The sequence below is a fragment of the Narcine bancroftii genome, chromosome 6 (genome assembly GCF_036971445.1).
Source record: "Narcine bancroftii isolate sNarBan1 chromosome 6, sNarBan1.hap1, whole genome shotgun sequence".
In the NCBI taxonomy this organism is placed as follows: domain Eukaryota; kingdom Metazoa; phylum Chordata; class Chondrichthyes; order Torpediniformes; family Narcinidae; genus Narcine; species Narcine bancroftii.
Genome location: NC_091474.1, coordinates 22,272,383 through 22,333,330, shown reverse-complemented (window position 1 = coordinate 22,333,330; position 60,948 = coordinate 22,272,383). Strand labels below are relative to the sequence as shown.

Genomic DNA, 60,948 nt, shown 5'->3' with positions numbered 1-60,948 from the left:
TTCAAATACAGGTTTATCATTAATAGCATTTTTATGAGTGAGATTACCAAAATGACTGCTAAAGATTGTGGACTAGCATCTCTTTACTTTGGAAAACAACCACAAAAACAATATGATTGAGTCTGCTTTTGAAATCCTTTTTCAAATGGTTCTTTTGAAGTTTCCAATAAAGGTAGGAATGATTTGTGGTGAATGGAAAGGGGAAAGATAAAACTAATGCAAAATTAATCATTAATAAAATTAAACTCATTAAAATAAGTATAATTACATACATTTATTGAGCAAGAAATATTGAGACTTTGAAAATAAAAATGAAAAGAGAATAATAACTTGTTTTAATTAAATGAAAAATTTTCACTATCCCACCATTGACCTCTTCCTTCCTCTCTGTCTGACAACATCAAGTTTTTTTATTACAGGGGCTGATTTTTTAGAAGTGTTTGAGTAGCTGTTCAGGAAGACTTTGAACACACTTTCTGTGTTGGGGTGGCTGCTCAGAAAAGCTTTCTCCAGAACATACAGGTCGACTCCTTTGTCCTCTGGGAGAGCAGAGATAAAACTCAAGCCAAAATCAATTAAAACCAATCTCAACTCTTTCTCAGGCTGACGTATCATCATATTTGATGTGGTTAGGTCCCCATGAATAACATCCTCATCGTGCATTTTTGCAAGGATCTGTCCAATTCTTTCAGCCAAGGGAAAAAGTGTTCCTGTATCCTGCTTGGACTTCTGAACTGAAGCTATATAGTCGCGGACAGTTAAAGCTCCAACTAAATCTTCAAGGTAGATACAACTTGCATTGTAGTCCACGAAATATACCACGGGTGTTGCAATGCCTAAAAAAAAAGAGCAAATATATTTTCGGCATATTTTAACTCAATTTGTTTTATTCTATCATCTCTTGGAAAATATGATTAGGTGAAAGTTTGAGAGCTCTATTGGCCAATGGCATTGCTCGATTTGTTACAAGTGTTTGCAGGAGGCAGAGGGTGGTACTGAAGAGTTGCTTTTCAGATTGGATGTTCATGGCCTATAGTGTGTACAGGGATTGATGCTGGTCTCCCGTTATTTGTCATATTAACAATTTGGATGCAATTTGGTGAAATGAGTTGCAGGTTTGTGGGTGAAATCAAAATTGGTGTGGTCAACTGTCGAGAAGGTTGTCTAAGGTTACAATAGGATCTAGCTCAACTGGCAAAGTAGGCAAAAGAATGGCAAATGAAAGTTAGCTTAGACAAGTGTGAAGTAATGCATTTTGGGAAGATGAACCAGGGCAGTACCCTGCAGAGTGTTGTAGAACAGAGCGATCTAGGAGGTACAAGTCCCTGAAGTTGGAGAGAAACACAAGACTGCAGACACTGTGATTGTTTGAAAACACACAGAAATGCTGAAGGAACTCAGCCGGTCTTGCAGGGTCCATAGCAGGTAAAGCAATATTACTAATGTTTTGAGCCTGAGCCTATCTCACCACCGTTCAGGGCTCAAGCAGTCCTTCTAAGTGAAGCAACATTTCACTTGTGAATCTTCAGGTATCATCTACCACATCTCCCGTTGTGGTCGCCTCTGCATCAGAGAGACTGGGCCCAGACTAGGAGATCGCTTTGTTGAGCACCTCGGCTCTGTCCGTCACAATAGCATGGGCATCCTCCAACCGGATGACATTAACATCGACTTCTCTGGTTTTCATTAAATCCTCCTGCCCATCTTCTTTCCCTTGTCTCCTTTCCTCTAGTTCCCTCTCTTCTCTTTTCCTGTCTCCCTCAGAGAGCCAAATTTAATTCTTATCTTTCCTCTTCTAGCCAATTAACACTTTTTGGTCTGGACTCCTCCCCTTTCTCTCTCCAGTCTTCATTCAAACACTTTCCTGATTTTTGCTTATACCTTGAAGGAGGACCCCGGCCCAAAACGTCGTTAATATATCTTTACCCTCTATAGATGCTGCGACTGAGTAGCTGAAAGTAGAGACCCAGGAAGTGAAGGCACATGACATGTTCAACTCTACAGGACAGGGGGACTAAGTACAAAAGTTGGGATATCATGTCACAGCTTTATGGATATTAGTGAGATCACTCCTGCAATATTGTGTGCAGTTCAGGTAGCCATACAAAAAGGATGTGATTGAGCAGAAAGGGTGAAGAAGAGTCTGGATTGGAGGACTCGAGAGACAAGAATAGACTGGATAGGCCAGAACTATTTTCTCAGAAGCACAGGTGGCTGAGGAATTCATAGGTTTATAAAGTCATGATGGACATAGGTAAGGTGGATGGTTACAGTCTTTTACCTCATGTAGGCCAGCTTAAAGGTTGAAGTAGACAGATTTAAGTTGAGAGGAGAAAGAGTTAAAGAAATACTGGAGGACAGGTTTTTCCCCTCAGAGGGTGTGGGCACGTGAAACAAGGTGCCAGAGAAAATGGTAGAGGCAGGTACAATTACAACATTTAAAAGATATTTGGACAAGTTCATAGATGGGAAAGGTTTAGATGGGCCAAATGCAGGCAAATGGGACAAGTTCGGGATGGCACCTTGTCAAACTGTAAATAAGCTATTTATTCCTACTATGTCCTATCTACCTATTAACCACTCCTCAATCCATTCTAGTAAATTAGCCTAAATCCCACAGTTAACTTTGTAAATAACCTTGTTTGGAATCTTATTGAAGTGTAAATATACCATACTCTCTGGTTTGCTTCATTACAATGGTAAATGAAACATCTAAGTTTTCAAACATAATTTTCTTTTCAATATTAATACTTTTGACCCAAATACTTTCTATAATTTTCTAAGTACCATGCTACAAATTGCATATTATGACATTTTAGGTGAATAGGCTGGCACAGGTCAATCCTAAATTGGGTGTTGGTCCTCTTGTGAACTTTTGCCAAGTAAAATTAAAACTGCAAGGTCACTGAATTCATCCAATCAATCAATTAATTCTCTAAATCAAAAACATAAAAATCTGATAGGATTTGTCTTAATATTCACTTGGAAAGAATAAACTTTGATGCAAAGAAAAGATCAAAGGTAAAACAATAAATTAATAAACTATTATTTATGTGATAGACAGGGTGATAAACTTCCACAGGTGTTTCGAGGAGAGCATTCTGGCTGCTGGAGGCACCAACTCTCAGGACAAGAATAAATGCCAGAGGGTTGTTAACTTAGCCTGCGGTATCACAGGCATCAGACCACACCATTTAGGACATCTACATGAGAGGTGTCTTAAAGAAATAGCCTCTATCCTCAAAGACCCCCCCACCATTCCAGGCTATGCCTTCACTCTGCTACCATTAGGAAAAAGTTACAGGAGGCTAAAGACGAGCATTCAACAGCAGAAGGACAGCTTCTTCCTTGTTGCCATCAGATTCTTGAATAATCAACGAACGAAAGATACTGCCTTACTTTTCGTGCATTATTTTTTTATATAATGTTGTAAGATGTTTATAATATAAATGTTTACATTCTGACACTGCTGCAAACACCAAATTTCATGACTTGTTCATGACAATAAATTTTTATACGGAGACCAATTGCAATCTAAAATTGTTGTTTGAAGGGGGCGGGCAATATCATTGAGGACCCCTTCCACCCCACACACAGTATCTTTCAGCTACTTCTGTCAGGGAAGAAATACAGGAGTATCAGACTGAGGAACAGCTTCTTCCCATGGGCAGTGAGAATGCTGAATGAGCAAAGGAACTGCTCCCATTAACCATCTGAGACTCTCATATTCACGAAAGAAATATTTATTTATTTGTATGGATGAAATACTTGTCCTGCATATGTATTGAATGTGTGTTATGTCTGGTTGTATGTTTGCGTGTTTTTGCACCAAGAACCGGAGAACGCGGTTTTGTCAGGTTGGACTTGTTCAATTAGATGACAATAAACTGGATTTGAATTTAGAAATAATCTTTCAGAGTTTTCATTGGAATTGTTAATCATTTGTTTTTCAGATATTGTTGGGCTTCCTACATTACACACAAGTACAAGAAAAACTTTACAATATTCACTGACCAGCTTTCCTGCACCTGAGGATAGATCGTACTTCTTGTGCAGTCCTGCGATGTGAGAGTTTCTTGTCCAGAGCAGAATGACGATATGCTTTGGGGAACCGCTCCTTCACAATAGTTGGCTTTCCAAGAAAATTTCCCTTATATATTTTGGATTCAGCACCTTGTTTGACCATCTGGAAATGCTGAAGAAAATCTTTGACACGTAGCTTTGCAAGTGAGGCCAGATCATCCTGTTGCAGAGTTTCTGTTGTCATGACTTTAGATGTCTGTGAAAAATCTGCAGTGAAAATCAGAGCACTTGAAAACTAGGAATTGTGACCAGTGCCTCACATACTCACTGCCATCAACAACTGATGAGTGTCCAGGGGTACAATTTGAACCAAGGTCTGACACTTGACTTCAGCAAGAGAACATTTTCAATTTCCTCATCCTAGAAAGCACTTCCAATCCTACAGTTGCATTTTTTGTTTTTCAATTTAATTTAGACATACAAAATGGTAACAGGTCCTTTTGGCCCTTTTAATTTTTAATTTGGACATACAGCATGTTAGCAGGCCATTTCAGCTCACAAATCCATGCCACCCAATTAACCTACACCCTCGGTATGTACTCATTCTGCACACTTGCAACCCTCTTGGAAGCATTTATTGGATCGTGAGGTGCTGGTGCACCATAGGAGTGTTAGCCATTTAAGACTCTGAAGAAGAGGAATTAATTTTCCCAATTGGCTGTGAATCTTTGAAATTTTCCATCACATATCTATGATGAGGTGAAATCCTTTCTACACAATTGTGTTGGATGTCTTAAGAAAGCAGCCGCTATCCTCAAGGACCCCCCAACCACCCAGGCCATGCCTTCTTCGCTCTGCTACCATCAGCAAGGAGGTACAGGAGCCTGAAGATGAACACCCAACGGAACAAGGACAGCTTCTTTCCCTCTACCATCAGATTACTGAATGAACAATGAACCACAGACACTATCTCACTTTGTCGTTTTCATTTTCTTGAACTATTTGTGTTAGTTTATATAAATGGTTGCACTGAGATGCTGCTGCAACCAACAACTTTCATGACATGTTCATGACAGTAAATTCTGATTCTAATTGGGCAGAAAGTGAAGACTAAAAATTAGATACAACATGATTTGGTGAATAGCCCTTTCCTACACAATTCTTTCTTGCACAATTAAATTGAATCTGTGGTCTGTTCCTTTGCCAACAACCCAGTGAAACTTTACTCCATGAGCCTTCTTGTGCTTTTTTGCATTCTCTTATGTTTACAATGTGCATCTACACAAACCACTTGTGATGTAATATTTGTAGATGTATTTGGGAGTTAAATTGGTAAAATTAGAGTAGGTTACAAACAAACATATTTTAAAACAGATCTTATTTGAAATACTGAAGAATTCATATTCAATGACTTTACAGAAACAATGGAGAATGCTATGCACATTTCACAAGTAGGTGCTAATTGAAATGATGTCATGAAATGAATGGACTGGAGATTGGTAGTCTGTGTTGAACATTTTTACAAGACTTCTGACCTTTCTGCAAAGTGCTCACTCAAAGGTCACTCCTGGGTTCTTGTTTATCTAAAAACAATAGATGGGAGCAGAAGACTAACTGGAGAAGGAGGGATTTTTTTTTGCAAGTGAGAGAGAGAGAGAGAGAGAGAGAGAGAGACTGAACAGTCACAGCTGAAACAACCAAGAGAAGCTGGTCAGAACTGAAACAAATGGCTAGAAGTGCTATCTGACTGATGTTTCTCTTGGAATAAAGGGAACAGAAAGGAACTCTGTGGTAGCCTGAAAGAAAGAGGTTATCATCTGGAGAACCCTGATGGGGCAGGTTTCATCAGCAAGACATTGAGGTGACTACTGGTGGTACCCCAGTTGTGGAAATCCTGAAACAACAAATCACTCTCTGCAAACCTTTCTGAGCGGTACACATTTACCCTTCGAGCACCAAAGACTGGTGAACTTTATACATGTTAAATTCTATGCACAGTATAAGAATTGCCTGCAACCAGTGAACTTGGAAGAATGAGAAATGAGATTGAACTGTGAACCAAAGAACTTTTCTTAAATTTACACACACATTACATACACGTGCGCTTAGAATTAGAAGGGGGTTGTTAGGTTAGTTAAGTTAATAGAGACAAGATAAAGTTTGATTCTTTAAAGATAATCAAAAGCAACTTTTACTCCTTGTCTTGGTGAATGTCTATTGCTGCTGGGTGTTGGGGTCCTTTGGGCTCGCAACACACTCCACACAAGAACGTGTTCCTACCCCACCCAACATGCTACTCACTCCCTCACCAACCCCCCTCCACCACTCACTCCCTCCCTCACCACCACCCACACCCTCCCCACCTCCGCTCCCTCGCCATCCACCCACTCCACCCTATCACCCCCACCTCCACCAAATTGCGGATCCTCAGCTCGGACCTTCTCCCATTCCCCTTCAACCGCGCTCGATTTTCTTTCTTGCCTTTCCTTCCTGTGCCTCCCAAATCTGCGCCTGTTCCCCCAAAGGGAAACTTCGCAAAACGCCGGAGGATTAAATTTCAAGTGCAGCCCCCCCCCCAAATCCGCGCATGCTCCCTCATTCGTTAAGCGGCATCATCCGGCGACGGTCCTCCTCTATCCCATAACCGCCCGCGTGAGCGGCGGCCGACCTCCAGTCTCCTGAGACCATCTGCAGCAGTGCCAAGCCACTGAGCAGTCGCCATGGTTACCCCGTCCAGTGTGTGCGCGCTTCCTGCCTGTCTGCTTTGCATTCATTTAAAACATTTGTGCTGTGCCCCTGACCAACATTTTCAATGAAGAGTAAAAAAAAAGACGCTGGAATCTGGAATGGTAAAATAGGTTATTCCTCATAACTTCAGATTTCAGGTTTATTGTCAGAGTACATGAATGATATCCCATGCAATCCTGGGAGTCTCTTTTTGCAGCGGACGAGGCAGAATGATCACGTATGGGCAGTGCAAAATAAACTGTGCAAAACATGTAAACAAATAAAAACAGACTGAGCAATGCAGAGAGAATTAAAAGGCTGTAAAGTACAACAGTCAGAGTCCTTAAATGAGACTCTTGATTGAGTCTGATGGTGAAGGGGTAGCAGCTGTTCCTGAACCTGGTGGTGCGGGTCTTGTGGCCCCTGTACCTCTTTCCTGATGGCAGCAGCGTGTGCTGGGTGGTGTAGATCCCTGATGATCGCTGCTGCTTTCTGACAGCAGCGTTCCCTGCAGATGTTCTCGATGGCGGGGAGTCCATTGCCTGTGATGTCCTGGACTGTGTCCTCTACCTTTTGCAGGGCTTTTTGCTGGGGGGGGGGGGGCATTGGTGTCCCCATACCAGACCGTGATGCAGCCGGTCAGCACACTTTCCACCACTTATCCATAAAATTTGCCAGGGTTTCCAATGTCTTACCAAACCTCCACAATCTCCTAAGGAAATAGAGGCACTGACGTGCTTTCGTGATATTTGAACTTGTAGTTCTCCTGTTTTAATCTGGGAATGTAATAATTTTCCCCAAAACATCTATTTTAAATTAAAAATATATCTAAAGTCTAAATTGCATTTAAGATGTCCTGGGCCTCACGTATAGCCTCCAGTCAAGTCTTGCAGCCATGGATCTCTCGGTTAAGCAGTCGTGAAAACAGTGTGGTCAGCAAATGGTACACAGACCTCAGCTGGTGAAATCTGCGGCCTGGGACCTGAAGTCTCCAAATGTCTCTCAGACAGTTTGTGCACCTTTCGCAACTCTTTCTGAATGTCTCTGCTTATACGATTCAATAGTGTCAACTCACAAACAATGAGCCCATTCGTATTGAGCCCTTGTGCTTTGCGTGTGTGTGCAGGGGGAAGAACCTACAAAAACCTCTCCCACCTTGCGATTGAACAAGACGCTTGACAACAAGCACTCATTCCTAATCCTAATTTATTTAATTTGTGCACAAGGAGAACTGTAACCCTGCACCAAAGTGTTTTGCAGGAAGTTGCCTTCATACAAAGTAAAAACACAATGCTGCAGAAACTCATCAGGTCAGACAGTGTATATAGCAAAGATAAAGATCATACATAATCAATGTTTCAGGCTTGTATCACAATGTTGGTTATAAATCTTTATCTTTGCTACATAAAGTATACTGATCTGCTGCGTTTCTCCAGCATTGTGTTTTTACTTCAGTCACAGTGCCTACAGACTTTAGTGTTTTACTCCTGCCTTTATACAAGCTTTTCTTCATTAGGAACTTTATATGTAACCAAATACCTTCCCCATCTACCCTGCACCTAACATCTTTCAGCTGCTCCCACCAGGGAAGAGATACAGGAGTGTCAGAGCCAGCACCACCAGGCTGAGGAACAGCTTTTTTCTGTAGGCAGTGAGAAGGCTGAACGACCAAAGGAACAACCATCTTAGACTCTCATATTCATGAAACTATTTATTTATTTGTATATATAAATCCTTGTCCAAATATGTATTGCTTGACTGTATGTATGTTATGTTTGTTTGTGTGTCTGCATATTTTGCACTGAGGACCAAGAACACTGTTTTGTCAGGTTGTACTTGTGCAACCATTTCATCAGATGCAAGGATCGACAATGAGATAGACAACAGACTCGCCAAGGCAAATAGCGCCTTTGGAAGACTACACAAAAGAGTCTGGAAAAACAACCAACTGAAAAACCTCACAAAGATAAGCGTATACAGAGCCGTTGTCATACCCACACTCCTGTTCGGCTCCGAATCATGGGTCCTCTACCGGCACCACCTACGGCTCCTAGAACGCTTCCACCAGCGTTGTCTCCGCTCCATCCTCAACATCCATTGGAGCGCTCACACCCCTAACGTCGAGGTACTCGAGATGGCAGAGGTCGACAGCATCGAGTCCACGCTGCTGAAGATCCAGCTGCGCTGGATGGGTCACGTCTCCAGAATGGAGGACCATCGCCTTCCCAAGATCGTATTATATGGCGAGCTCTCCACTGGCCACCGTGACAGAGGTGCACCAAAGAAAAGGTACAAGGACTGCCTAAAGAAATCTCTTGGTGCCTGCCACATTGACCACCGCCAGTGGGCTGATAACGCCTCAAACCGTGCATCTTGGCGCCTCACAGTTTGGCGGGCAGCAGCCTCCTTTGAAGAAGACCGCAGAGCCCACCTCACTGACAAAAGGCAAAGGAGGAAAAACCCAACACCCAACCCCAACCAACCAATTTTCCCTTGCAACCGCTGCAATCGTGTCTGCCTGTCCCGCATCGGACTGGTCAGCCACAAACGAGCCTGCAGCTGACGTGGACTTTTTACCCCCTCCATAAATCTTCGTCCGCGAAGCCAAGCCAAAGACTTGTGCAACCTGATGACAATAAAAGTCATCAATCATGATATTACTTGAAGATGTGTATAACAATAATAAATAAAGTTTTGAAAAAAAAAAGATGTGTATAACAATAATAATTGCAAGCTAACTGAGCAGTTTGGATGGGGAATACATCCAAATTTATTACAAAAATGTACTATGCTCTCCAGAGCAAAAGTGCAAAACCAGGGTTGTAGAGGTCAAAGTAAAGATGGGAGTCGGACTTGGGTGTGGTGATTTCAGAAAGAAGCTGGTCAGATTGGTGTAATGACAGCATGACCTCAATTATAAATGCAAGATATGGACTGGTTCAGTATAATTTTTTACACCACTTTTATCTTACCCCACAAAAGTTACATTGATCAAAAGCCAAAATTTCAGAGATGTATTTCAGATGTGGGACTGAGACAGGAACTTTTCTACATGCCACGTGGTCGTGCATGAAAGTGAGGACATTTTGGCAAGAAATTGCAGAAAAATTAACCAGGATAACAGGAGTGGCCTTCATGGGCGACTCGGAGCTATATCTATTTGAAAATTTTATGGAAATGTGACAAATTGACCAAATAACAAATTTCATTTATAAAAATAACACCTGGCAGTAACGTAAAAAATGTATCACGACCCCTCTACTTATAGCACGATGGTCTGCAGAAATGAACTGCTGTATACCTATGGAAAAAAATGACATATAACTTAAAGAATGAATATGACACTTTTGTCAAGGTCTGGCAGCCATACCTGGACCACACACAGGCCCAGATAGTAATTACCCCAATTGTACACTATATACTTAAAAGGATCTGTATGTATCGGGGTGGGGGGGGGGGAGGTGGGAGGGTGGAGGGAGGGAGGGACTGTTTTGTTTTTGTTGTGTTTGTGAGAAAAAGTTTAATATATTGTATATTTAAAATGTTACTATGTATATTTTTTTGGAAAAAAAATTGCAAATTAACTAATCTATTTGCATGTTATCTGATTAAGGTGACAATCACACCTTAGTAGTGGTATTGTTGGGTGCTTTTCTGGCCTTCATCCATACTGTAAAGTAATTGCAAGACATTACAACAATTTTTTTTCATGTTCTATTTTCTAAGCAGCATGTTATTGTGGGTAGCCATGTTTCTGCCTCATCATTTTCATAAGTAAGCACAGCTACAGTCCATTTAATGTGCACTTTCTAACATAGTTTCTTTAGGTATTTTAATCCTTCGTGTGCTGCAACTTCCCCAAACTGACAAACTTTATTTCCTGGCCAGTGGTCAAACCTTTCATTAAAGCAGTTTCAAAAAATTTAATACTGTATAGCACAAAAATAGTTATGAACATGTAACTACACTCAATTAACAGGAAAAATGTAAATTGCCCAATTTTTACCCTTGTCCTTGGATCATTCTTCTCCATTCAACATAATGGAGCAGGTATTCCTGAGAAGTCTAATTCTCAAGGAGATCTCTAGATGCTAGTGCCAGGAGATTGCTGCAACTTTGCTTTGATATGCTGGATGCCTCAAAACATTTAGTACCATGCCCCAGACAGGAAAAGAAACAAAGTTGTGTAACAAGTTTTGGGCTTCTTTGTCATTGGTGGTATTAATATGATGAAATGCCAATTCTTGCAAGCAAAGTCTGGCATTGCCCTACAAAGGCCAACCCATTGAATTTTTATGCATACTCAGATGGCCTGCTGACAGAAAATAGTAGACATATTAAAATAGGAAATGGATTGAAATAGAAGTTTATAAAGATTGAGCAACAACTAACAAATATTTTAGGAATGCTTGTGATACTACACTATTGAACTGAACTCTCACATTTAAATTGACAGATCATTTCTAATTGAAAAATTTCCTCCATCAGTAAACTGTTTTGGATTTTACATTATTTAAACAAATTACATTTTATGGTTTCTGCTGAATTTACTGTGAACATCCAATGTAGATAAAATGTCTGCACACTTGGATATGTTAATCTGATTCTTGAAAGGATATGAACAACTGATCAATTACTTTGCATTAAATAATGCAGGTTGTGAATTCCATTGCTAATCCTTGAATATTTTCTTTTAGATGCTTTTGGAAATCACTGGAAGTATACCAAATGTTTATTTAGAGACTTTCAAGATAAATTAACCTGAATATTTCATGTGATTAGCCTGAAGGAGGGGGACATAGAGTTCTTTTCAATGCTCTCTTTCATTCCTGGGATTCATTCTGATTCTCACAGTAATCTGTTGATGAGCAGCTGGCATGAACATTCTGCCATGGTCAGTGCAGTTCCAAATAGCCATGAATGAATTATCTGGAGCCAAGATCCAGATACACTAAGTGAGTGTGTGATCAGGTTTTGTGACATCACCAGGTGTAATTTGTAAATGTACCTCTAGGAGGTATCAGAACAACAATGTGTAAATAGAAATAATTATTGCAGACTGGAAATCTGAAATAAAAGTTGGAAACATTGGCGATACTCAGCAAACCATTCAGTATTTGGTTTGTCCTGTGATGTGTTTGGCACAGTCGTTCACAGCATGTCCATAGTCAGAATGACTTTAAATACTAAACTTACTGTCAGGTGCATCAACTGATGATCCAAGGGCTTGTAAAAGTAACTTACCATAGTAAGTAAAGGAATATTTAAAGGTTCTGTCATGAAGAATTAACCCCCAATACAGAATATAAATTAAGAGGGATAAAAATAAAAGAGAAGGAATATAAAATCAGTCTATTTGCAGATGATAGTATACTTAACAGAAACAGAAATATCAATAAAAGAATTACATAAGAAATTGAAGGAATATGGAGAAGTATCGGGGTACAAGATTAATGCAAATAAAAGTGAAGCGATGCCAATGAGTAATGCGGATTTCACAAAGTTTAAGAAAGAATCACCATTTAAATGGCAAACACAAGCAATCCGATACCTAGGTATTCAACTAGATAATAATCTAGGCCATCTATACAAATTAAATGATCAGCCATTAATGAAGAAATTACAAGACGACTTAGAACATTGGAAAGATTTACCACTAACACTGATAGGAAGGGTAAATTGCATTAAAATGAATATCTTCTCAAGGATACAATACCTATTCCGATCGTTACCAATTCTCCTAACAGAGAAATTCTTCAAGGAGCTAAAGAAAATAATAAGGAAATTCTTATGGAAAGGGGGGAAACCGAGGATAGTACTAGATAAATTAACAGAATGGTACAAACAAGGGGGGTTACAGCTACCAAACTTTAAGAATTATTATAGAGCAGCACAATTAAGATACCTATCAGGTTTTTATCAAACAAGGGAAAGACCAGATTGGACCAGATTAGAGCTAGATAAACTAGGGGAGAAGGTACCTGAACATATACTATATAAGTAGGATGAAAAGCTGGTGCAACATGGGAATTCACCAGTACTGCACCATCTGCTCAATATTTGGAAGAAGATTCACGTAGAAAGGAATAAAACAAATGATCAACTACCAAAATTAATATTGATGCAAAATCAACTAATCCCCTTCACAATGGATAACCTTTCCTTTAGAGAATGGGAGAGAAAAGGGATCAAAAGAATAGAAAATTGTTTTTCAGGAAATAAATTATCTTTTGAACAAATGAAGTGCAAATATGGTATAACTCATGGTACAATGTTTGCATACCACCAACTGAAAACTTACTTGAAGGACAAATTGGGAAGGAGGCTGAGGTTACCAGAAGGAAGCAATTTTGAATATGTTATTACAGACACAATGATAATTAAAAGATTTATAACAAACATGTACATCAAACTGCAAGAGAAAGAGAACGAGGAAACAAGCTGTAAACCCAAACAAAAATGGGAACAAGATCTAAACATAAAGATAAAGAATGAAACATGGGGAAAAAAAAAAAAAAAAAAAAAAAAAAAAAAAAAAAAAAAAAAGAATGAAACATGGGAAAAGCTATACTCCGGAACTATGAGAAATACAATAAAAATGAGGTTACGCATGATACAATATAATTGGTTACACAGGCTATACACCACGCCCCAAAAGTTAAATAAATGGGACCCAACAGTATCAGATAGATATTTTCCCTGTAAGAAGGAAACGGGAACAACAGTACATGCAATTTGGGCATGTGAGAAAGTGGAAAAGTTTTGGGAAGATCTAAATCAGATATTAAATAAAATGACAAAAAGCAACATACCAAAAAATCCAGAGATCTTTCTTCTAAGTAATATAATAAGTAAAGAACTTGGCCTCGATTTGGATAGAGCACAAAAAAGATTTATTATGATAGCCTTAGCTGTAGCAAAAAAATGTATTATGTCAACCTGGAAATCAGAAGAGAGCCTGAGAATACAGCAATGGTACATAGAAATTAATAAATGTATTCCATTGGAAAAAAAAACATATAATTTAAGAAATAACATCACAGTATTCGAATAAATTTGGGAACCGTACATGGAACACAACAGAGAAGTCCTACCGCGGACCTCCACCACCTAAAATGACAGGAGAAGACGAAATGAACTGACCCAGTATGTAAAAGTAGATGACACAAATTTCTTGTTTATTTTCACTGTGTGATGACATTGTTTAATGGGTTTAATGTATCATATATGTTGAATGTTGAGTGGGTGTGGAGTGGGGGTGAAGAAGGAAGGGAAGGGAGGGGGGAAAAGGGGAGAAAATTACACTGTGTATATTCAAGAGGGAAATGTTTGTGTGTATTTTGGTCAGTATGGTTCATAGTGTGAAAAATAAAAAATTTACAAAAAGAATTAACCCCCAATTAAAATGGCAAAAACAGAATAGCTGAGCAGTATAGTATTATTGTTTCTGCTGCTTTTCCTATGTTAGAGTATAAATATTTCATCTACATGGTGCTTTGTGATCTGAGGTGATGCAAGATACCATGAAAGACACGAGGAATTGCTTCTTCTGCTTCACAGAGACACGGCCTATCTGTCTGGCTGCATTATTGATCATTGTATGGTAGGGTAGCTGCAAAGCATCAGACTGGAAATCAATACAGAGGATAATCAAAACAGCTGAGAAGATTACTGGGGTCTCCTTTTACTCTATTGAAAAGGAGTGTTGTTTAAATAGACCTTAAAGAATTATAGAAGGCCCTTTCCATCCAGCTCACAGTATCTTTGACCCACTACCATCAGGCAGGAGGTACAGGAGCATTAAAATCAGGACTGCCAGGCTGGGAAATAGCTTCTTCCCATAGGCTGTGAGACTGAAGAACAGTATCCTGTAACCGGGAAATCATTTCAAAATACTTATATATATTTATATTAAATTATATTTTTATGTATATATGCGATTATTATGTGAAAGCATGTGTGTGCTTTGAGGTCCTGAGAAATGCTGTTTCATCTTGTTGTACATGTACAGTCAGATGATGATAAACATAAACTTGAACTCTCAGGACTTGGTTCTTCAGCCAAAAGGTTTCTTCAAACATAGCATGTACCAGACAGTGTCCTCGGGTGAAGGAAAAGTTGATGGTGTCTGGTACAAGATGCTCAGAAATGGCAATCTTGCTCCATGGCTGCTTCCCTCACCTGAAATATATGGTCTTTCTACATCCCAAGAGAATTCACATCCAATTCCTAACTGCAGTCTACATGCCTCCACAGGCAGGTGTTAAGATAGCCCGGGAGCAACTACGTGTTTTGATGAACAAATATCAAGTGGAGTATCCCATTGGCTTCTCGGTTATTGATGTGGACTTCAACCAGGCTAGTTTAAAGAAGGTGCTCCCAAACTACCATTTGCACATCTCATGAAATACCAGGGGGTCGAACAGTCTTGACCACTGCCTCACTACTATCAAGGTTGCCCAACACTCCAGTCCACACTTGGACTTGGGTAAGTCAGAATACCTATCTGTGCATCTCCTTCTTGCATTAGTCAGAAACTAAAGAGCACTGCAACATTTGAGAAGACTGTGCAGAAATGGTGTGGGCAAGTGTAAGGGTAGCATCATGACTGTGTGGAGATGCTCACTGGGCCATGTACAAGGGCTCACTGGCAGATGTGAATGAATATTTCTACAGATGTTACCAACTTTATCAGGAACTGCCGACATTTTGCCATACATTGATGAAGGGTTGAAGCCCAAAATGTTGGTAATGTATATTTATCTTCGCTACATCAGGCAATATAGTGTAATAATCAAGTTTTGGGGACAAATTTTTCTCTTCAAAAATTTGGGGATGGGGGGTCAACTTTTACATGGATACTATTTTTGAGTGCAGTAAATTCCTGTGACGTTCTGGGTGTCAGGAGCTTGGAGAGGAGAGAGTTTGTGGCCGAGGTGTCAGGAGCTCTGGTGGGTAGGCAGTCAAGGCGAGGGTTCATGGTTGTGGCATCAGTAGCTCGGATGGGCAGGTGGCCAAGGTGAAGGTTCATGATCGGGTCATCGGGAGCTTGGATGGGTGGGTGGTCAAGGCCAACTTTTACATGGGATCAACTGTTAGACATGTTTCTATGGTACTCTGGGTCCACAGAAAGTCCTGTTTGCACAGTTGAAATGCCACTTTTTCTCTCTCTCTTGCACCAACTGTAATTGAATATTTATTACCTATCTTTTATATTATTTCTTTCTGTACTGGGGTAATTTAATGTATACATGGTGTATCTTACACATGTTTAGCTCAAGCAAGCAATAATTTTGATGTATCTGTCATTCTAAGTGACAATAAAATCATTATCAATACAAATGCAGCCCAATATTCATTTTTTGCATTATCTTTTAAAGCTTACATGATGCTGTTCAGACACAGTGAAAACAGCTGTATTTTTGAAGTGACGTTCTGATTCTTTCATCAATTTTTGCTGGAGATATTTGACCCTTTCCTGTTCCCGTTGTTCAAAGAAGCTTGCAGAAATCTTTCTTCGTGCACGCAAGGCATAGGTTTCCAAGAACACTGTTATAAAAGCAATAAAATAGAGCAGGCTGACAACACAGATGATCTTGACATTTGGGGGAGAAGGCTGAAATCTGCAGGTCTCTGTTATAAAGGTGAAATTCCGGGGGTAATTAGCCTCCTTTTCCAGTATGACTGTGCCTTTCGATAGATTAAAAACCACATCTATAGTATTCTTCATTTCGATCTGAAAAAGACCAATTCATGATCACAATTAAGTCTTGTCATAAAAGAAACATCTGCTGTACAGATTAAGAAAATGGCAAATAACAAATGATACCATGTTCTAATCAATCTTTTCTTCGCTTTGACCAATTATCCAGTTTTATTTTGTTTCACCTGAGAAATGTCATGTAAAAACTGCATAGAGCAGGTTTATCAATTATAGTCCCAAAATGAGAGGAGGTTATGCAAGAGAGAGGTAGGAAGGGACTGTTAATAATGATGGAATCATTTTGCATTGCTTAATTGTTATAAACAAAAGCAAGGCAAAATGAAAGTGGCTAGAAGTCACAAAGCATTAGGGACTATATGTATAGTTAGGGAAAGTGGAAGACTTAGAAGGTAAACTCTCATATGTTCTACCAATTTCCGATATGAGATTGGGAGAAACTCCTCAGTACATTGGCAGGAATAAAGAACTAAAAATTCCATGCCATTTAACATGCTATTTTCACTTCTGTCCTTAATATTATAGAATTTGAATTCTTTACAAGAAAAATCATTTAAACAAAAGTCTGTAATTCAGTCTCAATGATCCAAAAATCCTGGAGGACTGATTGGGGTTGGAGTCAAAGGGGTGGTCTTGACCCTACATATTAATAACTGTAAAATTTGCTAAACTCTATTTAAACTCCTCTTGCAGTTCCTGCTTATGCACAGTTGTGTCTCTTTTCTAACATCCTTCATTTTCTTTGCCCTCAGGGGAAGAGAAACTCTTGGCTTGTTAGTGGGAATTTCTATTTGGTTAACAAATATAATCAGCTGCATTTGGGACTTTTTCAAACCTTAATAAACAAATATGATGGAAACGGTATATATATGTGTGTGTGTGTGTGTGTCGGTGTGTGTGTGTGTGTGTGTGTGTGTGTGTGTATATTTATATATATATATATATATATATGTATAATATACTCTTCGTCAGTTGTTTTACATGGATAGAATTAATACGTAAACTATCAGACAAGATTACACCATAGTGTAATTGCTGAACTAGCATCACCATTAGAAGTGATTTTATCATCCTCTACCAACCAATTTTCCCCTGCAGCCGCTGCAACCGTGTCTGCCTGTCCCGCATCGGACTTGTCAGCCACAAACGAGCCTGCAGCTGACGTGGACTTTTACCCCCTCCATAAATCTTCGTCCGCGAAGCCAAGCCAAAGAAAAAGAAGACAGTTTGAGGAAGCCCTATCACTAGTAAAATAATGTTCCCTTTGCTCTGAAAAACTGTACTGTGTTTTTACTGTTACACCATGTGTGGGACTACTTGCAAAATGAACAAAATCACTCTGGCTTGGTTCATGACAATAACCTTGCACTGAACTGAATTTGTGATGTGCAAAATCTTACACCTGATCCTGGTGCCAACTCCTACCATGTCTTTACATCCCTTTTGATCTCCCGCTCCCTGATGCCCAACGGTCTGTCCTCAACATGTATCACAGCTCAACAAATTCTGTCCTTGACATGATACGGAATCCTTCCTCTGCTGCATCCTCTTCTGTGTATATTTCTTTAACAAGGAATTGCACCCCTGTCCCATTGCTGAACCTTTTACATGTCTCCTAAAGTCTTCCTTCTCCTGGACACCCCCTTCCAGCAAATTTCCTCCTCTTAACCTTTTAATTTCCAATTGCCAATGGGACATTAACCACCTCGACTTCTCCACCCCACTCACCCATTTACTTCTGCCCTTATTCACCTCCCCCAAGACAGAACAGGACATTCCTTCACTTTCCACCCCACCAGCTTTGCAGGATTGCAGAGGTTGAGTTACATAGGTGACAGCTTTTAATTCCATATGTTCCTCTGGAAGCAGAGAACCCTTGAAATAGGTGTGGGGTTAAAGAACTTTCTCTAAGAGGCCATGGGAGGGATAAAAGGCAGCAAGGGAAACATGTAACAGGAATTTAGAATTCTTTCAAACAAAATCTGTAAACGTTAGTCAGCATTCCCTTACCAGATCATGAATGCTTTCTTTTAATTTAGAATATTTTCAGAATTTACAAAAACTAAAAGCCTTCAAAAATTCTCTTTTGAAATCCTTTACATATTGTTACTCCTCCTTTCATAGTTTTAAATCGTTTGTTCAGGTGCCTTGCCATTCAGTGTGGGAGATCGTGTCTCTCCATCCATCACGGTCTCTGACCCTCCGAATTGTAGTTGTTGCCTCCCCTGTTTCTAGCCTTGATGTTAATCCTTCTATCATTTTCATTCTCTGTCTGCCTCTGCTTCTTTTTCCTTCCCGCTTTCCAGCTGTAACTAAATGTTCTAATGTATCACTTCACATGATGTGTCCAAAGAATGTTGATTGCTGTTTTCTGATTCTAAGTATTGTACGTTTTGTTTTTGTTCTTTGTAGAGCTTCTTCGTTTGTTATCCTGTCTGTATATGATATGCATAGCATTCTTCTGAGAAACCACATCTCTGCTCCATTGATTCTTTTTTCCATTGCATTTGTGATGGTAAAGGTAAAGGTTCCATTATTGGAATGTAATACTACATTTAGAATGTAACAAACATGAAATTCTTTAACTTTGTGTACCGTAAGGAAGACAGAGAGTTGCCACTTTGTCAAGCACCCCTCACAGAAATGAGGCTCCAGCGAGAAACAAACTCAAAACCTCTGGTTTACAAGGCCAGTGGTCTAACTACTGAGCTATTGGAGCCTCCAATATGGCTGCAAGTCATAGTCCAATGTAGGAAGAATGTAGCAGCTGAGAGTTCTTTTTTTTTTAAACTTTATTTAAGATTTTATAACATGAATAACATATAGGATTACATTAAAAAAAATTAAGAATAAAATAATAAAATTACAATACAGTATCAGTAATCTAAATAAACTATACCCTCCCCAATAATTATTACACATTAATAACCCAACTCAAATTAGTCCAACCCCCCCTTCCCCCCCAAAGTAAAGAGTGAAGAATTAATAAAGTTAATAATATATGTGAGAAAAAAACCCACTTACAAAAAAAAACAAAAACATAACCGATTAAAATACTAACAAAAAGAAAAGTAATTAATACTAAGATATCAGACTTAAAAAACATATTTAAATCAAACTTAAATGCATATATTTAACAAACAGAGTTAAGATGAAACATATATTTAACTCAAACTTAATATAAAAAATTAGTAAAGTTAGTAACATTATCTATCAAAAATTCTTAAACAATAATCAATTCTTAAAAAAAATTGTAGCATGAAAAAAAAGATGAAAAAAAAACTTTCTCTATAGAGATAAACCTTCACCAAATATCAACTAACTTCACATCTATCATCATATTAGTCACATAAACCACCATCTTAAAACAAAATTCAAACCTCATTAAGCATTGTACAATTCAATTTTAGTACTCTTCCACCATTTTTCCCTTTTACTCTTGAATAGTTATCCAATAAAAGCTCCAATACCACATTTAAATATCCCTAATCATTACGTTAAAATTCAGATATCCAAATAATAAAAACACATCTACAACGAAATCTATATCTTCAACAAATGGAGCATAAACCACAAACAAAATTCAAGCCTCATTAAGAATTGTACAATTCAATTTATAACTTTCACCATTATTCCCTTCGTTCTATAACTAAAATAGCAAAATAATATACACCAGAATTACCATTCCTTTCACCTTAAAGTTAAAGAAAAAATATTAAAAAAAACTTATCCATCCCATTCACATTTAAATTTCAGATATTCCTTATCTACTGAATAAACTTTACAAAAAAAACCACATCAATTTTTAGTTTTTTAAACAATCAAATACTTTCTTATGCTTTTTTTTAATATTTAAACAAAAAAAACCCTTCACTCTTTAATCTAATAATACAAAAAAAAAGGAAAAAAACCGGGTAGGAGGTTAAAAATACCCCCTCCCGTCTAAACCGCGCAATGCGGTAACTCCCAAAAAAAATGGGTGTGAGATAACTCACACGTAGCAGATGACTTTCAGGAAATAGTGCCTATCCAGTTCTCTCCCCCAACTCTCACTTCATCTTAAACTAACATCATCATTATTTAATATCCCTTTTTTAAAAAAAACATTAGAAAAAAAAAGGATAACTCTTCTTTTAATCAGCTCCAACTGCCGAGTCCAATAAGATAGAGTCAGGAGAGGACTGGAAGGCACGTCTGATCCTTACGCCATCTTGCCACGCCCCCCGCGGCTGAGAGTTCTAAGGCAGATGTCAATTGCTATTTTCTTGTTTGTGAGGATGTTTCTCATTTCTATAGATGCTGTTCTTGCAATTCTTGCTTTTATGACTATTTCACAGTTGCCATCAAGATGTTACCCATGATCCAAGATACTTGAAGTTGTGAACTCGTTTCAGGATTTCATTTCCCAATACGATCCTACAATTTGGAATATCAGGTTTCTTTACTTCAGTTTTCTTTTTGTTTCAAGTCTTTTGCTCTTAGTGTTGATGGTAAATACTAATTTCTGTAAATTTACTTTACTGCTTGCTATCTGAACTGCATAGCAGAGGTGGTTGATATTGTGTCCTCCAATACTTTTTCCAGGTAGGTCTTGTATGTTTCTCATGATGTTTTCACTGTACAGGGAGAAGGTCTGGTGAAAGAACACAACCCTGTCTGACACCTCGCTTTATTGGCTAAAATTCACCAATCTTGATGTCTATCCGCATGCTGCACATTGTCAGTAGAGATTCATGATTATTCTTATATCTTTTCCATCAATATTAATATCTTAAAGCACTTTCATGATGACTTGATGTTTCACTGTGTCAAAGGCTTTTGTGCAGTCAATAAAACCAAAGTATAGGTCTTGTACTTCTATTGACTTTTCAGTAATATTCCTGAGACTAGTATTGATGTTCCCTTGCCTATGACACATTGTTCTTCACTGATCTCTGGTTTAATTTTGTTTCTCATTCTGAATGTGAGATTCTAAGTAGAATTTTTGTGAGGTGGAATTTTTGTGAGGCTTTGTAGAATTTTTGTGAGGTGGCTTCATTCAACTAATTGTTCTGTGTTGTTCACACTCTGTTGCACCTGGTTTCTTTGGCAGTGCAATTAATACTCTCTTTAAAAGATCATCTGGTACTTTGCCATTGTCATCGAGTCCACGCTGCTGAAGATCCAGCTGCGCTGGGTGGGTCACGTCTCCAGAATGGAGCACCATCGCCTTCCCAAGATCGTGTTATATGGCGAGCTCTCCACTGGCCACCGTGACAGAGGTGCACCAAAGAAAAGGTACAAGGACTGCCTAAAGAAATCTCTTGGTGCCTGCCACATTGACCACCGCCAGTGGGCTGATCTCGCCTCAAACCGTGCATCTTGGCGCCTCACAGTTCGGCGGGCAGCAACCTCCTTTGAAGAAGACCGCAGAGCCCACCTCACTGACAAAAGGCAAAGGAGGAAAAACCCAACACCCAACCCCAACCCACCAATTTTCCCTTGCAACCGCTGCAATCGTGTCTGCCTGTCCCGCATCGGACTGGTCAGCCACAAACGAGCCTGCAGCTGACGTGGACTTTTTACCCCCTCCATAAATCTTCATCCGCGAAGCCAAGCCAAAGATATTCTATTTAATATGATTACTAATTTCTCTTCACCAAAATCTTTTTGAGCTTCATTTAGTTCAACTGAAATGTTACCTGGTCCTGATGATTTCTCCCTTTGCATTTTCTTCATAGCATGTTCCACTTTTTCTTTCATTATTGCTCAGCCCTCGTCGTTACTGCCAATATCAAAGTTGTCCTTTTGGTCTTTGTCATCATATAGATCTTTGATGTATTCTGACCATCTTTGCATTATTTTTTTCATTTTCCATAATTGTTGAGTCATCTTTTGTTTTTATACATCCTGTTGTTAAGTAGCACACATAAATGGCACACATAAAATGACCAATTGGGTCATCTTCTGATGTTTATGGTTCTTATGAACTTCTACTCCTCCAGTTTCATCAAATATCTCTCAAGTCCTTTCTCCCTCGCTGTTCCAGTAAACCAGCCTGATCATCTAAAACCAGCTCCCTTAGATTACCACGTTTCACACCCATAAACACTCTCAATAGAAATAGGTTTCTTATAGATTTCCTGCTGAATTCATTAGTGACTATCTTATGTTTAATCACTCCATTTTCGAGGTTCCTCTCTAGATCTTCTCTACATCGACCCTGTCAAATCGTAAAGTTCTTTATAGGGTTACTCAGTCCACTCTTCTGGAGAGAAAGAGTACTAGTATGTTCAGTCATCAATTAGGTATAGTCCTACTGTCATCAAAAAAACTGAATTTTTTTATTTTACAATTTCTTTAATGCTTCTACAGTAATACCCCTGTTATACAGAATTCAAGCAACTGGCAAACTCAACCAACTAGCAAATCCACCCCACCCCATTAAAATAAATAAATAAATAGATTGGAAGTAGAGACAAAGAATAAATGAAAAATTAAATGAAAGTTTAAAATTGTAAAAGTAAATGTTCTCTGAAGTAACACATGAACCTTTGTTGAACTGAGTCATGCTTTGGTTGTAGCAGTCTTTATCTTTATTAGTATATTATTAAGTTTCTTAGTAAACTTGTGGGGGGGTGTTTTGGGTAATTATCTATAATGTTATTGTTTTTATTTCAGGAGGCTCTGTGGAGTGGGAGAAACCTGCAAATGCAGTGACAATTAAATGTTTTTAAAGAATATGATAGAAAATAAAGTAAAATGCTTTAAGATTTATATATTCATGCAAGTTAAGTTTGTTCAGTGCAAGTACATTATAGAATTTTTTGTTTTTTGTCTTTTAAACTGTTTATTCTTAATGCAGGTGGATTGTGAATCTCAAGCAACCAATCCACTCTCCACTTAGTGTAGAGAATGAATACATCTTACACAGAATAAATTACAGGTGATGCTCTCCTTATGGGCTTTGGGTTATGAAAATTCTCTCTTACAGAATTCCTTATCCAAAATTTGAGCTATGGGATAAAATTTGCCCTCATGGAATTGATGTGAATAAAGTACATAAATTAACTTTTTAAACTTGCCCTTCACGATGCACATTCAGATTACACAGCTTTACGTTATTGGAAAATTGTGATACAGATAGTTTTCTAGGAATGGAACCCACCCCACCCCAATGCAACCCTACCTCATAACTTGGGAGTCACCTGTATCTGCTTTTTGGTTTCAACCACCTAGAATTGATTCTCAGTGGTATAATGCTGTTTGCTTTAATTTACAATTAACCTGAATAACAGACAAAAAGCAGAATGATGAAAAAATATCATGAAGGCATAGTTACCTTGTATAAGAATCTCATCGTGACAAGTACAGGTGTAATCTCAAGTGTCCATTGCAGGACCTGGGAGGTGAAAGTGAAGATGACAAAATCTGCTATTATGATAATTGCAGATAGGGCTAAATATGATGTACTGATCACCATTTGCTTGATACATGTTGCTACTTCATCTGTTGACATTTTTAACCCTGTGGATCTGATTAACTTTTTACTCGCGGTCCGATTCACTATCAGCTGCCCCTTCTTAGGTTGTAGCTGGTGAGCTAACTTGCCAGTAATATATATATTGTCAAATTCCAGATTTGTTAAGTAATTCTTGAGATACCAAACCGATCTGATGGCCAGATAAAAGAAAACAAGGGCAGCAATTACTTTGTTGGCTTCCAGAGTAATATCACTGAATAAGGTCTGAGCCTTAGAAACATTGTTTTCGATATCTTTACTAATTGCTTGCAAGTAGTTCTTGATTGCTGATTGATTGACAAATGAATTAATTTCCAAATCTGCATCTGTTTTGTAAAACATGTCCTTTGCCGTTAATTTCTCCTTTATGTCGACAACTAGCTCATCTTTGATATCTTTTACAATTTTAGTCAAGCTCATAAAGTTTTTGAATGAGGTCATCAAAATGCATTGAAAAAGCTTGAGAACCATTTTGACGTTATCTATTATATTGGGTATGATGTTGATAGCCACAAGCATGAAACACGTGGAAAGGAGAAGATCACGGCCTTTGTTTGTGCCCAGTGTGGGGATCACAATTGTGAACATGCAGCGCATGGGGTGGACCAGAAAGAGAAGCGGGAACATGACGACGGTGAACATCACACTTATGATGTTGCTTAAGTGCAATCTGTACTTCAGAGATGCAAGCATCCAGTTGTGGATTAAGCCACTTATGATGACACATATACACAAGCACAAGAAGAAGAGTGCAAGCAATTCCTTCCAACTGCTCGGAGTAGGAGTGGAGTAAGCACTCCATAAGAATTGCAGAACCTTTCTGGTTTTCTCAGCACACTTTTTCCAGCAAGAATTAAAAGTCTTCAGCTTTCTGATTCTGTGGGGGAAGGAAAGTAAAGACTTAGACATCTAAAACGGAAGTGCACTTCTACAAACGCAGTGAATACAATTTTGTAAAGGTCACCGCATACACCATAAACATTGTTTAGAATTGTCGACACACTTTCATCTTCCTGGATGTCTTGAATATTTTCCTTTAATAAGTTTACATTTTGTGATGAGGTTACCTGTCCTTTAGGTAGTCACATTCATTTTGGATATGCATGCGTCCAGTTCTTCTTTGTGGTAAGGTGCTTTAGTTACAAATTCGATGCAACATTTCTAACTGCTTGCAAAGAAATTCTTGTGTGTAGATCTATATAGCACTTTTCAGAGCACTCCAAAGCACTCACCATCTTATGAGGTGCAATTACTTTTAGTAATGTGAGAAATACATCAATCAATTAGTTAGTGGAAAGTTCCCATCAGTACCAGTGCTGAATGAGAGAAAAGATATATATTATCCAGGACACTGAGGATAGTTCCCTAACCTCCAATATTATGCCCTCAGATCTTCTACATTCATCGAAGGGGCAGACTGGGTCTCACTTGTCAGACTCTCTGATCAAATTCTACTCATGATACATGTGTATTAAATTAGTACTGAAACCCATTTCCTCTTCAATGAATGTCCCTACCGCACCACATTCCAGTTTATTTGTACAAATGGTATCTTCAGTAAACTTGCTTCTGCAATGAACTTCTAGAGTCTCTAACACAGATATAACTTTTGAAATGCAGAGAGTTTTACTAGGTAGCCTTAAAACAATATTTTTTTCTGCACTTTGCATGTTCTTGAACTGAAGAAGTGAAAAATAGAGGCTCCTTTACATAGCACCAGAAATGTGCCTTATTCACAAAATATGTGTTATGCTGGTGTATCCATGGAAAAAAAGTATCTTACACAATCTTAGGTTATCCCAAATTCATGAAATATCCTCACCATTGTACTGATGGAATATAAAGAAGCCATTTGGACACTGCAAGGTCCAGATATTAAACAGTGAGATAAACAGTGAAATGTTGGAGCGAAGAAGACTGTCTCTCCTCCAAATGACCTGATGCTATGTCTTGAAGTGGCCGACATGAAGAGAGAACTAAGCAAGCTCAACCTGTGGAAAGCTACTGGACTGGATAACATCCCAGCAGAGTGCTCAGAGGATGTGTGACTCAGCTACTGGAGGTTCTCACTGACATCTTTAACATCTCCCTGAGAAGCCCCATGGTCCCAATGTGCTTCAAAGCTGCCACCATTGTCCCCATGCCGAAGAAGTCCTGCCTCAGTGACTACTGCCCTGTCAGACTCACGCCCATCATCATGAAGTGCTTCGAGAGGCTCATCATGGGGCACATCAAGCTCCTGCTGTCCCCATCACTAGACCCTCCTGCAGTTCACATATAGACCCAACCACTCTATGGGCAATACCATCACCACTGCCCTCCATCTAGCCCTCACCCCCTGGAAAACAAGGACTTGTATGTTCAAATGCTGTTTATTGACTTCAGCTCAGCATTGAACATAATCATACCACAGTACCTGATAAGGAAGTTGAGGCTGCTGGGTTTAAACACCTCCCTCTGCACTTGGATTCTTGACTTCCTGTCGGGGAGACATCAGGCAACCCAGTAACAGCATCTCCAAGACCATCACACTGACCACGGGGGCCTCCAGGGCTATGTGCTGAATCCACTGCTGTTCATTCTGCTGACCCACAACTGTGCACCTAAACACAGCTCGAACCACATCATCAAGTTTGCTGACGACACCAGTGTGGTGGGCCTGATCAGGAAGAATGACTACTCAATGTACACAAATGAGGTATAGTCACTAATGGACTGGTGCAGAGCCAATAACCTGTGTCTGAACATTAAAAAAAACCAAAAGAGATGGCTGTTAACTTCAAGAGGGACCAGGGAGATCATGCTCTGCTGACCATTGACGGCTTCACTGTTGAGGTTGTCAAGAATATTAAGTTCCTTGGAGTGGACTTGGTGGAGGGCTCACATGGGCCCTTAACATAAGCTCCATATCCAAGAAAGCCTAGCAGCACTTCTGCTTCCTGCGAAGGTTGAGGAAAGTTCATCTCCCACCCTCCATCCTCACCACATTCTACAGAGTAGGTATTGAGAGCATCCTGAGCAACTGTACCTCCTCCTTCTCCTCTGCAGAGGATAGTGAAATCAGCGGAAAACTCATTGGGAGCTCTCTTCCTACCATGAGGAAATTTACAACACTCGATGCAGGCGAAAGGTAATAAACATTGTGAAGGACTCCACACACCCCTCAAGTAAACTGCTCTTCCTTCTGCCATCTGGTAGGAGGTACTGCAGCACTCAAGCCCTTAAATCCAGATTGGGCAACAGCTTTTACCCCCAAGCCATCAGACTCTTGAACTCCCAGAACATTTGGGGGATAGGTACCATACAAGTTAAGAGGAGGAAAGATTAAAACAAGAGGACATGAGTTAAGAATTAAGGGGCAGAGGTTTAGAGGTAACATGAGGGGGAACTTCTTTACTCAGAGAGTGGTAGACGTGTGGAATGAGCTTCCGGGAGAAATAGTGGCGGCGGAGTCAATTGTATTATTTAAGAAAAGGTTGGACAGGTATATGGATGAGAAGAAGATGGAGGGTTATGGGCATTGTGCAGGGAGGTGGGATTAGAGAGGGGTGTTTGGTTCGGTGCGGACTAGAAGGGCCTAATGGCCTGTTTTCGTGCTGTAAATTGTTATGTTATGTTATTTTAAAGCGTTGAATTTCTATTCTAACCTATATTTATGTCAATATGCTCCATGGTCCTGGAGGAACCTGATCTCATCTTTATTGCGCGAGCATGATATGAACAATAAATAAAGGTGACTTGACTTGAAATACCTATTGTAGGTTATCAATTTTAATCATGTTTCCCATTGAGAAGACTCAAGCAATAGTGTATGATTTGTTACATGCAGCATTAACACCAAATAGGAGTCAATTTAACATTTCATTTGAAAGAAAGCATCTGCACTTGGGTAGCACTCCCATTGCAGAATGCTGAAATGCTATCTTAACTACAAATCCAGAGAGATTTTGAGTCTGTAACATTCTCACTCAGAAGGAAGAGTGAATGAAGGCTGGCATTTTATCAAAAAACATTCCAAAGTATTGATTTCCCTTAAATCTAACCCACTCTGTTCTTGCAAAACATCTTGTTAATATTTTAGTAGTAACTTAAAGGCTTCCCCAAAAGACAGCAATGCCAACAGCACAGCTCAATGCTACCCCTAACTTGAGAATTTTCTGATATGGAGGAAACAAGAGTTTATCCAAACCAACATTTAAATGTTGCTGAATAATATTGAATGGAACAAAATTAGATCTCACTCCTCTTGGTTTAACTTAAAATTATTGGACTTTCATTGATTGGAATATAATGCGGAAAGGTTAGCGTAGCGGTTAGTGCGACGCTATTACAGTGTCAGTGACTGGGTTAGAATCCGGCGCTGTCTGTAAAGAGTTTGTACATTCTCTCCATGTCTACATGGGTTTTCCCTGGATGCTCTGGTTTCCTCCCACCTTCCAAAACATACATTTGTTAATTGCTTGTATTGTGGCGGCTCGCCACAGGCAGGCGAACCAGCCCTGCCTGTAAGCCTTGCTGTGGGGCAGCCGGCCAAAATGGCGCCGTTGGGAGTTTCCCTTCCTTCCAGCTCGGGGTTCAGAAACCCGCGCTTGGGGACCACAAGATACCCGGATGACGTCAGTGCCCTCCAGCGTGGATCTCAGCCATATCCGGGCTGGGAGTATAAGTGCAGCCCAGCAGCCTGAAATAAACTAGTCTGCTCACTGAGCTAAACCCATCTGGTTGCGTGTGTTATTGCAGGAGCAGGTGGAGCTGCCGCTACAATTGATGACCTCGACTGGTTCAAACATCTTTGAACCTATCATGAGCGAGCCTGGGATCAGTGCTAAAGCCGTGAAACTGCCTGAATTCTGGGTTCAGGAGCCAGAGACTTGGTTTATCTATGCGGAGGCCCAGTTTCACCTCTGCCAGATTTCGTACGACACAACCAAATTCTACCATGTGGTCGCTGCCCTGGATCAGGCCACCTCCAGGCACATGCTGAACCTTGTTCAGCACCCACCCGCCGAGGACAAGTACGAGACCATCAAGCGAATGCTTACTAGGTCCCTCAGACTATTCAGACACCAGCATGCCGCTCGGGTGCTGGGGGACAGGTTCCCGATGGAACTGATGGACGAGATGGTCGCGCTCATGGGTGAGCACACCAACTGCCCACTTTTCGAGCGCATCTTCCTCAAACATATGCCCGGGGGCATCCGCCTGCTGCTGGTTCAGGAGAACTTCACTGACCCAAGGAAGGTTGTCCAGAAGGCCCAAGAGCTATGGCTCGCATGATTCTCGGAAGGCTCAGTGATCCAGCAGGTCAGGAGGCATGGTCACGACCACGCCAAGCCCGTCCCTAGCACCCGGCTCCTGCAGGGGTCCCCAAGAGCATAACCAAGGCCACTGCATCCGCTTCAGGCCTCTGCTTCTACCACCAGTGCTGGGGAGCCAAGGGTTGGAAGTGTCGTCAGCCCTGCTTGTTCCAGGGAAACGACCAAGTTGGCCGCTGTTAATGGCTGGCCAAGGACACAGTCTTCTCTACCTGTGGCCAGTGGTTCCTCATTGACACTGGAGCCCAGATCAGCATCATACTGGCCACGGCCATCGAATCCAGGAACCGACCTCATCGACCTCCCCTCCATGCAGCCAACGCAATCTGGACGTATGGAGACAAGACAGTCCACTTCCAGATTGGACAACAGAATTTTGCGTGGAGGCTCACCGTCTCGTCCCTCCCGACTGTCATCCTGGGTGCAGACTTCCTCCTCGCACATATTCTTCTGGCGGACATTCGAGGTAGGCACCTGGTGGATACCCGTACCTTCCAGGCCATTCGCCACGACGCCTCCCGCTCGGAGCAACCGCAGACGGCCACGATCAGCACACCAAGAGACAAGTTCCAGCTGATCCTGGATGAGTTCTCGACACTCCTCAAGCCACAGTTCTCCGCTGCCTCGCTGCACCACATCACGGGCCTTGTGTTGCGCCCGGTCCTTGCTGGCGACAAGGATGTCATCCAAATAAATAAAGACGAAATCCAAGTCCCTGCCCACCGAGTCCATGAGGCACTGGAATATCTGAGCGGCATTCTTGAGGCCAAACGGCATGCGCGGGAATTCAAACAGGCCAAAGGGGGTGATAATGGCCATTTTGGGTATGTCCTCAGGGTGCACCGGGATCTGGTGATATCCACACACCAGGTCAACCTTGGTCGAACGTCTGCACCGCCACCTTAAATCGGCACTCATGGCCCGCCTCACTGGTCCCAACTGGACGGACGAAGTGCCTTGGGTGCTCCTGGGCATCGCTCCACTCCCAAGGAAGATCTGCATGCATCATCAGCTGAGCTGGTCTATGGTGCACCGCTGGCACTACCTGGTGAGTTCGTCAACGCACCTCACAATCCCCAGTGGTCGCCGCATGAACTACTTCCTCACCTTAGTCACCTTGGACTCCTTTGAACCCCCACCGCCTCCCAGGCATGGCACCCGCCCGACTCACATTCCTGGCAAGCAACTTTCCACAGAGTTCGTTTTCGTTTGGCGGGGCCTGACCGCGGCACCTCTGCAGCGACCATACGAGGGGCCACACAGAGTTATACAGCGTTTCGGCTCAACGTTCATGCTGGACTTGGGCAGCAGGCATGAACTGTTTACCATGGACAAGCTGAAGCCAGTGCACCTCGATCCCACTGAGTCCGTGGTTGTTGCCCAGCCCAAGAAGAGTGGCCGCCCGGCAAAAAAGGACATTGGCGCCAGTTCTGGGGGGGGGGGGGGGCTGTGTGGCGGCTCACCACAAGGCAGGCGAATCAGCCCCGTTTGTAAGCCACGCGGCAGGGCAGCCGGCAAAAATGGCGCCGTCGGGAGTTTCCCTTCCTTCCAGCTCAGGGCTCAGAAACCCGCGTTTGGGGACCATGTGACGCCCAGATGACGTCAGGGCCCTCCAGCACGGTTCTCAGCCAGGTCCAGGCTGGGAGTATAAGTGCAGCCCAGCAGCCTGAAATAAGCTAGTCTGCTCACTGAGCTCAACCCGTCTGGTTGCGTGTGTTATTGCAGGAGCAGAGTAGCCTCCGCTACAGTATGTTAATTTGGATGTAATTGATCAGCATGAGTTTAAATGGGCAGAATAGTCTTTACTGTACTGTAAACAAAATTTAAATATTTCCCAAACTTTGTCAGGAGGCCTTCAATATAAATAGATTGTGGTCTGTAATCATTCTAAATACAATAGAACAAAAGAAACACCAGAAACCTTTTTCAAGATTCAATTTCTTCTTTGGCTTGGCTTCGCGGACGAAGATTTATGGAGGGATAATGTCCACGTCAGCTGCAGGCTCGTTGGTGGCTGACTAGTCCAATGCGGGACAGGCAGACACGGTTGCAGGGGAAAATTGGTGGGTTGGGGTTGGGTGTTGGGTTTTTCCTCCTTTGTCTTTTGTCAGTGAGGTGGGCTCTGCGGTCTTCTTCAAAGGAGGTTGCTGCCCGCTGAACTGTGAGGCGCCAAGATGCACGGTTGGAGGCGAGATCAGCCCACTGGCGGTGGTCAATGGGGCAGGCACCAAGAGATTTCTTTAGGCAGTCCTTGTACCTCTTCTTTGGTGCACCTCTGACACGGTGGCCAGTGGAGAGCTCACCATATAACACGATCTTGGGAAGGCAATGGTCCTCCATTCTGGAGATGTGACCTACCCAGCACAGTTGGATCTTCAACAGCGTGGATTTGATGCTGTCGGCCTCTGCCATCTCGAGTACTTCGATGTTAGGGATTCAATTTACAATTTACTTTCATGCAATAAAACAGGGTCATATTACATGAATCTCTTACAGTCAAAGAAAGAGAAGCAAAAGAGAGTCCCCCCATAGATTTGCCTCCAGCGCTTCCACAGCCACACAGAGTCCAGTCCAAACCATAGGCAACCCGAGCTCCAGATCTGAACCTCTGTGTCACCCTGTCACCACCTGGCCCTTCACACCCACTATTCTTAGTAATCAATAAGATTTATTTGCCCTGGACTTTTAATCTCTTATAACTTTATGGACAATAGTCCTGTCATTAGTAGGATATTCAACAATAGAATGTATTTCAGCTCGCACCCCTATCCTATCTTCCCACCCACACATTCTCAGGAGATGACAGCAGGCAGGAATGATACTGTATTTACCTTGAATCTATCCAGGAGACACTAATCCCATATCAAAAGACTGGTGGTACGGGAGTATTCAGTATTAAATGGAATCAAGTGGACAAATGGGAGATCAACTGGCATCTGATTCTGCCACATTTAGCTCTGTTACCCAAAGAATTTCTTCCCTATTTACTGTTAGGTCACATGCAGACAAGAAGTTAAAATATTTTTGATGAGTGTATTATGATATTATAGCAGGCAAATCCTCGATCCATTGAATTGTTTTAGACTTTTCAAATAAAAGTCAGGATTGGGATCTTCTGAATTACATAATACTTTGTGTAATTGTTGCACTCAATAGATCACACCTTTCCCCCTTCCCCTGACAGTTTGGTGGAAAGTGGTGGAGTGTTGGGTGATGTCTGAGGAGAGAGGAAGGATGGGGTGAAGGTTCAGAAATGATGAGCATGGGCAAACAAAGGAGGTAGGCATATGGGGAGTGATGGGGTGTGTGGCAAACACCAACAGGATCTCTTTGGAATCTTCCTTTGTAACCTAGATGGTGAATCCCATCTTGTTAACCTGCCATGGGGAACACTGGAGATTAACCTGGTCTTTCCTGCTTCAATTTTGCAGCAGCCAATAAATTTTGAAGGAAAATAGGAGCACGACTGAATTACATCTTGGCACAAGTCACTTAGGGGCTCCTCCTAATATTCTGTTCAATAAGGCATATCTTAATACTGGTCAGGGATTAAATGTGAAATTTTCACTTCTACCAATTAGTATTACACAATGAGGAAAAACAATAAATCCATTGGAATATGTTCCACAAGTTATTTTTAAAAATGAAAACAACATTGTTAATCAAATTTATTTCCATTTACATTACTTTTGTTGAGCATGGAAAAAAATCAAAAAGGATTTACTTACTTTGTTACTTTATAGTTGAGTTTCTTGTCCAGTGTCATTATTTCCTATGTTCCTCCTGCTCTTGATTTCTCTCCACCTCCAACTTTATCACTAAACAGTAAAGAAACAGAGCTGAAATTTCTGCAGAACTTTTGTGTACTGAACCACCATCTGCAGATTTATACTTCAACTACCAATCAACCAGAATCAGACAGAGAATCGTGATTTCAGGCTTTAATAACCTTAAAGTGTTAGCATAGCTTGCATGTTGCTTGCCCAGTTCCAAGGCAGGTACTGAGGGAGGGGTTTGTGAGAGATAATAGAATATAGGAAGTAAAGCTAGTATGAATGAAGTAAGGAATGCTGGACTGGACTAGAGGAAGTTAAGTAAGTGCTGAGTAGGGATGAGTGTGAGGAAGGGTTACGCAAGTATAATAGAATAAGGGTCTTATAGTGATCGAAAGAATTAGCAAGTTCTGCATATATTAGTAAGTCCTGGGGTTGAGATGTGTGAATAAGGACAAAGGCAGATTCATGAATAAGGACAATGACATGATGGGACCCCAACAGGATACCCCATGGTCTTTCAAGTTTACAGAAACTGCAAGTAGGCAGACAGAATTACCAAATGCCAAACCAATCCAGGAGGCAGAAGAATGTTAAGGGGGGGAGGGTACCTCTACACTGAAATGAACTGTATAAAAGTTGGGTGAGCCCCAGTATGTGTGTGTATTCCCATGGTAAGGGGAAGCACCCAACTTTGCACTGTTGTACAATAAATGTTTTTTGTTCTCAATTTTTGTCTCGAGCGAAATCTGTGAAGGTGCTTCTGTTTCTCACAGTGTGGTTTAGAGTTCATTGCACCTTGTGATACTTAAAAGTCCCTTTGTGACAGATTATGTTATATTTTATATAGATATGTTTTAAAGGAGATAAATTGTGGCAGGTTTTTTTTAGTGTGGGTCACATACAAATACAAACACTTCAAAACGGATCTCATTTAAAATGCAAGAGTTTGGCTCAAGCCAGACAGTCCAGGCTCCGAGTGCCTTTGGACATGCTGTGGAGTAATGGATTATTGTTTAGGAAAGCAACAGATGAACGAACTCGGAAGATTAGGTCCGGAGCCGCAGTCTGTCTAAGTGCAGTTTGCTGTTCTAAGAGGTTCATTGGGTTTTCTCTGAGTGAGAGAGAGAGAGAGAGAGAGAGAGAGAGCGAGCAAGAGAGAATTCAGCTCTTCAGTTCAGAAGCAGCAGCTGGGACTGGAACAGGACAAGCTGGCAAGTTTGTGGAAAACCCCATTTTGAAGACAGGTTGTGAGTTCTTAGTTCAGTCTGGTGAAAGCCCTTGTGGTCCATACAAGAGGAGATGGCTGGCTAAATAATGTTTCTCTTGAAATAAGGGAAACAGAAAAGGAACTCTGAGGTGACCTGAAAGAAAGAGGTTATCATCTAGAAAGTTTCTTCGGCAAGACACTGAAGTGGCTGATCGGAAGAAATCAATTATGGATGTCCTACAAGCAGCAAATCTCTCTCTGAAAACCAACAAGAATCTTCCTGAGTGGTAACCATTTACCTTTCAAGCACCAAAGCCTGGTGAAGATTCATAAATGTTAAATTCTGTACACAGTATAGGAATTGCCTGCAACCAGCGAACTTGGAGGAGTGAGAAGTGAGATTGGACTGCGAATCAAAGAACTTTTCTGAACTTACACACACATTATGTACACATGCACTAAGAATTAGAAGGGGGTTAAGTTAGGTTAGTTATGTTTATAGTAATAAGTTAAAGTGTGATCTTGTTTCATGTTTAAAGGTAATTAAAAACAACTTTTGTTTAAGTAACCATTTGTCTTGGTGAATTTCTATTGCTGCTGGGTTTTGGGGTCCTCTAGGGTCATACCACCTTACAGATTCAGCCTGTCTGGTGGTCTCATCTGTTGCTGCAACCATTGGAGGGTCTGTTGTGGCATAGCTGTCAGTTCCTGGGTGGTGTGCAACAGACAATGCCTCCTATGGGTGGGGGGGTGGGAATGGCACTGTTCGAGTCAGTTGGAGTTAGGGGCACGAATTCAGGCGCCGATAGTGGGGCCAGTTGATCAGGGTTACTGGGGGAGGGGATTGGCTAGTCGGTCGAGGTGTCTCCTGCATGTGCCAGGTCCCAGATGGAGATGGTGTCCTGTCGACCATTCTGATACTCAACGTAGGCGTATTGGGGTTTTATGTGGAGGAGGTGGCCTTCTCGACCAGAGGGTCAATTTTGTGGTGTCTGATGTACCTTCGAAGCAGCCCAGGGCCAGGGTTCCTCAGTCAGGATGGTAGTGTGCTTCTGGATGCTGATTTCCTGGGGAAGGAAAAGAGCCTTTCATGCGTTGTTGCGTTCGTGGCCGTACAGAGAATGGACCTGGTAGCTTAGAGCACTTCAGGAAAGGCGTCTTGCCACCAGGAGATGGGCAATCCTTTCAATTTAAGGGCTAAGAAGACTGCCCTCCAAAAGGTTGTTTTTTTTCCCCTCTCTGCTTGTCCATTCCCCCTGGAGTTATAGCCTGAGGTCATGCTCGTGGCTATGCCCTTGGCCAACAGGTACTGGCGCAGCTCCTTGCTCATAAAGGATGACCCCCCGGTTGCTATGGATATAGCAGGGGTACCCAAACAGAGTGAAGATGCTGCATAGTTCTTTTATGACTATGGCTGTGGTCATATCCGGGCGAAGTGGGACAATTTGTCCACGATGTTAAGGAAGTATACATTCCTGTTGGTGGATGGGAGAGGTCTCTTAAAGTCCATGCTTAGCTGCTTGAAGGGGTGGGTGGCTTTGATAAGGTGGGGTTTGTACAGCCAGTAGAATTGGGGTTTGCCCTCAGCGCAGACCAGGCAGTTGCGTGCCAACTCCATGATGTCTTTGACTGAGTAGGGGGGGTTGCGGGCTCTAACAAAATGGTAGAGCTTGGTGTTTCCGGGGTGCCAGAGGTTGTTGTGGAGGACTTGGAGATGATCCAGCTGTGGGTTGGCGCATGTCTCGCAGGACAGGGCATCGGGAGACTTGTGCTTCCCAGGCCGGTACAAGATCTCGTAGTTGTAGGTGGATAGGTCAATTCTCCACCTCAGGACCACGTCATTCTTAATTTTTCCACACTGTTTATTGTTGAACAGAAAAATGACTGCATGATGGTCAGTCAGCAGGATGAATGGTTTTCCGGCCAAGTAGTGCCTCCAATGGCACACAGCTTCCACTATGGCTTGGGTCTCCTTCTCAACAGCTGAGTGCCAGAGCTCAGGGCCTTAAGAGGGTTCTGGAAGAAAATGCCACAGGCCTGCCCACCTGGTTGAGCGTGGCGGTCAGGGTGAAGTCAGACACATCACTCTCCACCTGGAAGGGGTTGGATTCATCTGCTACATGCATCTCCACTTTGGCGACGTCGTCCTTGATGCATGTGAATGAGTTTGGACTTCTGCTGACGTGGAAAGTGCCCGATTTCACCAGGGGGCAGGCTTTATCCGTGTAATTGGGACCCACTGGGCATAATAGGAAAAGAAGCCCTGTAGAAGGCATTACTCAATTGTGATCAATATTGAAATTTAAAAAAATAAATGGGGAACTTGAAGACCATACATGGTTAAAATCTAAATAAGGAATAGACTAGCATCATCTATAGAATGTGAAACTGAATTATCTTTTCAGATTAAAGACAGGCATTGCTGTAAATATGTTAGCCAGCATGGGAGAATACACACGCACAAATTTATATTGTGGGAAAATACATGGCCAGTCAGAAGATGAGGTGTTCCTCCAATTTACAGGTGGCCTTTTTCAGAACTGTTGCGGTGCATGTGAACAATTTATAATAAACGAAGGTCAGGGTTCAAATCTAAAACTTAACTCTTTTGAGTTTCTGCTAATCCTTATGTGCATTTTCTTTCTTCTCCTTCTTCTTTGGCTTGGCTTCGCGGACGAAGATTTATGGAGGGGGTAAATGTCCACATCAGCTGCAGGCTCGTTTGTGGCTGGCAAGTCCGATGCGGGACAGGCAGACACGGTTGCAGCGGTTGCAGGGGAAAATTGGTTGGTTGGGGTTGGGTGTTGGGTTTTTCCTCCTTTGTCTTTTGTCAGTGAGCTGGGCTCTGCGGTCTTCTTCAAAGGAGGTTGCTGCCCGCCGAACTGTGAGGCGCCAAGATGCACGGTTTGAGGCGATATCAGCCCACTGGCGGTGGTCAATGCATTTTAAATGCACATTAAGTGCAAGTGTTTACAGCAATTATTTCCAATAATGCACAGAGCCCACAGTAAATGCTCCACTTGGCACTCTTCAAAGATAAAACATGTTATTGACCAAAACAAGCTAGTAATTAGCAATTCTTAAAACACGGGGAAAAAAAACTTTTTTTAGGCATAAAAGCATTGATTTATCAGTGCCTATTTTCCTCCTTGCTTCTGAAACTTTCATACATTACTTCATCAGAAGGGGAGCACCATTGATTGATCAATTTTTTCCATTTAAGTAAAAGTCACTTATTGCTTTCAGAAGATGAACTAGTTTGGAAATCTTTTTCAAATAACAAAATAAACAGACTTTAGGCCCTTTCGTGTAGTGAAAAAGCCTGAGTGTAAAGGTGGAGATTCTTCGCCCTTACATTGGGAGACTTACCTCTATGAATATGCCGTGGCCGACTGCAATCCCTTTCAGGGAAGAATCATCGCTCCGCCACCTCACATGAATCTGCAGCCGCTGCAAGTGACGCCATCAGCCAGCAACCCATCTTCCCTCTTTCTCCCACTCACTCACCCCTCTCCCTCCATGATTTCCTCAGGTCAGAGGTGGCCAGCAGGAGCCATCAAGGCAGAGGGGTGCTGGTGGGAGCCGTCAGAGCAGGGGCCATCAGGGTAGGGTGTGCTGGTGGGGTGGGGGATTCCGACAGGGGGTGGCCGGTACAGGCTGTGACAGCCCCGCCAGCTGCTCCGGCACCTCACTGGGCCGCTTCGGCCTTTAGGGCTGCTCTTCAGTGACTCAAAACACAGCAGAGCAGGGGCCATCTTCCCTATCCATAATTTCCCATGCAGCTGGAGCTGTTCTGGGAAACAGAGCGGTTCCAGCCGTGTGGGGGATTAGGGTAGGGAAAGTAGCCATTGCTCTGCTGTGTATTTATGACAGGCAGTGCCCCGGCACCAGTGACTCTGCCTCCATTGGCTCTGGAGGGTACTATGAGGCGCTGCTCAACATGAATGTGATGCAAGAGCAGCTTTTTCCCTCCACGCTTTTAGCCAGTCTCCAGGTGGAGGCTTGGCATGAAAGGGCCTTTTGAGTCAGAGAAGCCTGGAATCTTTGTTGAAGAGGTGAGAAGTTTCATGCTAATTACTTGGAACAGAATAATGCTTGGTAAAAGGAGGGAATGTCTCCTCAGGATCCTGGCTAATTACCAGTCTTCAAATTTACTGCTTAAAGTTTAGTCAGGCAAGATGGGGGTTTGAGCTCAGAAGATTAGCTAAAGAGGTACTTGTCAGTGGTCAATAAAGTCAAGATGGAGTATGGAACACAATTAAAGTTGAGAATTTAAAGTAGACATAATAGACATAAAGAAACAAATGGCCACAATTAAATGGAGTAAGAAATTCAATAGAAACCATTTTCTGATTAAAGAGTTTTAAAATATGAAGAAGTTGAGATGAATTGTGTTGTAATAGAACAGCAGCACTGGGCCGTGTGCCCACCAGCTACTACAGGGGAAAACTTCTGTACCTGCAGGTAGACAACCTTGGAGGCTGACTCCATCTGGCCGGTTGTCAATCACCGCCCTGTATATAGACTTGAGGCGGCCCCTCCCAGGCCAATCACACATGTGGAGCCATTGAGATACTACAGAGTGTACAGAGTTTAAGTGGATAAAAGCCTGTAGTAGTCTTTCTTGTGTTTTGTGTCTGCTTGCTGCACCACAGCGGACCACAAATTGCCAGGCTCAAGTAAAGAATATTCAGAGGAAGAAGTTTAAGGGAGATGTGAAGGACAGATATTTTTATGCTGAGAATGATAGGTGCCTGGAACAGTCTGCTAAGAGCAATGGTGGAAACAGAAACAATAGGAACATTTAAGAAGCTTCCAGATAACCAAATGTGTACGAAGAGGATGGCACGGACATGTGGGGTCGAAAAGACTGTTACTGTGCTGTGTTATTCTAAGAATGCTTTTAAGGGGAAATGAGCTAAGCAGCGAGAAAGAGAACTATACAGATGGATGTGCAATGTGAAAACAAGTGTGGTTGGAAGCTGCTCTAATGAACTACAAATATCAGCATGGAGTAAATAGCAAGTTTGTGTTTTATATGTTATTTATTTTAAATGATTTTTAGAAGCTGGGTGAGAGAGGTAGAATCACAGCACCGCAACAGTTCTGAAAAAGGCCACCTGTAAATTGGAGGAACACCTCATCTTCTGACTGGCCACCCTCCAGCCGGATGGCATTAAGGACTACTTAAACTTGGTTCTTTTTTCATTTTCAATCTAACTGCATCCTGTAGCATCTGATTGTGCAAGAGCTGAGCAGAAAATGCCTTAGAGGGAATCTAGTTCTCTGGTGGTTTTGACCTAAACTGCCCCAAATAAGGACATTAGAAGGGGTTCACATTGAGTCATGCTGTAGTGTAGATTTTTTACTGCTACTTTTAAACCGCTCTTGTTTTTGTCAAACATTCCAATTTCTTTGAGCTGAGGACTCTAAGCTCAAATATAAGTTGACCTAGAGTTTCTGCAAACTGTCAAAGGTAATGCAATCAATAATTGGTTAAATTGAAAATTAACAAGTAAGGTCAGCACCAGAACAAGTCTTAGTGGGGGGGCATTAGGGTAAAGAAGGGAGGGGGGACACAACCTGATGCTCAGAGACTCATTCAGCGGGCGAGGAAAGGGGAAGGGTCGGGTTACAATACTTTTGCATCGGAAAAGCTCTGCACCTCTCCGCCGAGTTCTGAGGCCAAAGCAGTGGGAGAAGATGGGTAACATTGACCAAGTTCCCTCTGCCAAAGGAGTATATGAACAGGAGGTGCCTGTCCTTGCATTGCTTTGCAGCCCTGGAGTACCGGTGAATGGGCCAGCAGTCTTCAGAATCCCTGGCTACAGGGACGGTCGTCCGAATCAGATTGACCACCGGGCTCGACGCGGCCTGCAAACCAGGCAGCAGCATCAGGAGAGAACCAGAGCTGCCCCATCATCCAAGTGGTTTGGAGAGGTAACCAAGATCACTGAGAAATCACCGGTCAGGTGCGGACTGTAGTGAAGATCCAGGCTTCGTTCTGAGGTTACCAGATCAGCAAATTGTTAAGGAGCATTGGCAAGTACCCGGAGGTGGAGGAGGGAAGCAGATCCAGGAGGAATCCAGGGAAGTATCCAGAGACACTGTCAGGGATAACCCCGAGAATGCCCACCTGCACACAAGCCCGACACAGGATCTGAGCAGAGAGGTGATGAGCCAGAGAGCGCAGCTCAAGGCTGAGGGACCAGCAATTGGGATCAAGCACAACACTTGCTGTAACCCCCTATCATGCACTGAGATAGATACCTTATAAGCACCGTCAAAGCATATCACCAGCCAAGGATAAACGGGGAGATCAGCACTGTCCCTAGAATAATAAAATTAACAGCCTACAAAAACACCAGGTTGGGTGGGTGGGTCACAATACCTCATTGGGAGGGGAAATGTCCACGAATGCCCCCCCTCCCCCCACACACACCTTGAAATGCAGCAACTAATCAACAAAGACAAGGTATTCAAGTAAACAGACAGACAGCAATTTTCTGGACAAGTGGGACAGTGAGAAAATGAAAAGCTGCATTCTTTTGCATGATAGTCAACAGACCGGATTTGCCAGACATGTATCAGTGGAGGGACCCCTCTGCTGTTGAAAAACAGCAGTGAGAATGGAGTGGTGGTGCCCCACATTCCAATACTTAGTTGTAGATTATGCAGGCCAAAGATGTGTATAGTACCTGATAACTTGGTTACTTGATTATGTGAACAATTATACTCACTTTGGCAAGGAGGAAATGTAAATACCTCACTGCAGATATGGTGGCATCCAAATTTTAGTGAAGCAGTTGGAAAAAAAAGAAACAAAGAAATGCTTCATGCCAATAACACAACGTTGGTAAAGGGACACCGTGCCATGAGGCCATTCTTCTTGTTTATAATTAACCATTTTTTTTGTGATTACAATTCGCCATTTTTCTTGTTTATAATCAGGGTGACTTGCTGTAAATATTGCTGCTTGGATTGTTCAAACAACACTGCTTTGACTATTAGTTTAAAATTTTGTTAAGGGAAATAATTTCCAGCTATGTATTGCCTGAGTCACTGAGTTCAGATAATGGTCCTCACTTTGTAGCCAATGTAAATGAAGAATTGTATAAGGAATTAGGGATCCTGCAATATTCCCACTACTTCCATCAAACCCAGACAGCAGGAATAGTGGAATGTGCAAATGGAACATTAAAAACTAAGCTGGCGAAATTGACTAAGGAAACAGGACTAAAATTGGATTAAAAGTGCTACCACTAGCATTGTTTAAATTACAGGTGACACCACAGGCCAAGTCAGGGCTATATCTGCTGCAGAGGTAGTCCGCGGACAGCAAAGCACACAATGCCAGTAGGGATAGATTTATTATCATTAGTGATGACATGAGCAAATATCTGAGTAATCTAACTAAGACTATTTTGAGCAGTGCATTCACAGATTGTGATCGTACAGATTCTATCACCAATGTGTATATGTACAGATGTTTTTTTGTTTTTTTTTTTGTTTTTTTCGAGTCCACGCTGCTGAAGATCCAGCTGCGCTGGATGGGTCACGTCTCCAGAATGGAGGACCATCGCCTTCCCAAGATCGTATTATATGGCGAGCTCTCCACTGGCCACCGTGACAGAGGTGCACCAAAGAAAAGGTACAAGGACTGCCTAAAGAAATCTCTTGGTGCCTGCCACATTGACCACCGCCAGTGGGCTGATAACGCCTCAAACCGTGCATCTTGGTGCCTCACAGTTTGGCGGGCAGCAGCCTCCTTTGAAGAAGACCGCAGAGCCCACCTCACTGACAAAAGGCAAAGGAGGAAAAACCCAACACCCAACCCCAACCAACCAATTTTCCCTTGCAACCGCTGCAATCGTGTCTGCCTGTCCCGCATCGGACTGGTCAGCCACAAACGAGCCTGCAGCTGACGTGGACTTTTTACCCCCTCCATAAATCTTCGTCCGCGAAGCCAAGCCAAAGATATGTACAGATGGTAATGTAGGATGACTGTGATTGGCTGAGAGTGTAGCCACACCTACTGGCAGATTGCTCCTAGCCAGACTAGGTCATTCTTGATCTTACCTCGCTGGGTATTGCTAAACATGAAGGAGACCGCGCGTTGGTTGGTCAGCAGCGTAAAGCGCCTGCCAATGAGGAAGTGTCTCCAACGACATACTGCTTCGACTATGGCCTGGGTCTCCTTCTCGACAGAGGAGTGTTGGCTCTCAGGACCCTGGAGGGTTCTGGAGAAGAAGGCTACCAGCCGGCCGGCCTGGTTCAAAATGGCTGCCAGAGCAAAGTCGTACACATCGCTCTCGATGTGGAACGGAATGGACTCGTCGATGGTGTGCAGCGTTGCAGCAGCGATGTCCGATTTGATGCAGTCGAAGGCTGCTCTGGCTTCGGTTGACAGGGAGAAGGAGGTGGTCTTGATGAGTGACCGTGCCTTGTCGACATAGTGTGGAACCCATTGGGCATAGTAAGAGAAAAAGCCCAGGCAGCGTCTGAGTGCCTTCTGGGTGTGGGGGGGGGGGGAGTCCATGAGGGGATGCATGCGGTCAGGGTCCGGCATGACGGCATGACCACCCTATTCTCCACCACACAACCCAGAATTGCGAGCTGAGTGGTCCGAAAGACACGCTTGTCAAAATTATAGGTCAAGTGTAGCTGAGTTGCAGTTTGAAAAAATTTCTCAAGGTTGGCATCATGATCCTCTGTGTCATGGCCGCAGATGGTGACATTGTCCAGATACGGGAAAGTAGCAGTCAGCTTGTTCTGGTCCACCATCCAGTCCATTTCCCACTGGAAGACCTCGACGCCATTTGTGACACCAAATGGTACCCTGAGGAATTGATACAGCCGCCCATTCACTTTGAAGGCTGTGAAAGGTCGGTCTTCTCAGCGGATCGGGAGCTGATGATAGGACGAACGTAAGTCAGTGGTGGAAAATACACGGTATTAGGCGATCTGATTCACTACATCCATGATCCGTGGAAGGGGGTACGCATCCAGAAGCGTGAAGCTGTAGTCAACCACCATCCGCGGCTTCTCCCCGTTTTTAACAACCACCACCTGGGCCCTCCATGGACTCGAGCTAGGTTTGATAATGCCCTTGTCTAGCAGTCTGCGCACCTTGCTTGTGATAAATTTCCTATATTTTATAATTTAACTATATTGCTGGTTTTTGGTGGCCACAGGCTTCCAGCCAGGGGTGAGATTTGCGAAAAGCACTGGCAGAGCACCACAGGTGAGGCCCCGCGGCGTGGGGGTGGGTGGTTCAGGCTGCCGCAGGCAGGAGGTTTCCGGGGTGGAGTGGTTACAGACAGAGAGCGGAGCGTGAGGCCCCCCAAAGTGCAGGGAAACAGTTTGAAACTGGCACTAAAAATCCAGTCCCAGCAGAGCAGGGGCGCACAATTGGGGAAAAACTAATAGTTTGAAGTCTGTGAACGTGATGCCCTGGACTTTCAGGGTCGCTACGCAGTACCCCTCTACCTCAGTCGAGTGCGATCTGGTCGCCAATGAAATTCTCTGTGCATTGGGGAGAATAGCCAGTCCGCAAAGGTGGGCCAGGTCTGGGCGGATAAAACTGTCAGTTGACCCCGAGTCAAATAAGCAATTGGTATAGTGTCCATGCACTTTAATCAGTTCCATTGCTTTTGTGAGGGGTTGGGGGAAGTCCTAGTTGAGGGTTACTGATGCAGAGACTTGTAATGGACAGTGGACCGGTAGGTCTTAAAGGATTGCTCCTAGCCAGACCAGGTCATTCTGGACTGGTCGACCTACTTGTGATATGCTCCAGTCTTTTAGTTAATAAAAGCCTTGGTTTGGATCAACAAGTCTTTGGTTCTTTCCACGCGCTCTACACAGGTATATCAAGTCCACCTAAAGGAAGGGGACCCAATAGAGTGGTGCTGAATATCCTAACGTTGAACCTGAAAATTATGTCCTCATAAAGAATTGGGATCAGATGAAATTGGGAACTCAGTGGAAAGAGCCATTTCAGGGTCTGTTAAAGAACACTGACTGCAGTAAAGCCTGAAGGACAACCTCACTGGATACACCAAACAGACTGAAAGAAATAAAAAGCCCCACCTATGACATGAGAACTTCATTGTTATGCTCTTTTTGTCACCTCCACATATGGCGAGCTCTCCACTGGCCACCGTGACAGAGGTGCACCAAAGAAAAGGTACAAGGACTGCCTAAGGAAATCTCTTGGTGCCTGCCACATTGACCACCGCCAGTGGGCTGATATCGCCTCAAACCGTGCATCTTGGCGCCTCGCAGTTTGGCGGGCAGCAACCTCCTTTGGGGGGGACCGCAGAGCTCACCTCACTGACGGAGGGCGGGGGAGGGGGGACCCGGCACCCAGCCCCAACCAACCAGTTTTCCCCTGCAGCCGCTGCAACCGTGTCTGCCTGTCCCGCATCGGACTTGTCAGCCACAAACGAGCCTGCAGCTGACGTGGACTTTTACCCCCTCCATAAATCTTCGTCCGCGAAGCCAAGCCAAAGAAAGAAACATTTGAACCGAATGCTAGAGTCGTGACTGGATAGAGCAATTTGGAGTGATAACAACACCTTTTTAAATGTGTCTCACGTTGAATGTTTATAGCTGTTGAATCTAATCTCAACCATGCTGATCCTGTCCTTATGTTAAGAGTAAAACATGAAACTCTGCAGACAATATGACTGAAGTAAAACCACAACGCTGGAGAAACTCAGCAAATTAAACAGTGTACTTTATATAGCAAAGAAAAAGATACATAACTAATGTTTCGGTTTTGAGCCTTTCATCAAGGTATGGACAAAATGCAGGCAGACACCAGAACAAAAGTTGTCCTAATCTTGCTTGTTCTCCTTGCTTAAGCATTGATTTCACCACTTTGACCTACCAATAGCACTTTGACTTACCTGCACCCCTTCACAAAACAGTTGCACCAAAATAGCAGTCAGCTGCAGGCCACCTCCCTTTTATTCGCTGCTAAGCCTGTCTGAAGAAAAACTGACAGCTATTCATCTGCAATAGACTTTTTAAAACCCCCGTTGCTCCTCCTCCTGGCTGTGAAGCCTGTGGAAAAACTTTAATGTCAGCTTCCTTATTTATATGAGAATATGATCATTTCAAGGCTATATTGGTTCTCCTCACACTCATTTAACTCCCCTTTGGTTCTTCCACTTAGCTCCAATGGAGTTATCAACAGTCACCAATTAACCTAACAGCACATTGTTGGAGACTTGGGAGGAAACCTGAGCACCTGAGGGAAACACATGGACAGAACATGCAAACTCTGCAGAAAACACTCTCAGGATCTCTGTCTGTACAAGCTCCCTGTCACTACAACCTTCAGAATGTTTTCATTCATTCTTTAATTAGATATGCAAACATTCCCCACCTGTATAGGATTGTTTTTTTTTAATTTAAAAGAATAACCCAGAAAAGGCAAAATCGAATTCTCTTTCCAATTTTTGGGAAGGTATTTAGTTCTTAAAATTATTTTGACTCCAAATCATTTTCTCACTCTCTTTGGAATAAATTGGCCAACAGGTTTGATATTGAATGCATCACAATCCCATGTCGCTGCTCTTGCTTCCCCTATCGCTAGAAGGGACATATTAATGAGATGGAAAGATGCTGTCCTCGTCTGATAGGATGGCGTGTCTGACTTTGGAAAAAAAATCAGAGGTTCCACTGCAGAATACAAAATTCTAACCAGGAGAAATAAATAGTTCATTGGTCAATGATATCTGGTACAGAGAGAAGGGTTCTTCTGCAAGCAGTCTATCAGGTCAACTCTAATGTTCATACAGCTGTACAAAGTAGAAAGACGAAAGAACATGGAGTGTCTTAGAGTGCAGGGGGCAGCAGAGTAGAGCAGTTGTATTTTACGATCTGCTAGGAGCAACTTGCAAGATGTTACCATAATTTCATTTTTTTGATACATATGATATAAATATATATATTCATACATTATTTCTGAGTCTCAATCCTGGAGATCCTTACTTATACATTGTGGAAACACATTTCCCCAAAACCAACTTACACAAGGAAGTATGATCAGTGGGCAGGTTTTGATGTTAAGGGAAGTGAGAGCGCATAAAAAAAGCGCTTTGGCCTGGATGTGTGTGAGGGTGTGCATGCAGGTTTTGTAACCAGTGCACAAAGCTTCCATGTCCTCCTCCTCTATCCAATCCCTCCCTGCCACTGCCCTTCTCTCCTCTCCCCTTCCATCCTATCCCCTTCCCTCCCTCCCTCACTCCTCTCCCCTCCCTCCCTCCTCTCCCACCTCTCCCCATCTCTCCCCCTCCTCTAAACAGAAAGGAAGGCCGAGGAGACACACCGTGGAGGGTTTGGAGTGTGGTAGGCCAAAGGGGCACACAGGGGAAGGTTCAGAGTCAGGCGTCAGGTGAATTTGATGACTGTATATCCCAGTGTAAACCCTGGATCCCCGTCAAAACCCCAGTTCAGTCCAAAGACTAATGTGTGTTATTCTTACTGAATAAAAGTGTGTTGTACTCTCTCTGGTCTTGAATGCTCTCATCGCGCTACACAACCAGACCCTCAGCGACCTGGTCGAGAACTCCATCATGACCCTGAACATTTCTTGTGGGTTAATTTTTTTTCCCTGTGCCCCAGAGTCTTCGCACACCTCACTTCCCTGAGCTTGAACCTGCAACCTGCTGGGGGAACTCATGGAATTTTCATGATCTGAGGAACCTTTCCCATCTCTACCTCCAACCCAACCACATCAGGGTCATTCAGCCCAGCTGCTTTGACCATCTGCCCGGTCTGGTTACACTCAACCTGTGGGAGAACACCCCCTCCTCCATGCCTGAGCATCAGACAGCTGGACAGGGCATGCATGGTGGGTAATTATGCCCTGGGCTGGCACCACTTGAAGGGAGTGCCACTGAGCAGTCAAGCCATTCTTGGATTGGGGAAGAGTTGAGGAGAAGAAGAGACAGCATCCACTATTGTGAGGCTGCCTTCAGGTAATGTCACAGCTCGGCTTGGGGGTGGGCCGCTGCAGAGGGAGGCAGGGACGAGTGAGCGAAGGAGCCTGGCGCAGATCTGAAGGAGGGAATATGCAGTGTGGGAGGGCTGTGGGTGCTGCTGGGCTGAAGGCACCACTTTTGAAAAATTTGCAACCTCCCCCCCAGCTACGGCACTGAGTATGGTCACCTTGGTCACCTACCGTAGAAACTGATCATAATACAAAACAACAATGATAAATAACCACATAATCTGTTTCAGTGACAGGACTTTAGCTTCAACTGTTCGCCCTTTGATAATACCAAGCAGAGATCCTCCTGAGAGAATGGATGGGTTCTAGGATGAAGATCTCGGAAGAAAGGCATTTCCTGCCACAACACAGCAATGCATCGTCATCAGCCTAGAATTTGGTGCTGAACTGCTTTATGAGGGCGTTAAACCAGAAGTACGTATCCCAATCACTCAGCCACAACTGACTCTGAATATCACGACGTATTATCAATCACGAGAAGGCTTCAGGCAAACAGCCAAAAGACATAGAATACAAATGACAAACTATAACATCCAGAATCTTGGGCCCTGAGAATGCTTCTAACCATAAAGAAAGGAGATGAAGGCCTCAGATGTGGAGGTGAAGAAACCGGAAGATTAGTGCTGCAGTGGCCACCAGACCTCCCATCCAAAAGTGGAGTAAATTAAAAGGATTTTCCACGGAATGTTAAATTCAGTGGAATTGCGTAATAGGGTGGAGGGCTGAAGAAATTTGCAAAAGGGATTTGTAATATAGGCATGTGCAGTTGAGATCAGTCGGGAAATGAGTCTGAGCCACATTCAGACAATATGAAGTTGAAATGATGTGAAGATTTGACAGCTTACAAAGAAAATAATTCCTCTGACTTCAGAGATCAGCTCTGTCCCTTTCCTGTGCATCTTCAAGAACTTGGGGTCAATTGTGTCCTAATAACCAGAAATGAGTAATTGTTTCAACATATGACAGAGCCTCAGTAGAAAATAAATGAAGCGTTAGATTATGGATTTCTAATTGAACTAAACTGAATTGGCAATTTAACTTTCTGCTCAATATCTATTCCACATGTTCTGAACTGGGTCTATTCTCACTTCCTGTTTATCCTCACTTCAATCCTGGCGAATTCAATGTGATTCACTATGTAACTGTATGCTTTTTACCCACTTCCTCCCCACCGGTGTATACCATCTCACCCATAACATTGTTACTTATGGTGAAAGCATCCCATAATATTATCAAATAAAAATGAATGCCAAGAGATAACATGAGTTATCAGGATTAACAAAAGGCTTGTTCAAAGAGCTAGTTTTAATAAGTATTTTAAAAGAGGAGGGAGAGGTCAGGAGGCAGATTTTTTTTTGTGAGAGAATTCTTTTAACCTCATCAAAACTTCACAGCAAACTGACATAATTGAGATCAGCCATTTTCATGAATCACTGCTTGTAATTAAATTTATTTACAACATGGTAGAGACTGATTGCGACAATTGAAACCCGTGCCATCAATTAATCAACCAACCCCATATGTTTCGGACGGTGCGAGTAAACTGGAGCGCCCGCGGAAAATGCATGCAGGTGTCAGGGAGAATGTACAAACTTCCTACAAACAGCGCTGGATTTGAATTTGGGTCACTGGTGCTGCACTAACCGCCACCTAACCTTGCTGCCCAAAATGTGTCTGGGAAGCCGCAGCAAAGCAAAGCTTTCATTGCATCTGTACCTTGTACCTTTGCATTCCTTTAATTATACTTCTCTTTTTGTTGCACTGTCTGGCACTGCGAGAGGGCATAGATTTAGGGTGAGAAGGTACAAGTTTAAAAGGGACTTAAGAGACAACATTTTCACACAGAGGGTGAAATGTATATGGAATGAACGCCCAGATAACATGGTAGAAATGGGTACAATTACACCATTTAAAAGTCATTTAGACAGGTTTAAAGGGATATCAGCCAAATGAAGATAATGGGGTCTAGCTCAGGTAAACAACTAGGTTGGCAAGGTCAAGAAGGGCCAAAGGGCCTGTTTCCACATCTGGTAATCAAACTCTACGACTCAACAAATCTCTAAGATGTATTTTTATTTTTACAGATGGCGCAACAAACCAGTATTTACTTCAATACAGGCAGTCCTTGACTTGCAACTTATGAGACTTATGTCCATCTGCACGTACGACTGAATTAAAAAAAGTACACATATATATAAAATTTACATGGTTTATGTTGTATTTACAAACTATAACAGGGATACAGGGCACGTAGGAGGCAAAATGTGCGTATTTACTTTGTCATTTGGCGTCTCGGGGCCCATAGGCTGGGCACGGCCGTCTTGATTCCTGCGCGCATACGCGAGTCTTCCATTAGTGGATGCGTGGTGGATTCACGTATTGGAGTTCAGTTGGTGTATGCGCGAGAGTTAAGCACTCTGATGATCTTGAATTTGCGCCCTTAACTCCTCACGTGCATGCTGGTCGACTGTCCTGAACTGGAGAGGGGGCCACGGGACAGCCACCTGTATCCAGGAATCTGTGGGAAGAACCACAGGTTCAGTTGGCCAAGGGACATGTCCAGACAGTTAAACATACATACAGTGGATGACCACATCTATCTTTCTTGCATTCATCATATGAACTCCCTCCCCCCTCCCAACACCAATATACATTTACATTAATTTTCAACAATAGATGGGATCTCAGCAAGATCTGGAGAGAGTCATGAGTAACAGGGCACCATGTCTAGGTATAAAGCTAGTGTTGGAATGATTTTCAGGAATTGGTGATGGGCTTGTTGCACCCCAGGTCCATTTGTTTGACACACCATCTGGATTGTGCTCAGGTTTGGACATAAATGCTGAAACTTCTTATATTTTTAATTAAAAAAAAATTATCTACAGCCTGGTAGAAGCCAAATCTGTCCATTTAAACCTGTGCTGCCCAATTATACCCAAATTAACCTATAACTCTTTATATTTTGAAGGGTGAGAAAAAACCGGAACACCCGGGAAAACCCACGCAGGCATGGGGAGAACGTACACACTCCTTACAGACAGTGCTAGATTCAAACCTGGGTTGCTGGCGCTGTAATGGCGTCTTAGCAACCTCTACACTAACTGTGCTGCCAGGTCGGCAGTCATACTGGCCTGTTCTATTCAAGAGTGACTTCATTTGACACAGAAGCCTGTAGGGTGACCTTATAAAACCATGAAGGGCATAGGTAAGGTTGAATGGGCACAGTCTTTACCGCAAGGGAGGAATGTCTAAAACTAGAGGGCATAGATTTAAGGTGAGAGGGGAAAGATTGAAATAGGACCTGAGGGGCAAGATTTTCACTCAGAGAGTGGTGGGTAAGTGGAATGAGCTCCCAGAGGAAGTTGTAAAAAAAAGTATTGTTTAACATTGAAAAGACATTTGGTTTCGAGGGAAAGGAATTAAATGCATAGGTTGTTTCATGAGCCAATTCAAAATCAGCAAACCAAATATATTGCAACCCAAGTGCAGAGAGAAATAAAGAAGCAATCCAATCAATCAAAATTCCCTCAACAAATTTTTCAGGAAATTGCAAGATATTTTTAGTGCACTGTCTGAGCTGATTCATTTTAACTTTAAATTTATACATAGAGCATCCAGCTCACAAGCTTATGTGGCCCAAATACACCAATTAATCTACAAACCCTGTACATGTTTCGAAGGGTGGGAGCCAAGCCAAGCACCTAAAGGAAACCAATGCAGACACTGGTAGAACATATAAACTCTTTACAGTAGAGCCAGTTTCAAACCCAGTTCATTGACGCTCTAATAGCGTTCATTATGGTATCCGCTACCGTGCCATTATAGAATGATGAAAGTCATTATGCCTATAGAAATGAGAGAGTTCCTCAAAAAATGTTGGGTGTAAACCTATTAAAGCAAGCTGTTGTGACACTTAGTAAGTCAAGGGAGTGCAGATGTTCTTGTTTCAAATGTTAACAGGCATGAATCATCAAACCCAATCCGGGATTCAGTAGAAGTTAAACCATAATCAGTCTGACAAATTAAACCTTAAAACATTCTGGAAAAGAATAACTATTTCAAACTACTGACGCACAGAGTATTTTCTCTGAGATCTTGTATATTTGTCTAACTTATTTTGATGCTGCCAGATAGTATGATTCTTAAATCAAAACCTTCTTAAATTTAGACCTACAGCACAGTAACTTGGGCCCACAAGCCCATGCTGCTCAATTTTTTGATCCAAATTTCAGGATTTTGTGTCTGCATGCCCTCTTGTGTCTGTCACTTTACAGTGAATAAAATGTAGTTACTGTGTTCACATAGGAGACAGGCAAAATGAGAAAAGTCACTCAGACAGCACAGTGGAAATAACGAGATAATCTTGTTTCAGAAACTGGGCAGCATATAGTGGTTAGTGCAACACTCTTATGGTGCTAGCAAACCAGATTTGCATCTGGAGCTGTCTGCAAGGAGTTTGTACTTTCTCCTTGTGACCTGCATGGGTCTCCTCCGGGTGCTCCAGTTTCCTGCCACTGTTCAAAATATATACGGGGCATGTAAGTTAATTGGTGTATTTGGACAGTGTGGGCTCATGGGCCAGTATCAATAACATTTAAAAAGAAACATTAAATATTGGTTGAATGATAAATTTTGGCCAGGGCATTAATGATCGCCTGTTCCAAAACTGTAACAGAGGTGATCAGCAGGTTCACTAACTGTGCTTTATGGTATTATGAGCAAGTTGTATTTTATTTCCAATATTATTTATTTATTCATTTTTCAGGATCTGAGCTTCAGTGCAGAAACCAATATTATTTACCATCCTTAATTGCTCTTATCGTTGTTGCTGGCTGGGCCACTGCAGAAGGTAACCACAGGGATGAAACTGAAGTCATATGTAAAGGTAAAAGTTCCATTATAGACATGTAATACTATATTTAGAATGTAACATACATGAATTTCTTTAACTTTGTCTACCATAAGGAAGACAGAGAGTCACAGCAAGGGATGAACTCTTCACTCCTGATTTACAAGACCAGTGCTCTAGCCATTTGAGCAATTGGAGCCTGATTAGTTAAGAGATGGCAGATTCAATTCAGTTTAGTGCAAATATCAGGGTACATACATGACATCACATACAAACCTGAGATTCTTTTTCCTGAGGATGAGGCAGAATTATCATTTTTTGGTAGTGCAAAAAACTGTACTCAAGAAGATATGAACACATGCAAACAAATAAAGATATGTAAACAAACTGACTGCGAATCAGAATGAAAAAAAAATACATATAATGCAAAAGAGCCCTTACATGAGTTTCTAATTGAGTTCATCATTGAGGAGTCTGATGGTGGAGGGGTAGCAGCTGTTCCTGAACCTGGTGGTGCGAGTCTTTTGACACCTATACCTTTTGCTGATGGTAGCAGCGAGAACAGAGCATGTGCTGGGTGGTGTGGATCCTTGATGATTGTTGCTGATCTCCGACAGCAGTATATCCTGTAGATGTTCTCAATGGTGGGGAGGATTTTCCCTGTGATGTCCTGGGCTGTGTCCACTATCTTTTGCAGGGATTTTCACTCAGATGTATTGGTGTTCCCATACCAGATGTGATGCAGCCGGTCAGCACACTTTCTATCACACCTCTGTAAAAATTTGCCAGAATTCTGATGTTATTCCAAACCTCCGCAAACTCCTGAGGAAGCTTTCTTCATAATGCCATTTGTATGTTGGGTCCAGGAAAGACCCTCTGAGATAGTGACTCCCAGGAATTTAGATTTGCTCACCCTCTCCACATCAGCTAATTTGTAGATGGTGTTCTTGACGAAAAATAGTGAACCTTGACCACTTTACCAAGCACCTGCTAGTAGCATTATTAACTTGCCTTCCCATTCCCACACCAACCTATCTTTCCTTGCCCCTGCCACTGCCAGGGTGAGGCCAAATGCAAACGTGAGGAATAGCGCCTCATATTGCACACAACCCAACAACGTGAACGTTAAATTCTCCAATTTTAGTTGATGTGCACTAACCCTATGTTCATTCTGTTTCACCCAGGACCCCTCTGTCACACACATTCTTCTTTGATAAAAACACCCCCCCATCACCCAGTCCACTGCCCTACCTAATTTCGTGTGCCTGTCACCCATAAACTCAACCCAATGTGCCCCATTTGCCTTCTCGCTACTGTTCTTATTTGCTCACCATCCATCCTAACCTGGTTCATCACCTTCCATCCTCATCATATTCTGTGACCGGAGGATCCTTGTTGTCCCCAGCCTCTGTTGCTATCTCCACCCTTCCTTCCTCTATCTGTCCATCCACTGTTCTTCTGCTGGATCCACCTCTCATTTGCCAGCTCCTACCACACTCCTCTCCAAAATGTTGACCATACCTTTGCCTCAATTGGTGGCACGGTTAGTGGTTAGCGCAACACTGTTAGAGTGCCAGCGATGGGGATAGGGGTTCGAATCCCATACTGCCTGTAAAGAGTCTGTACATTCCCCTTGTGCCTGTGTTGGTTTCAAGACATACCAGGGGTTGTAGGTCAATTGTGTGCAAAAGGCCCTGTTATGTCGAGATTTAAATTAAAAACAATATTAGATGCTGCTTGACCCGTTGAGTTCCTCCAGAATCTTGTTTTTTGCTTGTGAACCTGATTGTTGTTTTAACCATGAACCAGTTATTTTATGGTCACTGTTACTCAGGTCTGCGCAAGATGATTGATTTTAATTTAAAATCTGCAAGTAACATTGCGGGATATTAACTCATATCTGTCAGTTTAATTGAATCACCATGAACTTCAATGGAAATGAGCTTCAGAGGTGGAGCAAACATGTCCATTCCTGACTGGGAACCAGGTTCGAGGAGGGATTATTTCCTATCTGTGCTGGGAGAGCAGAAATGATTTTGCAACAGGTGTCACTGACTTTATCAAGACCTGCGTGGATGTGAGTGTGTGTCCATGCGCAAATACCGGGGGCTCCCCAACCAGAAGCCCTGGATGAATCAGAGAATGCACAACCTGCAGAGGCTGAGAACAAGGGTGTTTAAGGCTGGGGATTGAGATCTTTACAAGAAGTCCAGGTACGACTTGTGGAAGGCCATCTCTGAAGCAAAATGGCAATTCTGGAGGAAGCTAGAGACAGCTCTGGCAGGGAGTGCAGGCCATTACACCCTACAAAGCAAAGGCAAACACTATAGATGGCTGCAATGCCTCACTACCCAATAAGCTGAACACCTTCCAAACCGCTTTGAGAAGAAGAACCAAACAGTGCCTACTAGAACCCCTGAAAAGGCTGAGGACCCTGTGATATCTGTCTTTGAGGACATTGTCAGAACATCATTCAAGAGGGTAAACCCTCACCAGGCATTAAGCTCTGACAGCGAACCTGGCAGGGTACTGAAAATCTGCGCCAACCAATTAGTCGGAGTGTTCATAGACATTTTGAACCTCTCATTGTGGCAGTCAGAGGATCTCCCCAGTTTCAAAAGGGCATCAATCATCCCAGTACTCAAGAAAAGTAGTGTGAGCTGCCTCAACGACTCCTTCTACTGTGATGAAATACTTCGAGAGGCGGGTCATGGCCAGAATTAACATGTACATAAGTAAAGATCTTGACCCACTGCAATTCGCCTATCGTCACAATGGCTCCATGGCTCTCCATTCAGCTCTAGATCACCTCGAAAACAGAAACTCATACATATGGCTGGTCTTCATCCAACTACAGCTCAGTCTTCAGTACCATTATTCCCTCAGTGCTGGTCAAGAAGCTACAAATTCTAGGCCTCTGTACCCTTTTCTGCAACTGGATCCTTGAATTCCTCATTGGAAGACCACAGTCAGTACGAATTGGAAACAATTCCCCCAAGGATGAGTGCTTAGCCACTGCTCTACTTGACTGTGGGGCCAGGCACAATTCCAATGCTATCTACAAGTTTGCCGATGACACCACAGTTGTCGGTGAAATCACAAACAGCAATGAGGAAGCGAACAGAAGGGAGATAGATCAGCTTGTTGAATGGTGTAATGACAACCACCTTGTGCTCAATCTCAGCAAAACCAAGGAAATGATTGAAGACTTCAGGAGGAAGTCAGGGGAACACGACCCAGTCCTCATCGAGGGCTCAGTAATGGAGAAGGTCAAGAACTTCAAATTCCTGGCTGTCAACATCTCTGAGGATCTGTTCTGAATCCTCCAAGTTGATGCAATCTCAAAGCAGGCTCACCAGCGGCTATACCTTGTGAGGTGTCTGAGGCGGTTCTGTATGTCACCAAAGACTCTCGTAAACTTCTACAGGTATACCATGGAGAACATTCTAGCTGGTTGCATCACTGCCTGGTATGGAGGCACCAACTCTTAGGACAAGAATAAACTCCAGAGGGTTGTTAATTCAGCCTGCGACATCACAGGCACCAGACTTCACTCCATCAAGGACATCTACATGAGGGGTTGTCTTAAAAAAGCAGCCTCTTATCCTCAAAGACCCCCAGCCACCCAGTCCATGGCCTCTTTGCTCTGCTATAATCGAGAAAAAGGTATAGGAGCCTAAAGACAAGCACTCAGCGGCACAAGGTCAGCTTCTTCCCCACTGCCATCAGATTCCTGAATAATCAATGAACCAAAGACACGGCCTGACTTTTCATACAGTGTTATTGTGATTTTTTTTAATAGTAATATTGTAAGATGGTTTATAATATGAATGTTTGGACTATGATTGCTGCCGTAAAACACCAAATTTCATAACAATAAATTCTGATTCGGATTGAGTTGAACAAGTGTTGAAGTCGGCCACCTGTTGGTTCAAAGCAGATTTTTTTCCAACAGCTATCATGCTCTTGAATCTTCCTGCACTACTTTAGCCATAACGTTACTTGAAGACCACTACGGAAGTGTCTATACATATTCTTTGCACTAACAGTCAACTTTAAATATTTATTTATTGATTTTTCTCTTCTATACTTATTGTCTTTTTTTTTGTTAATTATATTTAAATTGTTGGTGCTTTTTCTGTACCTGGGAAATTGCAGAAATCAAGGCAATCACTGAATCTGTACATTGTACTTATACAATATGTAAAAACACAATGCTGGTGAAACTCAACACTGTGAGAAAAGATAATGATACATAATCAATGTTTCTGTGATCCTTCGGTGAAGGGCTCCATCCTGAAATGTTGGGTTTGCATCTTTCCCTTTACTGTATAAGATACACCGTTTGACCTGCTGAGTTTCTCCAGCATTGTGTTTTTACTTCAATCATAGACTCTGCATTCATTCATTCACTAATTCATCCATGATTCAGCACCTTTAGAAGCTCTCTTGTACTGGTTTGCCAACGTGGACATTTGTCATCATTTATTTAACAATAAGATATAAATAAGGAACTTTTGCAATGCAAAGATAGCAATGTTGCCAGAAAAACCACAGCTGACAATTACCATGCTAGTCCCACAGTGGTAATGATGCCCCTGGAATAAAAAGAATGAATTTTCATGTTTTTTTTCTGAATATGGAATTTAATTTATTTGAATAAGATACACAGCACAATCCTTTATTACACAGTCCTCTCTTTTGAGGCCTTGATGAAGGACTCAAGACTGAAACATTGGATATGTATTTTTATCTTTGCTGTATAAAGAACACTGTTTGACCTGCTGAGTTTCTCCAGCATTGGGTTTTTACCTCTCCCTTGTTTCTCTTTCTCCTATTGTTCGGGGTGCCAGGCAATGCTCATGGTGACTCTTGGTTTGCCTAATGGCAGGCAAAAGTTGAAGTATATCACATATATATATAATGTATCATGATGTTATAATAAGAGTGATTTTTAAAAACTTTAATATTAGCCTAGTTTTTGCACTCTTCCCTATTGGTGTGAGTCTTAACAGCTGAGCCATGCTAAGTGTGGATAAGTATCACATGGCTTTGATTTATTTAACTAAGTAATTTATTAACTCATAGCAAGATATTTATACACTATTTGTGACCACCACTTATGAAACCTTTTTCCTTTTTTTTGCACGAGAGTGTTTATTTTCTCTTTTTATTTCAAATTATATATACCATTGTCTTTTTTTTAAATGAAGTACTTACTCAGAAGCAACAGGTATTTCAGTGCATGATGTATCTGATGATAAACTTGTTATCATTATTTGTCTGGCATGCACAGCAAGTATATCCTATTTAAATGAGAGATATACAATAAGGGCATGATCTAGCTCCATTTTTTCTAATTCTTCATTGAGAGCCTCCTTTTTAATCTAAGTAGATTTGATTTAACTTGTCAAAGGTGGCACTGTTAGTATAGCAGTTAGTGCAGCAACACTATTGCAGCACCAGTGACCCAGGTTCGAAACAACCGCTGCCTGTAAGGAGTTTGCACGTTCTCCCCATGACTGTGGCATGGATTTCCTCTGGGTGCTCTGGTTTCCTCCCATTTTCCAAAGACAGATGGGTTAGTTGGCCACACAAGTATATTTAGACGGCTTGGGCTCGTGGGCCAGAAGGACCTGTTACTGTGTAGTAACTCTAAATTAAATTAAATTAAATCATTTCAAAATTAAATTAAAATAATTGGTGGTTGACACAATTTTCTGCTAAACAAAACACCAAGTATAACATCCACATATCCTTTGTATGAAGGATTGGTGAAGATCATAAAATTCAATCAGCTCAGTCCTGGGACATTTCTGATTGCAACTTGTGAGGACTTCCTGGGATGCTTCACTGCTCTAGATTTAATTCAGTTTTTCCCATTTGGAATTAGTAACTAGATAGGGGGTGCTCTTACAAGTAACTATCGTGTTATATTAAGCCCTCAGCTCCGCCAAAGTAAAACCTTTTCAATAATTACAGAAGTTGTACATGATTGTTCCCTAGTGTCACATGCTGGTTATTATCAAAGCAGCTTCTGAGGGTCAAGAGCACTGAGCTGGAACAGGTGACAAGTTCAAAATGCCACCAGCCACTGCATTAACTGATTGGATACTGCTGCCAGGCTTCATTGAGCTACTTTGAACTAAAGGAATTTCCTAAGGGAAAGGATTTTGGGTGAAGGTCAGATGGGTATCCCAGAGGCAGGAAAGAGAGCCAATCTGACGAGAAACCATGGCTCTTCAGGACCAGCTGTCAAATTGAATCTCATACATTCATTCGTTTGCAGTCCTTTGGGTCCTGTTACTAAAAAAAAATGCAGATTTGGACATTAATTGCTGGTGAAATAATGATGCACCATAGCAAAATGGTAAAGCAGCTAAGCACTGAATGTATTTAGCTGTCTGAGGTTTGAGAACAGAAGAAATGCCATGAACATCTCATATTTTTGCTTTAATTGTGAACTGATTTAATGCAGCCCTTTGTTAACATTCATGTGTGTGTGTGTGTGTGTGTGTGTGTGTGTGTGTGTGTGTGTGTGTGTGTGTGTGTGTGTGTGTGTGTGTGTGCACGCGTGCATAAGGTGAGCTCTGAACCTTGAATTTTTCTACAATGTTTCTTTAGCTCCACTCAAAACTATGTTCAAAGCTTCCAATTTTGGCTAAGAGAATGAATGGATTAATGAAACAGTTTCTCAGAAATATCACTCAGGAGCTCTCAACACTGATTGGCCTAGATATTAAAATATAAAATGTGCTAAATCTCATTAATCATGTTACAAGGCACTAATCAGAGGGTCTGGTCAAACCTGGTTGAAATTGTAGCCTGATGCTTAATTTGCATATTAGTAGTGTAATGGAGGGAGTCTGAACATAAGGTTTTGCCATTCCCCATCTGAAGTGCATTTTAACAATGATCATAAATGGAAATAACTCCAAAAATAACTTTTAAAAATAATCACCATTTTATATTCAATATAAAAATCAATGGTTTATATTCATCAACAAATCTAAAATATTCCAATTCTTCAGGTCTTTTATCCAGTTTTATCCAGTTATGCAGTCTACTTTTCACTTCAGCAATCTTTACAGCTTTACATCAACTCCCACAAAGGTTGTAACCTGAAGTCTGCGGTAACATGAATTATACGCATTACATAGTGCTATTTAAGGAGGTGAGAGTGACATTCTCATTAATCTCTGCCCACTGGGGATAAGTGGACAAATCGAACAAGTACTGACCCCATGTATTTACATTTAACAGCAGAAGGAGAATCCCCATAATGTTCATAACGATTCCAGACTTTATCTGCACAAACAAAATTCAATTAATTAATGCCGCATAAGATAAATTAATAAAAACATTAAAAGCATCACTGATTCTTAAAAACTGAGACCATTGTGACAGCATGTGGTGATCTGTATGTATGACTGTGTATGGGTAGCTGACCCGCCCACTGATGACTCACTCCGGAGTAACTCATCCCCTTGTGACCTGGCCATAAAGGTCAACCTTCCTCCTCCTTCATTCAAGCACATGAAATTGGGCCAGTTACAATCTAAAGTGTTTTAAGGCCTATTGTGTTTCTCACTCACTGTCTTTGGCATTATTGATAGAACGAATCACAGAAGTTCAGCTAAAAATCTCTGGTCGGCATTTGAGCACCAGTTTCAGTGACAAGTGTACTGGGGAGAAAAGAACTGATTATTTGATGGATCAACATGAGGATTCACATGATTTCCTTTGGAGACCAGAACTGAATGAATTATCCAAACTGTGCTTTGACTATAATCCTATACTGTCAAGCCGTCATAGATTCTGCCTGGTCGGTGCAGAAAATAAATAGCAGAGAGGTTGGAAACATTTGAAGAACACCTTTAATACACTAACATCATCTTCCAAATGAGAGAGGAAGGGGGAGAGAAAGGGAGAGAGAGAGAGAACAGGAGAGAGAGAACATGAAGGAAAGAGAATACGAGGAGGAGAGAAAGAAAGAGGGAGAGAACATGAGAGATGAGAAAACAGGAGAGAGACAAAAAGAGAGAACACAAGGGAGGGGAGAGAGAGAGAATTAAGGGGCGAGGAGAGAGATAGATAAAAAAACTGGAAACTACAAGCAAAGAATGTTAAGTATATGGAATGAGCTGCCAGAGAAAGCTTTGGAGATGGGTACAATTTCAATTTTAAACAGGTACTTGGACAGGAAAAGTTTGGAGGGATATGGACCAATGCAAGCAAGTGGGACTGGCTCAGTTAGAAAAACTGGCTAGCATGGACAAGTTGGGTTAGAGGGCCTGTTCCTGTACTGTATGACTCATTGACTCTCGATATCAAACCAACTCCCACTTTCCCATGTTTTGGCTATCAAAAACAAGAGGACTTAGGTTTAAGGTGAGAAGAAGTTTCAAAGTTTCAAAGGTCTGAGAGGTAATACAAAAAGAATGATTGATATTTGGAAGACACGGCTAGAGGAAGTTATAGAATCAAATACAATTACTATATGCATGTAGATGACATGTGGGAAAGGCACACAAGGATGCAGTGCAATGGAGGGAGTCATGTGATGCTGTAAGGTTAGGACATAGGAGTCTGACTCTCCTGGTGAATTAGCAAAAATGTACCAAATAAGAAATGTTTTAAACTATTAAAATCTTTTAAAGTGCATTTAAACACTGTTACAACATTTTAAAAATGTATCCAAAGAAAAACTTTTGTTGCCTAACTTGGAGCCCGACATGAAGAGAAGAGAGATCTGAGGCCTACCACAGGTCAGAAGCAGGGAGTTAGCATTCGAGCTACTCCCTGGGT

At 42.1% G+C, this 60,948-nt stretch overlaps 3 protein-coding genes and 1 long non-coding RNA gene across 10 annotated transcripts in view; 1 reads left to right on the top strand and 3 right to left on the bottom strand.

The window, feature by feature from the left end:
* Window positions 1–255: 255 nt before the first annotated feature.
* On the bottom strand, window positions 256–6,685 carry tp53rk (TP53 regulating kinase). Of its 3 annotated transcripts, none has more exons than XM_069884237.1 (3): window positions 6,505–6,685; window positions 4,015–4,290; window positions 256–836 (listed from the first exon to the last, which is right to left on the bottom strand). In XM_069884237.1, the coding sequence occupies exons 2-3, from the start codon at window positions 4,265–4,267 to the stop codon at window positions 358–360; spliced, it is 732 nt and encodes a 243-aa protein (XP_069740338.1). In that variant the 5' UTR covers window positions 4,268–4,290; window positions 6,505–6,685; the 3' UTR covers window positions 256–357. The 3 variants fall into 3 exon arrangements, with proteins under 3 accessions (XP_069740338.1, XP_069740337.1, XP_069740339.1); XM_069884236.1 differs by having other exon boundaries at window positions 6,462–6,529; XM_069884238.1 differs by having other exon boundaries at window positions 6,431–6,510.
* Window positions 6,686–6,750: 65 nt separating this feature from the next.
* Window positions 6,751–11,866, top strand: LOC138737451 (uncharacterized). Its single transcript, XR_011340932.1, has 2 exons — window positions 6,751–6,872; window positions 11,448–11,866. It is a non-coding gene; the product is annotated as an uncharacterized lncRNA (long non-coding RNA).
* A 4,226-nt stretch (window positions 11,867–16,092) lies between these two features.
* Window positions 16,093–45,267, bottom strand: ocstamp (osteoclast stimulatory transmembrane protein). Of its 2 annotated transcripts, none has more exons than XM_069884230.1 (4): window positions 45,181–45,267; window positions 33,016–33,105; window positions 23,793–24,849; window positions 16,093–16,486 (listed from the first exon to the last, which is right to left on the bottom strand). In XM_069884230.1, exons 2-4 carry the CDS (start codon window positions 33,051–33,053, stop codon window positions 16,118–16,120), a joined length of 1,464 nt encoding a protein of 487 aa, XP_069740331.1. In that variant the 5' UTR covers window positions 33,054–33,105; window positions 45,181–45,267; the 3' UTR covers window positions 16,093–16,117. The 2 variants fall into 2 exon arrangements, with proteins under 2 accessions (XP_069740331.1, XP_069740330.1); XM_069884229.1 differs by lacking the exon at window positions 45,181–45,267 and adding an exon at window positions 35,272–35,562.
* A 13,907-nt stretch (window positions 45,268–59,174) lies between these two features.
* Window positions 59,175–60,948, bottom strand: part of slc13a3 (solute carrier family 13 member 3) — a 67,757-nt gene continuing 65,983 nt past the window's right edge. For 3 of the 4 annotated variants that reach the window (XM_069888171.1, XM_069888169.1, XM_069888172.1), the window contains one exon: window positions 59,178–59,448. In XM_069888171.1, the coding sequence (XP_069744272.1) occupies window positions 59,293–59,448 (156 nt within the window). In that variant the 3' untranslated portion in view covers window positions 59,178–59,292. Of the gene's footprint in view, window positions 59,449–60,948 lie in introns of all 4 variants that reach the window. The other variant, XM_069888170.1, reaches the window with a different exon arrangement.

Coding starts and splice junctions, on each gene's coding strand:
- tp53rk (XM_069884236.1), bottom strand. Junction 837..4,014: donor CCTCAGGTGCAGGAAAGCTG/GTCAGTGAATAT, acceptor CTTTTTTTTTAG/GCATTGCAACACCCGTGGTA.
- ocstamp (XM_069884230.1), bottom strand. CDS start 33,053: ATGACACTGGACAAGAAACTCAACTATAAAGTAACAAA. Junction 24,850..33,015: donor CTCAACTATAAAGTAACAAA/GTAAGTAAATCC, acceptor CTTCCCCCACAG/AATCAGAAAGCTGAAGACTT. Junction 16,487..23,792: donor CGATGAGATTCTTATACAAG/GTAACTATGCCT, acceptor GGTCTTTTTCAG/ATCGAAATGAAGAATACTAT.